Raw genomic sequence first — 71,741 nt, 5'->3', positions numbered from 1 at the left:
AAATAAAAAAGAAAAGAAAAGCAACAAAAGCAAATAACTTCCTTTTGAACTACGTTCGACCTGATTCCTTTTAAGGATACGTAGGCAGCCTTACGGTTCGGTCCCATCAAAATAGAAATTAAAATTTCCCAACCCAAAGAAACTGGGGCATAAGTTTGGGTTTTGAAAAGATCTGATTCCAAAAGTTGTAATTTTAACCCCTTTTTCATCTTAAATTAGTTTGAGCCTTCATGCCACCCTTTCTTTCTAACCCTGTCCAAAAGCCTACATTACGGTCCAAAAAAAACCTTCTGATCAATCTTTGAGGATGCCTTTTCAAGCGAGACAGAGGAATGATTTACATCATGGGTAACACTTTGATCATGGGGACAAAGGAAAATTGAATAAATGAGAGATTCTTATTGGTGAAAACCCTCACGGGCACAGTAAGGCAATGGTGAGCTGAGAGAAAATTTAAAATGAGAGTGTCTTATTGGTGAAAACCCTCACGGGCACCATAAGGTGATGGTGAGCTGAGAAAATTTAAAATGAGAGAGTCTTATTGGTGAAAACCCTTGCAGGCACCATAAGGAGATGGTGAGTTGAGAGATGAACAAATAAAAGAGGCTTGTTGGTGAAAACCCTTTGGGGCACTACAAGTCGAATGAGGCTCATGACTTTATAGAGAATTTGGATCGGTGAAAGCCCGGTTTTGAAGTATGAAGACAGGACATGAACTGAAAGTATGATTGGTTGGACGGATTAGGCTGATCAATCCTAAATGCATGTCATGATCATTGAAGCCGGATGTTTCCCTCATATAAGTCCTCTTTTCTCATTCTTCTTCGTATAGTCATCTGTGCTCAAAATTTTCCTTTGTTCCTTTTGTCAAAAATCATTTTACTTTGATCTTTGAGTCTATCTTTATGTTTATCTTTTGAGTCAGCCCTTGTTGAACAAGCAGGAAAGGATTTCAAAGCCTACTACCAGCTTCTAAATTGCACAAAGCGGAGTCCGGCCAGGCACATCACAATTGACTTGATTTAGAGTAAGCAGTATGGTGATAACTGAGGTTCAAGCAATCAAGTGAATCTTGAATTTTGAGAAAATACAAAGGTTCAACAACTTTCAAAATAAAAACACAATGCAACAAGTGAGTGTGAGAGATTCAGGTCATGCAGAGGTTTTGTGGTCCAGTTCTAATCAAAAGGTCAAACAACTTCTTGTTAGCCCGAAGCAGCTAATCAGAATGAAGCATGGCAGTGGCGAAAGCAGACACTCAGCAAGGATGCCACAAACTAACCAGCACATTTTCAAACTAACAAGATTCTATTTGTCTGAAACAGGGGCAAGAAATTTTTTGAAATCCACAGGGACCTCCCATGGAAAAGCATGGTTCAGGGAGCAAGAAATTCTATTCAGAATCCTCAAAGATGAGAGCATGACTCAGGTAAGTTCGTTTTAAAATTTTCAGGACCCTCCTGGATAATGGGATTTAATTTAAAATTTTCAAGACCCTCCTGAATAATGGGATTTAGTTTTTAATTTTCAGGACCCTCCTGGATAATGAGATTTAGTTTCTAAAATTTTCAGGACCCTCCTGGATAATGGGATTTAATTTAAAATTTTCAGGACCCTCCTGAATAATGGGATTTAATTTAAAATTTTCAGGACCCTCCTGGATAATGGGATTTAGTTTTTAATTTTCAGGACCCTCCTGGATAATGGGATTTAGTTTTTAAATTCTCAGGACCCTCCTGGATAATGAGATTTAGTTTTTAAATTCTCAGGACCCTCCTGGATAATGGGATTTAGTTTTTAAATTCTCAGGGCCCTCCTGGATAATGGGATTTAATTTTTTAAAAAAAGTTCTCAGAACCCTCCTGGATAATGGGATTTAATTTTTAAATTTTCAGGACCCTCCTGGACAATGGGATTTAATTTAAATTTTCAGGACCCTCCTGGATAATGGGATTTAATTTAAATCTTTCAGGACCTTCCTGGATAATGGGATTTAATTTAAATTTTTAGGACCCTCCTGGATAATGGGAATTAGTTTTTAAATTTTTCAGGACCCTCTTGGATAATGGGACTTAGTTTTAAAGCTTTCAAGACCCTCCTGGATAATGGGATTTAGTTTTAAGTTTTAGAGGAGGTTTAATTCGAAGTTTTCAGGACCCTCCTGGATAATGGGATTTAGTCTTTGAATTCTTAGAGCTCTATAGGTAACATGATCCGATTAACACTCACAAATATGCCTAGATCCCAAACTGGGGCAGAAAAATTTCTTTTGTTTTGTCTGTTTTGTTGTAATATCAGGCGCCCACCTTGATAAGGAGGGAATACAATTTAAGTTGTTGGTGATCAGGCGCTCACCTGGATAACGAGGGAATACAATTCAAGTTGTTGGTAATCAGGCACCCACCTGGATAACGAGGGAATACAATTCAAGTTGTTGGTAATCAGGCACCCACCTGGATAACGAGGGAAAATAGTTTCAAGTTTTGGTAATCAGGCACTCACCTGGATAACAAGGGAATTCATTTCAGACTTACTTCAATTCGCAAATTTAAGAAGCATCAGGAGCCCGCCTGAAGAACAGGGTCCACTTTTCAGTCTCATGTTGAAGATCAAATAGAGATTCAAGGAAGATTCAATACAAGAAGTAGATAGGATCTTGTATTTTTCTTTAACTTTGCTGTAATTTTTTCTTTTATTTTTGATGTCATGGAAGGAACCGCGGACCAGAACCTCGATGGCACTTCACTCGACTCTCCACCTCGGTACTCCATCATCCTTCTCACTTCTGAACTACACGTGGCCTGATTCCTTTATAGCCAAGGATATGTAGGCAGCTCAGATACCAGGGCTCGGTCACAATCTTTTTAGCCATCTTTATTTTCTTTTGTATAAGCGTCGGGTCATAAATCAATTACGTTGCTTATTGTTCTTTGCTCCGGAAACTCTTCGTGTTTACGAGCAAAGAGGAGCAGCTGTAAGTACGTAATTTTTGACCCGCGCAAATTTTAAAGTTTTTAGTATTTTAATATTTTTAAAATATTTACTTGACTTTATTTTAATATAATTTTAATCTTTTTGCATCTCTTTTTTTTACTTTTAGTCCTAAGACATAAAAAAAACATAAAATAGTTTTATTTATCGTATTTATCGCTTTTCTATATTTTTATCTTTAGTTTAAGATCAATTAGTATATTTTTATTCATGGTATCTTAATTTTATCCCGACTTTAACCTATTTTCTTTACTTTTTACTTTATTGTTATAACATTCGAAAATACAAAAAAAGTAGTTTCATTTTAAAATTTTGTTTATTTACTTAACTAAGTTTAATTAATATTTTGGTAGGATTTTTGAGTTTGTCTTTGTCCAACAAGAAAATTTGTAGGCTCAAGGGTGTGAGTCCATTTCTTTTACCTTAAACCCAATTGTTCTTAGCCCATTCTTCCCAACCCATTAGCCCGTTTATGTGCAAGATTTAATCCTAGCCATCTATTTCCTTCTAATCCGATGGTCATCACCCCTTCCCACCTTCATATAAAATACCCAATTATAGAAACCCTAAAAAAAGGTTTTCAATTCCTAGTCTTGAACTAGACAAGAGACAGCCGCCTCCATCCCATCCTTGAAACACCATCAGCTGCCAATCACCTTCTCCACAACTGATAGTCGCGACATACATACACGCGCACAGTAAGAAGAAGAGGAACGATTTGCTCCATAGAAATCAATCCCCAAATACTCTTACCCTCTTCATTAATTTTTCACTAAATTACATCTCCATTAGCCAAAATCACACTATGTAGACCACTTGCAATCACTGTTCTTTCCCCGGAAAACTCCATTAATGCTGCTCACAAACCTTTTTTCCAAAAGCACTAATTAACACCCATAAAATAAGTCATTTATTTCTTGAGTTAGAGTTTAGCAGACGTCTTATTCGAGGTTGATGTCCGGATTTCGGTCGCTGGCTCTATTTGTAATTTGAGTTGCTGATCGAAGTTTTTGGTCGCGTGTCCAATTGCTCGTTCAAAGATTTGCTGATGATTCATTGTTGGGTGTTCTTTTGTTAATCCGGAATTGAAAGATTTTGACAGTAAGGTCCATTTCTCATCCTACTTGAATTTTGAGCGTGAATGGGATTCTGTTTCAAGCATGCTATTGTCTTTCCCTTAATCTTCATGTTTATGTGCTTATATCATTGCTATTGCAAATTAATATGTTGAAAACAGATATTTGGTGTAAAATGTTGAAATTGGATAAAGTAGGTCGTGGGATGTTGCGTTAAAACGAAGCAAAATTAGAATTGTAATATTTATCGCTTTTATTACTTGTCTATCGCTAGGAGCATGTTTTAGGCCGACCACACTTGGGTAGGCAAACCTTAGAATTTTGGTTAGTTTTGAGGCGATAGGTCATTCCCTTAGTTAAATTTATCCAGGGAATGCCCCGAAGGATTTGTATATATTTTATTCTGGGGAATGCCCCGAAGTATTTGTAATTGGAGGTTGTGGCGAACATCGTAGAAGAAATAGGCGTAGGATAATTTAGAACTTTAATTTTTTTTCTTTTAATTTTCTTTCATTTAGGTGGGGACGACCTCGAGCCTCTTTTGATTGTTTATTTTCTTTTTGTGTGTCATTACCTCAACTTGAATATTTTAAAAACCAACTTGATCGAGTATGCAACCGTACTAGTTACGGGACTTGGGGAGTGCCTAACACCTTCTCCCCAAGTCAAACGAACCCCCTTACCCGAATCTCTGGTGTAGATTTAGTTTTGGAGTCTCAAGTGTTTTGAAAAGAAAAAATTATTTTTAGAATAAAACGGTGACCTGACACATCGATATCAAATGTCAGGTGGCGACTCTGAATTATTTCCTTTTAAACACAATGTTTTGTCACTTTTTTTTAATTAAAAACCCTTTTGAGCTTTACAAATTTCTTTTATTTTTAAGAGGGTTTAGTGAAAGTTCTGTTAAAAAAGGGGCGTGACACACGTAGCTCATCTCTACTCGCTAACAAATTTTACGTCATGTAGTAGATCTTATGTTTGGACTTAGCTTCATATTTGTCGTATGAAGGTTTCATGAGTATCATGTTGTATGGTCCATAGGACTTACTCTTGAAGTTATAGTTATTTTCTATTCTTAAGTTAGCTATAGTTTCTATTGAAATTTAATTTTAACTATTTGTGACACATACAATATGATTATGCCTAATATTTTGTCGAGGTTAATGTACATAATTTTCTGTCACGTATTTGGGAGATTCATTAATAGCATGTAAGCATAATCTAGTATCCATGTTTAAGGAAAAGAAGGTGTGCAACTTCTTTTTACTTCTCCAAGCTAATACTCTGCTTTTATATTTTTCTTCTCTATCATAATAAAGAAAGAAACTCTTTAATTGTTTGATGACTACATTTTTTTTGTTCGCATATTGATCTATAAAGTTGGTTCTGCTTATAGATGTTAGGTGAGGGAGTTGGCTGACAAAGAATCTGACAATGATGGAATATTCAAGATAATTTTTCATATTATATTTTATCTTTTTGACACTATTATTTTTGATAATTTCAGGTTATACAATATGATGTTCGATAATTTAGCGAGAGGAAGATTTCAAAATGATGAAAAGTTGCAAAATCATTTAAAGACTATCATTCGTCTGGATTACTTATATAATGATATTAGCTATTTAGTTCAAAAAATATAAGTTTATTTTTTAAGTTACTGTGACATTAATATTTTTGATTAGTACTTCTTTTTTGTTTGTTAAGATTTAATAAGATATATATTTTTTTGAATTGCTATTAATATATTTTCTTATTTGGGTCATATTCTAGATGAATGTAGTAACTATTATTAATGGTGGCAAAACTATTGTTGTTGCCTCTTGTGACTTTTACCGCTAATTTAGTTGGATATACCAGCTATAAAATGAACGATAAAAGGGTAAATTAAGATATTTTCACAAGGGTATTGCATCCATTATAATTGTTGGAAAATAGTTGTCGTTAAAGATATTGACTTTTAGCAGAAATTTAGTTAGACATATTAGCCATTAAAATGGACGCTAAAAGGGCAAACTAAGATGTTTTCAGAAAAGATACTATGGCCATTTTAATTGCCATAAAATAATTGCCGTTAAAAATGTGAACTTTTAGCGGCAATTATTTTAAATTTAGCGGCTATAAAAATGGATGCTAAAGGAGTATACTTAACCATTTTGGATTGGATTTAGTAGCCATTATTATTGCGGCAAATAATTGCCGTTAAAGATAATAATTTTTAGCGGTAATAAACTGTACCTTTTACCAGCTTTTGTGAGAAAGGCCGCTAAAGGCTTTGTCGATCCCAGCTTCAGCGGCAAAATACCAATGGCCAGTAAAAGATATAGCGGTTATTGTTATTGCCGCTAAAGCCCTTTTATATTGCCGCTAAAGCCCCTTTTTGTTGTAGTGGGATAGCTTTATAATAAAATATCTTATACTTTATTATTTAAGAACTCAAAGTTTAGTAAGAGGGAGTTGTTACTAAAACAGTTTTTAATAACATAAAGATCAAATCTTTTATAGCATGTGAATTTAGTTCAAGTTGTCTACATGCTTAGTCCTAAATTAATTTACATCACATGTAATAAATAATTCAAAATTATGTAACGATCAAGCACGTGACATAAAAACGAAATTCAACATTCTTCTAACATGTTTAATCTATATATCACATATATCACAAAAAAGTAATTCATGCCAGAATATCATTATTAATTAATATCTCATGAACTAATAACAATAGAATCATGTAACCATTGTAGATTCCCGTCGTATCTAATACAAATTTTCAAATTCAAGTTATAAACTATCTCAATAGTTATATGAATAAATATTTTATCCACAATAAAATAATATCAACATTCACGATTTGACTATTGCATAAGACACATGTATTATGGTTTGAACTCTTCAAATATAATAATAAAATATTTCGTAAATAAATTTTAGATACAATAAACCACGGCTCTGATACCACTGAAGGATTGCGTATAGGTGTTCGTAACACGCAGCGGAAGATAATAACAATCCTAGGCAGATCTTTTAGTGTTTAAAATTTATTTACATGTCAAAGATCGGATCTAAGACGTACCTAGTGAAGCGAGTCTCATTTCAAAATTTCTTCGATAGTGCGAAGACTCTATGTGTATCCACACCGAGACTGATCCTTACTATCAACTCTTTGATCAATGAAACTCACGAACAAATTGAACGAAAATATATAGTGCTGAAATTTTCTCAAAAACTTTCAGCCAAGTACGTAAAAAAGAAAATAATTTGCTTTGTCAAAATATCTCTTGGTGCAGTTCTTCCGAAGAACTACTGTTGGTTACGTTATTTGGATGATCAATTCATATATATACACTAGTATGTAAATAATAATTGTTCTACAAGTCCTTCCGTATTTATAAATAAGTCATTCTCTAGAATATTCTACATAGCTAGAATCTTCGAAGGACTTTCCTAACAATTCTATAGGGTTCTAGGGTATTCCTAAGGAAACCTCTATATTTTTCTAGAACTTTCCTACAAGTGCATAAATATCTAGAACATTTCCAAGGAAATTCTCTATAGTTCTAGAATATTCCACCAAGATCTAATCTCTAACTTATATAACCATTCCATATGGCAAAAATATATGTCAAGTATCACCTACGTGGCATGATGATGTGCCGGGTCATGACAACATGTACTAAAAGATAGTAGTACTTATAAGTTAGAGACACTTGTGAATTTATGAGAGCATGTGTCACTTTCATGTGACATCATCAATATTAATGCCTTTTTGGATGTTGAAACAAGGCTGTACTATTCGTTGGATTTACAAAAATGTACAAGTACATTTACTGTTAAAAAAAGCAAAAGTAGGGGGCAAAATGAAACTCAAAAAATTGCTGCAATTCAATCTATTACCCGTACAAGGATACAGTGAGAATTAGAAGAAATAATGCTGATATTTCAGCAAAAAGTCAAGTCTTTAGACCAGACATTGCAATACAGCTCAGCAAGGAAAGTCAGCAATTCCAAAAATACCCCTACGCCAGGCAGGCATATTGACGGAGAGCTCCTTGCTTTCCCTCTTATTAGATAGTAATATCACTAACCAACTGTTCCCATTAGGTCTAGGAAAAATAAATACGGTGATTTATCAGTCCAATTGTACAATTGGACCTTTCCATATTTTTAGTACAATCCCATACCTTATGGGTATAATAGCGGGCGAACAACTTTGACGTGAATCCAAATCCAATTGGATTTCACTTAACAAAGTTTCCATGATCTTTTTTTTTCCTTAATATTTTATATAACATCTCTTATATAAATAAGTATTAATTATATATATCACATATATATATACATATATTTTAACCAAGAGATATAGTTTAACATTCCTATTACAATAGAAAACTTTAATTTGTTCACAATATTAATTATATCCTCTGTGCTAGCAAAGAATATAATAATATTTCATTTGGACTAATAATTTAAATTATTTGACTAATCAAATTCTTTAATTTAATTACCAAACAATAAAATAATTAATCCTTTAGCAAAGATCAGAACACTCGTTAGTGTGCGACCCCATAGGTTCAATACTAAGCTGGTAGTAAATTGATCATATTAATATATTAATCAAGGGTGGCGTCTAGCAACACTCCTTAACGACTGGATAACATGAAGTATACAATTTACTCTCAAGAACCAGTAGAAGAATAAAGTAATATTTCCTTCTGTCCTTATAGCTCTGAGTCACCCTAGGATATGGTTCAACTGTCAAATCCTAATAGGCGACCAACTATGTGTTCATGTCAAATATAATCGACTATCAAATGACCTAAGAAACTCATTTCTTCTTTCATTCAATTGCCCTGGCCAATGTTAATTTGGTCGTTTATAATTCATGACAACATGGAGCTTAAACTCATTACCAAGAGTTGACAGATTTCATCTTGATCATTCACTAATTCTACAAGCATTTAATCGTATCCAATATCCTTTCAACTATCACACTAGGGCCATAGGTGTCTGTTATCAAAGCACAATAAATAACTTGTCAATTACTATGACGATCTCAGGTCAAAGGAAACTTTTACATCACATTCTTCAAGAGAATATTCTATTGACAGTTTATGGTAATTCTAACCATTAGGAATTATCCAATGAGTCGGTTCAATAATCATACCTCTATATGCATCATATATATATGTAATTTAGTTGATGAGATCAACTAATCTTTATCCCATAAAGACGATCACATAAATATTAATCTAACCAGATTACTAATGTCCAAATTAATAATCCTAAGATCAAGAACAAATTTAGATTAAATTATAAGAAACTTTACCCTCATTATCATGATCTCCATCACAATGTCAAGTCTCAAAATTTAATCAAGGACCTTATCAAATTAATCAAGCAATTAATAACAATGATAAAAGAATATCAAATGCCATATATATTTTATATATATCAAATAACGTTCACAAAAATATGTTCAAATTATCAAATATGATATTGGATCTAGGGCATATCTACTATATCCCTAACAATCTCCCACTTGCACTAGAGCCAATCGCTCTTATACTTCATTCCCAATTTTCACTTGTGCTTGTCAAACTCCTTTGCATCAAGAGCTTTAGTGAATGGGTCTGCAGCATTTTCCTTTCCATCAACCTTTTGAATCTCGACGTCGCCACGTTCAATGATCTCTCTTATCAAGTGATACCTTCGCAGAACGTGTTTGGATTTTTGGTGTGATCTTGGTTCTTTTGCTTGATAAATGGCTCCAGTGTTGTCACACAACAATGGAACTGCACCTTCTATTGAAGGAACCACATTAAGTTAGTTAAGAACTTTTTCATCCATACAGCTTCCTTAGCAGCTTCACTAGCTGCTATATATTCTGCTTCAGTCACTGAATCAGCTATTGTAGCTTGTTTGGAACTTTCCCAACTCACTGCACCACCATTTAAGGTGAATACATAACCAGAAATAGATTTGCTATCATCTCTATCTGAAGAGAAACTTGCATCAGTATAACCTTCAAGTTTCAACTCAGAATCTCAATAGATGGGGAATTGGTCTTTAGTTCGTCTTAAGTACTTAAGAATGATCTTCACCACCTTCCAATGGTACTCACCAGGATTTGCCTGATATCGGCTAGTCACTCCAAATGCATAAGCCACATCAGGACGTGTACATGTCATGGTATACATGATAGTCCCACTGCACTAGCGTATGGGATCCTACTCATGTGTTCTTTCTCTTCAGGTGTTTTAGGACAATTCCCCCTACTGAGAGTAATTCCAGTGTCTATTGGAATTATCCATATTATACCTCCTTAAGATGGTATCAATATACAAAGACTAGGAAAGTCCAAGCAGCTTCCTAGATCTATCTCTATAGATCTTTATTCCTAATATATAAGCTGTTTCTCCCAAGTCTTTCATGGAGAACTGTTCAGATAGCCAAATATTGGTACTTTTCAATGTCGGTATGTCATTACCTATGAGCAATATATCATCAACATACAACACTAAGAATATAGTGTGCTCTCACTAACCTTTTTGTACACACAAGGTTCTTGTTTGCATCTAACAAAATTGAACTTTTCAATTGTCTTGTTAAAGCGAATATTCCAACTTCGAGAAGCTTGCTTTAGTCCATAAATGGATCTTTGTAGCTTGCAAATTTTATTATGATCAGACGAAGATGTGAAACATTCAGGCTGTGTCATGTACACATCCTCTTCTAGCTTAACATTAAGGAAAGCTGTTTTCACATCCATTTGCCATATTTCATAATCATAGTATGCTGCTATAGCAAGCAAAATCCGAATATATTTGAGCATTGCCACGGGAGAGAAACGTCTCGTCATAGTCAACTCCTTCTTTCTGATGATATCCCTTGGCAACAAGACGGGCTTTGTAGGTCTCCATCTTTCTGTCTGCTCCAATCTTTTTCTTAAAAATCCATTTACAACCTATAGGTTTTATATCCTTTGAAGGTTCAACTAAAGTCCATACTTTATTTTCCTTCATAGATTCCATTTCGGATTCCATGGCCTTTTGCCATTTCTCATAATCAGAACTTTGTATAGCCTCTTCATAGGTCTTAGGGTCATCATCATTATGATCAACCTCATTTGATACATCATCTTGTACCATTAAATTTAATCTAGTTGGTACATGACGTTCTTGTGTAGACCTTCATAACCTTTTCTAATGGTTAGGAACTCAGGTACTATCCTAACTAGGTAGAGATGATGAAACAATGCTTGAGTAAACCCATGAAAACACGTAGGTTCTGTAAGTTATTTTCCTACGTGTATGTGGCCCCAATAGATTAAGCCCATAACTAATGTTTAATTAATTATCAAATCTCATCCGTCTGATTAGTTACTTGATGGACGTACCAGATTAAGTGGGAACCTCTATAAATTGGGCCTCTCCCCACCCATTAGGTTTACCGTATTTTATTTTCTTTCTTCCATCACTAAAGGCGGCGGTAACGAAAGCTGGGGCAAGGGGCAAGAAACCAATTCACCGATTAACGCTTCTACTTCAAGATAATGGATTCCGCTTCAGGTATGTTTTCTATGACGATTATATGTAAGATTATCATGTTCAAGATCCTAATATGAATTAAAGTTTATGCTTACATGTGGTATCAAGCCTGGAACTAGAACTGGTAATCTTCATAAAAATACATTGCAAAGCTTTACGTTCTTCTGCTTTTGTCTACTGAGGAAGTCTTCATGATAGAATTGCTCCAAGTGATTGGAAATTATTTGATCCCTTGAATTAAATATAAAAGTAAGCTTATTATCATGATGTGAATGACGGCTATAGAATAACCCTATTAATTCTATTTTGGTCCGTGACCAACTTTTAAGAGCGGTTCTTTAGTCCCGTAAACGTACCATATTATGTAAGTGAACTTCATGTTTTGAAATTCTGTGTTTTATCCCCATTAAATTCATTCCTCTGATGATGTAAGTCATGTGTTAATTTAAAAAATTTATGTGAACTCTACTTCTATATGAACTAAGTTGTTAAGTCAAATATTACGAACTTGAGTCATGAATTGTTTTAGCTTGTTCTGGAGTCGTGTATCTGCAATAACGAAAAGAGGCCTTCAACACATTATTGAATTTCATTGGGTGATTTTGTTAAGTTGAATTACTTATGTTCGTTAGAAGCCGTAATTTGTCCAATCAAATTGCCGTTATGTTTTAGCTTACTGTTAAGTTCTTCTTTGCCATAAAGTATTTCTTGTTTCGGGCCATATAATGTATTTTGGTTAGTAAATTGATAAACTCATTTATTATTTTTATTTTATGTATGTGATTAATGTGTATATAGTTTGTTAGTCACCAAAGTGATCAAACAAGATTGTTTAAAGTATTCACATGCATAAAATCTTATAATCTCTATTTTATATGTGCATTTATGTTTATATAGTTTGTTAGTCGTCAAAGTGGCCAAACTAGTATGTTAATCAAAAGTATGCATGCATAAAATTGTAGTTCCATGAAATTAATGAAATGCCTATAATTAAAAATTAGTGGATAAATTAATTTTCACTATTGCTAGAACTTAAGGATTTACCCAAAGGTGTATCAATTATTCTATGAATAGTGAATATAATGAGGTAAATTAATATTCTTAGTCAAATATATATTGTCTGTCCAAAGATGGCATATATATTTGGTTAAAAAATATTTAATTACCTATTAAAGACTAAATGACATTTAAATTATGATAGTGTGTCGTAGTATTTACCCAAAGGAGAATTGCGATATGCTTTAACTGTTTTGTTGAATCCATATTAATTGGTGAGCATGTATTATCTATTTTGCAGCTATTCCTTTTCATTCGCTTGCTTCGTCTGTTACTGTGTTCAACGGATTGAACTTCTCTGAATGGCGTGAACAAGTCCAGTTCCACTTAGGTGTGATGGATCTTGACTTGGCTCTGCTAAATGATAAGCCCGCTGCCATTACTGATTCGAGCATTTACCCAAAGGAGAATTGCGATATGCTTTAACTGTTTTGTTGAATCCATATTAATTGGTGAGCATGTATTATCTATTTTGCAGCTATTCCTTTTCATTCGCTTGCTTCGTCTGTTACTGTGTTCAACGGATTGAACTTCTCTGAATGGCGTGAACAAGTCCAGTTCCACTTAGGTGTGATGGATCTTGACTTGGCTCTGCTAAATGATAAGCCCGCTGCCATTACTGATTCGAGCAGTGCGGATGAGAAGTCTTTCCATAAAGCATGGGAACGCTCTAACAGTCTAAGCCTTATGTTTATGCGAATGAATGTTGCCAACAACATTAAGAGTACTATTCCACAAATAGAAAGTGCCAGGGAATACCTGAAGTTTGTGGAAGAACGTTTTTGTTCTGCAGATAAGTCTCTCGCTGGTACATTAATGGCTGAACTCACGACCATAAAGTTTGATGGGTCGCGTAGTATGAAAAATCATATCATCGAGATGACTAACATTGCAGCAAGACTTCAGACCTTGGGGATGAAAGTGGATGATTCCTTCTTGGTTCAGTTTATTCTGAACTCGTTGCCTCCTGAGTATGGACCTTTTCAAATTAACTATAACACTATTAAGGATAAGTGGAATGTTAGTGAATTGTCCAGTATGCTTACTCTGGAGGAGTCTAGACTTAAGAAACAAGGGAGTCATTCAATTAACCTCATGGATCAAGGAGCTGGTAAAGGACTTAAAGTGAAGGCTAACAAGTTCAAGAAGAAGAAAGCACCTGCTAAAGCTCAACAGGATGCTAACAAGGAACATAAGGCAGATACATGTCGTTTTTATAACAATGAAGGACATTATCAGAAAGATTGCCTGAAACGTAAAATTTGGTTCGAAAAGAAAGGTACAATTAGTGTTTTTGTATGTTTCGAATCAAATTTAGTAGAAGTTCCTAATAATACTTGGTGGCTTGATTCTGGTGCAACTGCTCATGTATCTACTACGTTGTAGGGATTCCTTACGATCCAAACTACAAATCCAAATAAGGATTTATTGTTCATGGGAAATTGTATGAAAGCTCCAATTGAAGGCATAGGGACTTATCGTTTGATCATAGAGACTGGACATCACCTTGATCTATTACAGACTCTTTATGTACCTTCAGTTTCTAGAAATTTGATTTCTCTTTCAAGACTTGATGTTTCTGGATTTGATTTAAAGTTTGGAAATGGATGTTTCAATTTATATAAGAATGCTATTTTTTATGGTTCTGGTTTTCTTAGTGATGGTTTATATAAATTGAAACTCGATATTGGTTTTTCTGAATCCCTTCTTACTGTTCAACATAATGTTGGAATTAAATGTAGTTTACTAGATGAAAGTTCTGCTTACTTGTGGCATACACATTTGGGTCATATATCCAAAGAAAGGTTAGAGAAAGATTAGTAAAGAATGAGATTCTTCCGAATCGAAATTTTATTGATCTTACTATATGTTTGGATTGCATTAAGGGAAAGCAAACCAAGCATAGTAAGAAAGGGACAACAAGAAGCACCCAGCTTTTTGAAATTATACACACCGATATTTATGGACCCTTTGATGTTCCATCTTTTGTGGACAAAAATACTTTATCACTATCGATGATTTTTCACGTTATGGATACATCTATTTGCTGAAAGAAAAATCTCAAACAGCAGATGCTCTCAAGGTGTTTGTTAATGAGATTGAAAGACAATTAGATAAAAAGGTGAAAATCATTAGGTTAGATAGAGGTGGTGAATATTATGGAAAATATAATGAGTCAGGATAATGTCCAGGTCCATTTGCAAAGTTCCTCGAGGAACGTGGCATATGTGCACAATATACTATGCCAGGAACATATCAACAAAATGGTGTTGCAGAAAGGCATAATCGAACACTTATGGATATGGTTAGGAGCATGATAAGTAATTCCTCATTACCCAAATCATTGTGGATGTATACTCTTAAAACCGCTGTATATTTATTAAACAGGGTTCCTAGTAAGGCAGTTCCAAAGACCCCTTTTGAACTGTGGACAGGAAGAAAATCTAGTTTAAGGCACCTGCATGTTTGGGGTTGCCCAGCGGAAGCTAGAGTTTATAATCCACAAGAAAAGAAATTAGATTCTCGAATAGTAAGTAGTTACTTTATTGGTTACCCATAGAAATCTAAAGGGTATGTGTTTTACTGTCCAAACCATAGTTCGAGAATTGTTGAAACCAGTAATGCAAGATTCATTGAGAATGGTGAAGTTAGTAGGAGTGTTGAAAAGCAAAGTGTGGAAATTAAAGAGGTGAGGGTCAATACTCTATTACCCAGAAATGTGCCTACTTCCACACAAATACCAAATATTATTCCAGTTGTTGAAGAACACTTTGACAACACCGAGCAACATTTGGATGAAACACTTCATGAAGAAACTAACTCACAAATATCTGACACAAATGAACCAAGAGAAATGCCATTAAGAAAATCTCAAAGAGTTAAAAATTCGGCTATTTCGGATGATTACGTGGTTTATTTGCAAGAGTCAGATTTTGACATTGGTCTTAATAAGGATACGGTTTCATTTTCACAAGCCATAGAAAGTAATGAGTATGACAAATGGATTGATGTCATGAAGGAAGAGTTAAAATCCATATAATACAATAAAGTCTGGGATCTTGTTGAATTATGATGTTCTAAACGTCAATACCACACAAGAGGGGGGTGATTTGTGTGGTACTCAATTTTTCAATCTAGAAGAAACTGGTTCTTCTAGGTGTTCTAACTACTACTGTTGCGGAATTAAAAGTACAGAAAATAAAGAACACAAAGATTTTTACGTGGAAAACACCTGGCTCAAAAGGTGAAAAAACCTAGACCTACTACTCAGTAGGATTTTCCCAAATATCCACTAAAATCACTGAGCCAAAATAGCATTTACAAAACCTCTTTGTAAACCTAAGGATTAACTCTAATCCCTATGTAGCACACAACCTCAACTGTTGTGACACCTTCAAGTTAGCCTATAACTTGAACACTCAAAGTACCTATTACAAATGCTTCTATGAAAGCTGAAAAGGTACAACTTTAAACCACCTACTACAATTGAACTAGAATAAGAATAAACACAACGGAACTGGTTCTTCTATCTCGTTCAAGTAGCTTCAGGTGTGCACACTTAAATCTCACATAAATTGCTCGCAAAATTGCCTTGCTCGTTTGCTCTCAATTTAGTTTAACTTCTGCGTATGTGCAACACCTGTAAAAGAGAACAATCACTGTTATTTAATATGGTAGTAATCAGAGTTTGATTGAGACTCAATTGTTGATCTTCCATCGAAGTTGAGTCCTTGTACAATACAAACTCCAACCCTATCCTTTATCCGGATTGTGTCCTCTTCCCAAAAGAAGACTTTCTCTCCTCATCCAATATGCAACCTTTTCGATCAGTTCAGGAGATATTGCTGCTTGATCACTGAGACTTATCTCCTTCACGTGTATCTCACATGTCTAGGTTGATAAATACCATGCCTCATATGATGGACCTGGTCCATGACTGTGTTCATTTGTCATTCTTCAAAACTTCACCTGAACTTGGGCCAACAAATTCCCCCTTTTTGATGATGACAAACTCTGTGCTTTTACTAATCAAAGAACCTGTAGGAACTCAGCTTGACCATCAACTAACTTAGAATTTTAACTTATCATCAAGGACCAGGTTTAATTAGGTTATAAATATCACATTATTCAGAATAAAGAGTAAAGCACAATATCTCTTCCCCCTTTTGGCATCATCAAAAAGTTGCATACATTGTGAATCCCAGATTTTAGTAATTACTCATGGCCACTTGGGCAACTGCAAGTGAAAACATGGATGAAATCATCAATAATCAACAAACATATTCAAACTATTAAGATCAGAATCTTCATAGAACAAGAGAAACAGCAGTTGGCATTGATAAGATATGTTTCCACCAACAAACCGCAAAAAGAAAGAAAAACTTCCAAAACATGAGCAAAAGAAAACAGAAAACTTCCCTAATTTGGGACACTGGGGGTACTAGACTGGTTCAGAAGACAACAACTGGACATCCTAAGGCTTGGAGGAACTAGAGGGATGGGTTTGGAGAAGGTTGAGCATATTCTGAAGCATCCCATCACTCTTCTCATTTTTTTTGCTAGCTCAGTTCTAAGGCCATCTCTTTCAGTTTCCAGTTCAGCTACACAAGCCTGGAGCCTAGCAATTTGAGCATCCTTAGATCCACACTCTTGAACCAAAGCCCTAACCTTGTTGTTCACAGGTGTCTTCAGAGATGAACCAGGTTCAACTGGGGTGGTATTGACTGGATAGTCACAAGCCAGAAGAGTCTTGACGCCAAAGTGTTCCTTGCTTGTTGCCATCTCCCATTTTTTAAAGGCACATTCAGCTTGTCCAAAACAATAGTCAATATGAACCCATATGGGGTGGCATGAGCATTGGAGCCATTTATGACCCTGTCCAGTAATTTGACAATAAAGGCAGGCCAATTTATCTGCATTCCTCTCACAAGGCACTCCATAAGAACTAGGTCCATGTAGTTGGCAGTGTGCCTCCTCTCCTGTCTGGGCAGCAGGCACTTGTTAACAAATTCAAACAAGACCTTGTGCTCAAGCCTCATCTCACTTTTCTGCACAAACATAGCTTCAGGCACATCTTCAGCAGTTGCGGCATCACAAAAATTTCTAGTGATTTGAAGAGCAGTAGGGAGAGAATCTAGACATGGCCACCTTTGCCTTGTATAATCATCATACTCCTCACTAGGTATGTCTAGAATCTTACCCAATTTGAGTGCATCAAACTGCACCCTTACTCCTTTCACCAGACTGGTGACTACCCCATTCTTCACTGTGGCATTGGCCATAAACTCAATCAATTCTTTCCTAGACAGCCTCCCATCCATTTCAAGGACCATGTCCTTCCAACCTTGTGCAGCTAGGGCATCCACCAATCTTCTCATTCCTGGCTCATCCAGGTCTCTCAACAGTCTTCCTTTCAAAAAGATTCTTCTGCCAAAGATGGCAAACCTATCTAGTTCCTTTTCAAATTCCTCTTCTTCTTCTTCTTCTCCACTCCATTCTTCTTCTTCCTCAGTAATTTTTACCTTCTTACCTTTCACTGCAGAACTGGTTCTTTTGGCTAAAGAGGGTTCAGTAGATACAGATTCAGAGGAAGACTTCTTGGAAGAAGCCTTGGCCCTTTTTGGTTTGGGTGTAGGAACTTCCATAGTTGTTCCCCTTTATTGATGGACCAGTTCCATCTCCTCTTCTTCTTCTTCTGCAACCTCAGAACTCTCCACAACCTTTGCTTTTCCCTTCTCCTTTTTTTTCTTCTTGCTTTCTTCCAGAGCTTTCTGTAACTCAGCTTCACTTTGTTTGACCCTGCTTCTAGTGGCTCTTCCCTTAGGTATTGAAGGTACAATAGGTTTTGGGGATGATATTTTGCTTTTCTTTGTTGTCTTGGAAGCAGTTGGAGCCTTTTTTGTGGAAGTTTTATGCTTCTTTGGATCATAACTGGCCCCAACCCTCTTCAGAAGATCAGCCAGTGTTTCCTCAGTAGATGAACCAGGTTCATCTTGTTGCTTGCTTAGATGCACAAGCCCTTCAGCCGCCTCCCCAGAACCACTTCCCCCTGACTTGTTGCCACCTTCTTCAACACCTCCACAGATAGCCAGAACTTTTTCTTTCCCATTTCCCCTCTCATCACCACTTGCTCCCTCTTTCTCTCCTTTTCTTTATTTTTACCTCCACTTCTACTAGATTCAACCCCCTTTACATATTTGACAGGACCAACCAAGACAAACTTGTTTTCTACATTTTGAACCACAGTAGAGAATAACATACAAGAACTTACCTCACCAGAGGTTTCTTGAATTTTGTCAATGTCAGAAGACCCGTGTTCTTCACCTTCACTAGCAGAAATAAAAGCTTCAGACTCAGAGCTTGAGTCAGATTCTTGAGTAGGACTTTCCTTCCTCTGGCTAGCCTTCAATTTCTCATTTAGAACTTTTCTTAGAGCTCCAGAAGCTACAGTTTTTCTGGCTAACATTTTCTGCCTACGAAAACCTAGGTTTTGGGGTTTCACTAGGGGGTGTAGATGAGGATGTATTAGAAGGGGATACTGGTGGGGGAGTGCCAGGATTATCTTGAGGGTTCGTCATGGTGAATTGTTTCTTGAGAAAAATTTGAGAATTTTTGGTGAGAGGAAGGGAGATCTGAACTTGAGAAAAGTTTTGACGGTTATGGACTAATGAAGAAGAGGTGTGGTGTATATTTGAAGATGATTAGAATTAAATGCAGTAACAACAGCTTTTTCAGAGGTCAATTAGAAGTCTAATCAAGGTGTAATTCCGGTCTCTTAGTGATTACTAGGCATCGCTAGATTTTAGGCAAAAATCCCCGTTTTTAGAGTTCTAGGGGAACGAAACTAGTTCAATGCTCAACAGATAGAATTTTTGGGAATTTGAAGAATGTAGGACTTCTGCTCATGATTGGAAAAATAATCTTTCTAATTGTGCAGAATATTGAAAACATACCTGAGCTTTTCATATGAACACATACTGATGAACCAGGTTCTTTATATAGAACTCTCTTGAACATGCCTCAAATGCCAAAATAGAAGAAACTTTGTAAGAGATTGGTGAGTCACAAGAGTATACTAACTAAAGTATGAAACTGAGTAAGAATTGATCTAGATATTTACACAAAGTTAGAACTCCTAACCAAAAAAAATTATTTTTTATTTTTTATTTTTTAATATTGTGCATTCTAAACTGGACCTATTAGGTGATCTTAATCATCCTTAATTCCAACATGTTCCTCTCAAAGTTTTCTCTACTCAGTGTTTTAGTGAAAATGTCAACTATTTGTTTATCAGTAGCACAGAATTCTATTGAAATCAATCCTTTCTCATAGTTATCTCTTAAGAAGTGGTGTCTAACATCTATGTGCTTAGTCCTCTTATGATGAATAGGGTTCTTTGTCATACTTATAGCACTAGTGTTATCATAGAATATTGGAATACATCCTACTTCAATTCCAAAATCTACCAGCTGTTGTTTGATCCATAGCAATTGAGCACAACAAGAAGCATCAGCAACATACTCGGCTTAAGCAGTAGATAGGGCCACAGAATTTTGCTTTTTGGTAGCCCATGACACAAGACATGAACTAAGGAAGTGTGCCATACCTGAGGTGCTTTTCATGTCCACTAAGAAACCTGCATAATCAGCATCAGCATATCCTACTAGATCAAAATTACTACTTTTAGGATACTAAAGACACAGATCAGTCGTGCCTTTCAGATATCTCAGTATCCTCTTTACAGCAGTCAAGTGGGATTCTTTTGGATTTTTTCCTAAAAACGAGCACAAAGCCCTACACTGAAAACAATGTCAGGTCTTCTTGCAGTAAGATACAAGAGTGATCCAATCATACCCCTATAGAACTTTTGATCAACTGATGAACCAGGTTCATCAATATCTAATTTAGTGGCAGTTTCAATGGGTGTGTCTATTTCTTTAGAATCCTCCATTTTAAACTTTTTGATTAGCTCTTTTGTATACTTCTTCTGATGGATCATGGTTCCATTTGGACTTTGTTTGATCTGCAAGCCTAAAAAGAAGTTAAGCTCACCCATCATGCTCATTTCAAACTCACTCCCCATTAGTTTTGCAAAGTCCTTACTCAGCCTATCAGTGGTAGCCCCAAATATGATGTCATCTACATATATTTGCACAACAAGGAGATCTTTACCTTTTTCCCTTAAAAATAAAGTATTGTCAATTTTACCTCTTTTGTAACCATGCTCCAGTAGAAATTTGGATAGTCGTTCATACCAAGCTCTTGGGGCTTGCTTGAGCCCATAGAGAGTCTTGTCTAACTTGTACACATGTTCAGGACATTCCTTACTCTCAAACCCTGGAGGTTGTTTCACAAACACTTCTTCCTTTAGGTAGCCATTCAGAAAGGCACTTTTGACATCCATCTGATGAAGAGTGAATTCTATGTATGTTGCAAAGGCTATGAGGAGTCTGATTGCCTCTAGTCTTGCAACTGGAGCAAATGTCTCATCATAGTCTATGCCCTCCTCTTGGATGTATCCTTGTACCACCAGTCTTGCTTTGTTTTTTGTAACTATTCCATCTTCATCAAGTTTGTTTCTGAAGACCCATTTTGTATCAATGACTGAACTGTCCTTGGGTCTCAGAACTAGATGTCAAACTTGACTTCTTTCAAATTGGTTGAGTTCATCCTGCATTGCATTCACCCAATTTGCATCCTGCAAAGCCACAACAACATTTTTAGGTTCAATAAGAGATAGGAAAGCATCAAAAACACAGAGATTCTTTAGTTGTGATCTAGTTTTGACTCCAGATGTTGGATCAGTAATAATGTTCTCAATGGGATGAGAACTTTGATACTTGTGAGGTTTCAAAACCAACTGGTTTCTGCTAGATGTCTCTCCCATGTTCTGTTGCTGAGGAACAGGTTCATGAACAGGTTCCTCTCGGGGGTTTGATTCAATTTCTCCTTGATTAGGTCCCCCTGTCAGGTTGCCCTGATTTGAAGGACTTGTTCCATCACCTGTTCCTTCTTTTGATGCCACTTTGACTTGTGCTGGGGATTCAGTCAATTCCTTTTCCAATTTAATGGCTTCATCTTCATGTTCCTGTCTCTTAGAAAGAATATTAGTTTCATCAAATACAACATGTACACTTTCTTCTACACATAAAGTTCTTTTATTGAACACTTTATATGCTTTGTTATGTGAAGAATATCCCAAGAACACTCCCCCATCACTTCTGGGATCAATTACCTAGAGAGTCTTTTCCATTATTGTGCACATAGAATTTGCAACCAAATGCCCTAAGATGTGATATGTCTGGTTTTCTCCCTTTAAGTAACTCATAGGGAGTCTTCTCTACCAGAGTCTGGTCATGCATCTATTGATTATGTAACATGATGTGTTTACAGCCTCTGCCCAGAAGCTGTAGGGCAATTTACTAGAAAGCAGCATGGTTCTAGCCATGTCCTCAAGAGTTCTATTCTTCCTTTCAACTAATCCATTTTGTTGAGGAGTCCTAGGGCAGAGAAATTATGATCTATACCATTTTTATCATAGAATTCAGCAAACTTGGAATTTTCAAATTTAGTTCCATGATCAGACCTAATGGATGCAAGTTGATTTCCTAATTGTTTCTGAGTTTTATAACAAATGCAATAAACATGTCAAATGCTTCATCTTTTGAGGTTAGAAATAGAACCCGGGTAAATCTAGAATAATCATCGACAAGCACCATTACATATTTCTTTCCACCTCTGCTCATGGTTCTCATTAGACCACATAGATCCATATGGACTAGTTCCAACGACTTGGTTGTACTTACCATTTTCTTACTTTTGAAGGATGATCTTACCTGTTTCCCCCTTGCACATGCCTCACAAACTTTGTCTTCCTTGAACTTGATATTAGGTAACCCTATCACTAAGTCTTTGGAGACTAATTTATTTAGCTGATTTAGACTTGCATGACCAAGTCTTTTGTGCCATAGGATGGGATCATTAACCAACACACTTAAGCAAGTGAGTTCATTTTCTAAGAGAGTAGACAAATCTACAATGTAAATATTGTTAACTCTTTTTCCCTGCAAAACAATCTTGTCAGTGGTAAGGTTAATCACAAAGCATTTGGTAGAGGTAAAAGCTACAAGATTACCTCTGTCACACAATTGTGACACACTTATTAGGCTATATTTCAAGCCATCTATCAGGTAGACATTCTCTATGGAATGAGAATCTGTTTTGCCTACCTTTCCAACCCCAATGATCTCACCTTTATTTCCATTACCAAAGGAGACATTACCTCCTTTTAAGTCCTCAAGTGAAAGGAACTGGTCCTTGTTCCCAGTCATATATTTTGAGCAGCCACTATCCATATACCATATTTGGCTTCTCCCTTTCACTTGGACCTACAAAAAGAAATCAGGGGTTAGTCTTAGGAATCCAAACTAGTTTGGGTCCCTTTCTATAGGCAAAAAGATGAATCCTATTCCTTCTTGCCCACCCAGGCAACTTGTTTTTCTCCTGAACAAAGACTTTGTTCTTTTGACGGGCCTTTTCTTTTGCATTACATTCATTTTTGTAATGGTCAGTCTTGCCATAGTGTGTGCAGATTTTATTTTCAGGAAGAGTGAGGTACTTGCTTTTAGGGTCCCACTTTGGAGCTTGAGTCCCATAGTAAAGTACTCTTTTGTTGCTATTGTGATGCTCTTGCAGCCAAGAGAGTGCATCAGAAGCCTTGTTCCACTTGCAAGTTTTATCTAGTTCATGTTTTACCTTTCCTAGATCTTCCTTTAGGAATTTGATGAATTAATCTTTCATTTTTACCATTTTTTCTTCTAGAGTGAGATATGTGTGATCAGTTTTCTTCTTTCCTGTTCCTAATTTCAGTTTTAAGTTTTCAGACCTAAGTTCTAGGACACTGTTATCAAGTTCAAGAACCTGGTTCTTCAACTCAGCATTTGTGTTATCACTCTCATTAGCCCTACACTCTAGACTTTTGCATTTTTCTTGTAGGATCACACATTCCCTAGACAGAACTTTCTTCTCATTATTAATTATCTAAGACTCATCAATGAAGTCTAGTAATAGCTCAGCCAACTTTTCTTCAGACAAAAATTTAATCTTGTCTTTGAGATGAAGGATACTTACCTCTTGTTCATCATCTGATTCTCTGATGGCCATCAGTGCTTGCTCTTATTCAGCTTCATCTTCTGAGTTCTCCCCAAGCAGCAACCATAGCCTTGGTTGAATCTTTGTTCCTTTTTGGTTGAACCTGTTCCTTCTTCCTGTTCCTTCGTTCAGCCCTTTCTTTCTTCCATTCGATTTCCCATTGAGGGCAGTTCTTGATCATGTGATCAGTCTTACCACACTTGTAGCAACCCTCATTGGTCTATTTCTCAGGAGCTCTTGACTTGTTGAAGGTTGTACCTCTTGAAGAACTCTTTCCTCTCATCAGGTACTTTTTGAAATCTCTAGTGATCATAGTCATCTCATCATCTTCCAGATCTGAACCTTCAACCATTCTGAGAGCTAGGCTTCTCTCCCTCTTGGGTGTATCCATCTTCATAGTTTTCCTTCTCAGTTCATAAGCAGTAAGATTTCCAATCAGTTCATCCAATCAGAGAGTAGCAATATTCTTGGATTCCTGAATGGCAGTGATTTTGCTTTCCCATGAGACTGGCAGAACCCTTGTCAGGATTTTCTCAACCTTGTCCTCTTCAAGAATAATCCTTCCAAGAGACTTAAGTTCATTTGTCAGTGTAGTGAACCTAGTATACATCTCTTGGATAGTTTCTCCTTCCTTCATAGTAAAATTCTCATATTGAGAATACATCAGTGTTCCTCTGGATCTTTTCACTTGAGGTATTCTTTCATGAGCCACTTGCAAAGTGTCCCATATCTCCTTAGCAGTAGTACAGCTTTGGATCCTACTGTACTCATCTGGACCTAGTCCACACACAAGCCATTTCTTGGCCTTAGAATTTTTCTCCCACTTCTTTAGGTCTTCAGCAGTGCTCAGCCCTTGTCTTTGGCACATCCACTCCTTCCTCATTTTTCATTGTAGTTGCCAAAGGACCATAAGTGACTATGTCCCAGAGTTCATAGTCTTCTCTTATGATGTGATCCTTCATCATGTTTTTCTACCAAGAGTAGTACTATCCATTGAACAGTGGAGGCCTGGCAGTGGATTGCCCTTCCCAGTTCCTAGGTGGTGCACTCATGTTAATGTTTTCCTAAGTTGTTAGCCTCTCTAAGAATAACCTGCTCTGATACCAATTGATATTCTAAACGTCAATATCACACAAGAGGGGGTGATTTATGTGGTACCCAATTTTTTGATCTAGAAGAACCTGGTTTTTCTAGGTGTTCTAACTACTACTGTTGCGGAATTAAAAGTACAGAAAATAAAGAACACAGAGATTTTTACGTGGAAAACACCTGGCTCAAAAGGTGAAAAAACCACGACCTACTACTCAGTAGGATTTTTCCAAACATCCACTAAAATCATTGAGCCAAAACAGCATTTACAAAACCTCTTTGTAAACTGGATTAACTCTAATCCCTGTGTAGCACACAGCCTCAACTGTTGCGACACCTTCAAGTTAGCCTATAACTTGAACACTCAAAGTACCTATTACAAATGCTTCTATGAAAGCTGAAAAGGTACAACTTTAAATCACCTACTACAGTTGAAATAGAATAAGAATAAACACAACGAAACTGGTTCTTCTATATCGTTCAAGTAGCTTCAGGTGTGCACACTTAAATCTCACATAAATTGCTCGCAAAATTGCCTTGCTCGTTTGCTCTCAATTTAGTTTAACTTCTGCGTATGTGCAACACCTGTAAAAGAGAACAATCACAGTTATTTAATGAGTTAGTAATCAGAGTTTGATTGAGACTCAATTGTTGATCTTCCATCGAAGTTGAGTCCTTGTACAATACAAACTCCAACCCTATCCTTTATCCGGATTGTGTCCTCTTCCCATAAGGAGACTTTCTCTCCTCATCTAATATGCAACCTTTTCGATCAGTTCAGGAGATATTGCTTCTTGATCACTGAGACTTATCTCCTTCACGTGTATCTCACATGTCTAGGTTGATAAATACTGTGCCTCACATGATGGACCTGGTCCATGACTGAGTTCATTTGTCATTCTTCAAAACTTCACCTGAACTTGGGCCAACAAATTGCCAGAAAGTTCTAAAGAATCGGGTGTAGATGGGTTTTTAAGACCAAACGCGATTCAAATGGCAATATTGAACGATACAAAGCCAGACCTATTACCAAGGGTTATACTCAGAAAGGAGGCATTGATTATAAAGAGACCTTTTCGCCGGTCTCAAAGAAAGACTCGTTAAGAATTATTATGGCTTTGGTGGCTCATTATGATTTAGAGTTACACCAAATGGATGTGAAAACTGTCTTTCTTAATGGAGATATCGAGGAGGAGGTTTATATGGACCAACCAGAAGATTTCGAAACTAAAGTAAAAGGTCAAATGGTGTGTAAACTGAAGAAGTCAATATATGGACTTAAACAAGCCTCGCAACAATGGTATATAAAGTTTAATGATACCATAACATCTTTTGGATTTGTGGAAAATGTCGTTGATCGGTGTATATACCAAAAGATCAGTGGGAGCAAATTTATATTTTTAGTCCTATATGTTGATGATATTCTACTTGCTGCTAATGATTTAGGCATATTGCGCGAGACTAAAGATTTTCTCTTTAAAAATTTTGAAATGAAAGATATGGGTGAGGCATCCTATGTGATAGGAATAGAAATATTCCGTACTAGATCACAAGGATTATTGCGATTGTCTCAGAAAGGCTATATCGAAAGAATTCTAGAGAGATTTAATATGAACAATTGTTCAGCAGGAATTGTTCCAATTCAAAAAGGGGATAAATTTAGTCTCATGCAATTCCCTAAGAATGATGTAGAACGAAAGGAAATGGAATCAATTCCTTACTCTTCAATTGTTGGTAGTCTAATGTATGCTCAGACTTGCCCAAGATCGAATATTAGTTTTGCGGTCGGAATGCTAGGAAGATGTCAGAGTAACCCAAGAATTGATCACTGGAAAGTTGTAAAGAAACTTTTGAGGTACCTGAAAGGAACGAAGGATTACATTCTCATGTATAGGAGATCCAAGCATTTGGAAGTTGTTGGATACTCGGATTCAGATTTCGCTGGATGTATTGACACTAGAAAATCCACGTTTGGTTATTTATTCCAATTAGCTGAAGAAGCAATATCGTGGAAGAGTGCCAAACAGTCTGTCATTGCTATATCCACGATGGAAGAAGAATTTGCGGCATGTTTTGAAGCCACAATTCATGCATTATGGCTGCGAAACTTTATTTCAGGACTTGGGGTTGTCGACACCATTACCAAGCCGCTGAAAATTTACTGTGATAATTCTGCAGCAATATTCTTCTCCAAGAACGATAAGTACTCCAAAGGTGCCAAGCATATGGAATTAAAGTACTTTACCGTCAAGGAGGAAGTTCAGAAATAAAGAGTGTCACTTGAGTATATTAGAACAGATCTCATGATTGCAGATCCGTTAACGAAAGGTTTAAAGACAAAGATATTTAAAGAACATGTACATAGAATGGGTCTTGGTTGTATTTATGACTGATGTATTTATGATATTTTGACACGCTGAGCTCATTTATATATATCTGATATACATTAATGATTTCATGTTTCTCATAATGGTGTACACATTATTGTTTTGAGATATTACATGATAAGTCTCAATGAGACATTATTGTGGACCATAATATTTTATAGTTTATGGACCTGGTACAAGGAGTTGCTAATGTTGTAGTATATGGAAGGGAGTATGTAGACAAATTATATATAACCGCCATAACTCACATTTAGTAATTTATCGTATTATGGTATTTATGATGGACATTATAGAAGAGATTTGTTTATTCGCAACTAATGTTCCTATATTAAATATTAATATTATGTGATTATTGGGTCAAGTGGGAGAATGTAAGTTATTTTCCTACGTGTATGTGGCCCAATAAGCTAAGGCTCATAATTAATGTTTAATTAATTATCAAATTTCATCCGTCTGATTGGTTACTTGATGGACGTACCAGATTAAGTGAAAACCTCTATAAATTGGTCCTCTCCCCATCCATTAGGGTTACCGTATTTTATTTTCTTTCTTCCATCACTAAAGGCGGCGGTAACGAATGCTAGGGCAAGGGGCGAGAAACCAATTTATCGATTAACGCTTTCGCTTCAAGATAATGGATTCCACTTCAGGTATGTTTTCTATGACGATTATATGTAAGATTATCATGTTCAAGATCCTGGTATGAATTAAAGTTTATGCTTACAGGTTCTCGTTGAAGTTGTCACCTCCAAATTCGATCCTTGGCCCTTTTAGGATAGGTGGAATCACGGACACCATCAACAATATTCCCAGAAGCCAGGAGAGAATAAAAATACCAACTATGTAACACAATAAAATCCAAAAACTATTCGGTAGGAAAGTTGAGAACATCTTGATTATCAAGTGGGATAGGTAACATATGGCGAAAGTCTTGGAATTTATGAACTAAAAAATATATCTCCATGATTAGCATTGGTGTTTATAACTAAATAAATATTCAGCAGGCGCTGTACTAAGTCAGTAGTTGCTATAATCATATGATCATAATGTCAAAAAACAAAATAAAATAAGCTCGAGGACTTTGTCATATAGCATACTCATTGAGAAAAGCTCGATCGGGTTTGCTCTTTAGCTAGTCATAAATGAAATATGTAGTAGCAATCAGGGAAATAACAACTTGAAGTGTTGGACCTTCTTCAGTTGGAAAGAGAACCGTGAGAGATGCAAGGACTACGGTGTTAGAAAATAATAATCAAAATTGGCTTTGAGGCGTGAAAATCGACTGTCCTTAAAGAGTTATCGCCTGTATACTAATTTAGGGAAAATACAAAACGATTCTCTTCAGGATACAACAAAGCCTGCAATAACACTTGTGATTTTCTATATCCACTTCGTTGGAATTCTTGTGTATTTATAGGCAACCAACAGACCTCTTTCAGAAAAGATGTCTTGTTTCACAAACAGACACGACTATTTATTTGAATTTTGAATTTAAAATTCAAATAAATTTGATTTTTCTGTTAAAAAATAATTAACTTTAGGATCTCGTGCCTATTGAGTCAATCTCGTGCCTGTTGAGTCAATCCCGTGCCTGTTGAGTCAATCTCGTGTTTGTTATGCACTATTTCATAATGATCAGTTTCGAGGCTAACAGGCACGGTACGAGAAAGAAACGTCCCACTTCCAACTTGCCAATAACAAACTATCTTACAATCCCCCACTAGTTTGTTATTTCACTTCATAACACTTGTGAATAATTGAAAGTATCTTTTACAGATTTGAACTTTCCTTTAGTGTAAGTATATTAAAATTTTGACGAAGTTAATGGTATCTTAAGATTTGAACCACAAATCCTTGTGCCAAAACCGAAAGTACCACACATACAATATTATCTAGTAGCTTAGAAAATCCAGTATTCGCTTTAGCACGTTTACGGCCATGTGCTCATCCTGAATTCATGAATATTTACAAGATCAATCCTTTAAATCTTGCTAGAAGCGGCACCACTTCATTATTCATATAGGTGGAATTAGTTACTATGTCCCTGTTACTCCAGACATTAATAATTCCATTAAGATTAATCAACCTCTTCATGTAACAGTATGCACTTTGGAGTTTGTCTTTATGCCCCTGTTATAACAAGTATTTAACAACTCCTTAACTCCTCATATAACAGTAAGTAGTACAATAGAATTAAGGCTCCTAAAGAGAAGATCAGTGCTTAAACAATACAAGTAACTTGTTATTACCCATTGAACTTATATTTTTAGAGTGTATACTAACTCAAAGTGGGGTTCCTATTCCTTGTATTTAATTTAAGGGTCTCAGCCCCATCCCTCCACAAGTTTCTTATACTACATCTCTACCTAATGGCTTCGTAAGTGGATCAGCCAAATTCTTATTTGATCTCACATATATTATAGCTATAGCTCCATTTGTAATTAATTCTCCTATATAAGCATGTCTCAAGCTTAAATGTCTCGATTTCCCATTATATATTTGTGACGACCCAAGGGGTCATCACCGTAATTCTTCCTTATTTCGTGCTCCCGATGCCTTGAGAACCTCGCTTTTAGTCGCCTCGATTTGCATGCGCAGTTCGGGCGCGTAGCCGGAAAGTTTTTATGTTAGAATATGTGGATTTTGTGAAAAGTTTGATGAATTTTGGTATTAATATGCATAATGTTGACTTCGGTCAACATTTTGGGTAAACGGACCCGGACCTGTGATTCGATGGTCCCGGAGGGTCCGTAGGAAAATATGGGACTTGGGCGTGTGCCCGGAATCAAATTCCGAGGTCCCAAGCCCGAGAAATGAATTTTTGAAAGAAATTATTTTCTGAAATTTGATATGAAAATTTGAAATGAAAAGGAGTTAGAAAATATAGGTATCGGGCTCGTATTTTGGGTTCCGACGCCCGATACAAGTCTTAAATATGTGTTAACCACTATCTGTAAAGTTTGGCTAAAAACGGACGTCATATGACGTGTTTCGGACTTAAAATGGAGAATTTGAGTTATGAAAGTTGAAGAAAGAAAATCATGTGTTTGAGGCTTGATCCTATGTATATGATGTTATTTTGGCGATTTGATCGCACGAGTAAGTCCGTAAGATGTTTTTAAGGTTGTGTGCATGTTTGGTTTGGAGCCCCGAGAGCTCGGGTGAGTTTTGAATGGGGCCCGGGAGGTCTTGGACTTAAGAAAATGCAGGTTCTGGTGTTGCAGACACTAGCGCAGCCGCGGTCATTTTGGTGCGGTCCGCGCTGGAGCCGCGTGGCCGCGATGCATTTCTGTGCGGTCCGCGTGGCTGAGTCTGAGGGCTAGGGTTTCAGGTTAACCAGCGCGGCCGCGCACCAAAACAGTGTGGTCCGCGCTAGAAGGGTTCAGAGAAGCCCCAATTTTTCTCCCACTCGGCACGGCCGCAACACATTTTTGTGCGGTCCGCGCCAGGTCCTCAGAAAGGTATACAAGTTCGGAAAATCTCAGTCATTTTTCACTTTTCAAAAACCCAAAACCTAAGAGGCGATTTTCCCAACAACTTTTCTTCCCCAAAATAATTGGCAAGTGATTTCTAACTTAATTTCTTTATTCCTTAACATCTTTTAACATAATTTCAACTTCAATTCAAAGATTTTCATGGGGAAAATTGGGTGTTTTGGGTAGAACCTAGGTTTTCTACAAATTGAGAAGTTGGACCTCAATTTGGGGTTCGATTTAAAAACAAATCATATATTTGGATTCATGGGGGAATAAGTAACAGGTTTTTGGTCCGAACCTCGAGTTTCAACAACGTGGGTCCGGGGGTATTTTTGACCTTTTTGGGAAAAACCTTGAAAAAATATATTTTCATGCATTGGGGATGATTCATTTAGTAATTATTAATGTGATTAAGTAACTTATGACTAGATTCGAGCGGATTGGTGGTGGAATCAAGAGGTAAAGCTATACTAGAAGCGTGAGTTGAGTTTGGAGCATTCGAGGTAAGTGTTTGTTCTAACTTTGGCTTGAGGGAATAGGATTAGGATGATATTTGCTACTTGCTAATGTGGAGTACGGTGTATAGGCATGGTGACGGTTATCTATGCACCGGAGTCTAGCATGACCGTGAGTCTTGATTGCCTTTAATTCGAATAATGTGACACAAGCTCCTTGTTTATTTGAAAGTTTCATATAATGTAAACGGTTGAGGAAGAATGATTTAAAAGGAGAATGTGTTGTGAATACTCCCTTGCCGGGAAGTGTAGACTTATATATGATATTATGGGATCGTGTGGCACGCCGTCCACTTATATATGATATTATGGGATCGTGTGGCACGCCGTCCACTTATATATGATATTATGGGATCGTGTGGCACGTCGTCCACTTATATATGATATTATGGGATCGTGTGGCACGCCGTCCACTTATATATGATATTATGGGATCGTGTGGCACGCCGTCCACTTATATATGATATTATGGGATCGTGTGGCACGCCGTCCACTTATATATGATATTATGGGATCGTGTGGCACGTCGTCCACTTATATATGATATTATGGGATCGTGTGGCACGCCGTCCACTTATATATGATATGAATTGGGATCGTGTGGCACGCCGTCCACTTATATACTATACTATGGGATCGTGTGGCACGCCGTCCACTTATATATGATATTATGGGATCGTGTGGCACGCCGTCCACTTATATATGATATGAATTGGGATCGTGTGGCACGCCGTTTCTTCTGTTTATTTCCGATATTTCATTTTTTATCTGTTACTCCCCAATAGCATGTCCCCTCCCAGTTTTACTTTGTATTATCTTGTTATTGTTTTCTTGCACTTGTTGTATATATATCTGTACAAGTTAATTGTGGTAGGTACTGTCTAGCCTCGTCACTACTTCGCCGGGGTTAGGCCAGACACTTACCAGCACATGGGGTCGGTTGTGCTGATACTACACTCTGTGCATTTTTGTGCACAGATCAGGGAGCAGCTTACGGATCGCAGCAGCAGGACTTCTGGGAGCTATCTTCAGTCTAGGGACTCTCGAGGTAGCCTAGCTAGCGTTCGCAGGCCGAAGTCCCTTTTCCATGTTTTTCGTTTGTTTATCTTGTATCAGACAAACATGATGTATTTTCCTTTCAGACATTGATTGTAGTATTCTGTAGTAGTCCGTGAGCTAGTGACACCAGACTCTGTGTAGCATTTTGGTTCAAACTTCCGCACTTTTGATTCTCAGTTGCTTTAGATTTAAAGTCTTCCGTTTAAATTTTGTCTCATTTATTATATTGTTTGGAAGAAAGCAGGAAAAATGTTTTATATATTTGGCTTGCCTAGCTCCGATAGTAGGCGCCATCACGACACCCGATGGTAGGAAATTCGGGTCGTGACAATATTTTATTGTGAGCAACACACATTGTAGTCTCACTATCACAGAATATGGAAATGGCTGGCATAGGTTGTGGCCATAACTTTACATCAAGTAACATATTCCTCAGTCATTCTGCTTCTTTTCCAGCAGCTGCTAATGCAATAAATTCAGATTCCATAGTAGAATGGGAAATACATGTTTGTTTCTTGGATGCCCAACTAATGGCTCCACCGCCTAGAGTAAATATCCATCCTGATGTGGATTTATTATCATTAACACTTGTAATCCAACTTGCATCAGAATATCCCTCTAATACATTAGGAAAACCATTATAGCAAATGCCTAAGTGCTTTGTATATTTTAAATATCCAAGTACTCTACTTATTGCTTTCCAATGATCATTACCTGGATTACTGGTAAACCTTGAAAGTTTACAAACAGCAAATGCAATGTCGGGTCTAGTGCAATGCATTGCATACATCATACTACCTATCGCACATTCATACTCCAACTGTGCTACTGCTCTTCCAGTATTTGCAGTTAGCTTAACACTAGAATCATAAGGAGTATTATTCCCCTTTATTCCTAAATGACTGAATTTAGTAAGGATTTTATCTATATAATGTGCTTGTGACAAAGTCACTTGCTTGTTATCTCTTTTGACCTTGATTCCCAAAATAGTATCAACTTCATTTAAATCCTTCATTTTAAAAACTGAGGTTAGATACTTCTTGACTCGGTAATTCCTTGTAGATTCGTACCAAAAATCAGCATGTCATCGACATATAAACAAATTATTACTCCATATTCTTTTGTAAATTTAGAGTAAATGCACTTGTCTGCATTATTATGTACGAATTTGGTTGATAGTATTACACTATCAAATCTTTCATGCCACTGTTTAGGCGCTTGTTTAAGACCATAAAGAGACTTTATCAATTTACAAACTTTCTTCTCATTTCCCGGAAGAACAAAACTTGCTAATGCAGTTTTGGATTGATAATGCAGAATAAGTACAAATAATGCAGAATAACTTACCAATATTCATGGGGAAAATTGGGTGTTTTGGGTAGAACCTAGGTTTTCTACAAATTGAGAAGTTGGACCTCAATTTGGGGTTCGATTTAAAAACAAATCATATATTTGGATTCATGGGGGAATAAGTAACAGGTTTTTGGTCCGAACCTCGAGTTTCAACAACGTGGGTCCGGGGGTATTTTTGACCTTTTTGGGAAAAACCTTGAAAAAATCTATTTTCATGCATTGGGGATGATTCATTTAGTAATTATTAATGTGATTAAGTAACTTATGACTAGATTCGAGCGGATTGGTGGTGGAATCAAGAGGTAAAGCTATACTAGAAGCGTGAGTTGAGTTTGGAGCATTCGAGGTAAGTGTTTGTTCTAAATTTGGCTTGAGGGAATAGGATTAGGATGATATTTGCTACTTGCTAATGTGGAGTACGGTGTATAGGCATGGTGACGGTTATCTATGCACCGGAGTCTAGCATGACCGTGAGTCTTGATTGCCTTTAATTCGAATAATGTGACACAAGCTCCTTGTTTATTTGAAAGTTTCATATAATGTGAACGGTTGAGGAAGAATGATTTAAAAGGAGAATGTGTTGTGAATACTCCCTTGCCGGGAAGTGTAGACTGATATATATATTCTCCCGTGTCAGGATATTTTGGGCTGTTAGCTTTACCCTTGCCGGGTTAAAGGTATTGAGTTGTTATTCTCCCCTGAAGGGGTCTACTATATGAAGTCGGATATTATGGGATCGTGTGGCACGTCGTCCACTTATAAATGATATTATAGGATCGTGTGGCACGCCGTCCACTTATATATGATATTATGGGATCGTGTGGCACGCCGTCCACTTATATATAATATTATGGGATCGTGTGGCACGCCGTCCACTTATATACTATACTATGGGATTGTGTGGCACGCCGTCCACTTATATATGATATTATGGGATCGTGTGGCACGCCGTCCACTTATATACTATACTATGGGATCGTGTGGCACGCCGTCCACTTATATATGATATGAATTGGGATCGTGTGGCACGCCATCCACTTATATACTATACTATAGGATCGTGTGGCACGCCGTCCACTTGTATATGATATTATGGGATCGTGTGGCACGCCGTCCACTATGTGTATATATATATATATATATATCATGGAAATCGGAGTTTCTTCTATTTATTTCCGATATTTCATTTTTATCTGTTACTCCCCGATAGCATGTCCCCTCCCAGTTTTACTTTGTATTATCTTGTTATTGTTTTCTTGCACTTGTTGTATATATATCTGTACAAGTTAATTGTGGTAGGTACTGTCTAGCCTCGTCACTACTTCGCCGGGGTTAGGCCAGACACTTACCAGCACATGGGGTCGGTTGTGCTGATACTACACTCTATGCATTTTTGTGCACAGATCAGGGAGCAGCTTACGGATCGCAGCAGGAGGACTTTGGGAGCTATCTTCAGTCTAGGGACTCTCGAGGTAGCCTAGCTAGCGTTCGCAGGCCGAAGTCCCTTTTCCATGTTTTTCGTTTGTTTATCTTGTATCAGACAAACATGATGTATTTTCATTTCAGACATTGATTGTAGTATTCTGTAGTAGTCCGTGAGCTAGTGACACCAGACTCTGTGTAGCATTTTGGTTCAAACTTCCGCACTTTTGATTCTCAGTTGCTTTAGATTTAAAGTCTTCCGTTTAAATTTTGTCTCGTTTATTATATTGTTTGGAAGAAAGCAGGAAAAATGTTTTATATATTTGGCTTGCCTAGCTCCGATAGTAGGTGCCATCACGACACCCGATGGTAGGAAATTCGTGTCGTGACAATATTTTATTGTGAGCAACACACATTGTAGTCTCACTATCAAAGAATATGGAAATGGCTGGCATAGGTTGTGGCCAAAACTTTACATCAAGTAACATATTCCTCAGTCATTCTGCTTCTTTTCCAGCAGCTGCTAATGCAATAAATTCAGATTCCATAGTAGAATGGGAAATACATGTTTGTTTCTTGGATGCCCAATTAATGGCTCCACCGCCTAGAGTAAATATCCATCCTGATGTGGATTTATTATCATTAACACTTGTAATCCAACTTGCATCAGAATATCCCTCTAATACATTAGGAAAACCATTATAGCAAATGCCTAAGTGCTTTGTATATTTTAAATATCCAAGTACTCTACTTATTGCTTTCCAATGATCATTACCTGGATTACTGGTAAACCTTGAAAGTTTACAAACAGCAAATGCAATGTCGGGTCTAGTGCAATGCATTGCATACATCATACTACCTATCGCACATTCATACTCCAACTGTGCTACTGCTCTTCCAGTATTTGCAGTTAGCTTAACACTAGAATCATAAGGAGTATTATTCCCCTTTATTCCTAAATGACTGAATTTAGTAAGGATTTTATCTATATAATGTGCTTGTGACAAAGTCACTTGCTTGTTATCTCTTTTGACCTTGATTCCCAAAATAGTATCAACTTCATTTAAATCCTTCATTTTAAAAACTGAGGTTAGATACTTCTTGGCTCGGTAATTCCTTGTAGATTCGTACCAAAAATCAGCATGTCATCGACATATAAACAAATTATTACTCCATATTCTTTTGTAAATTTAGAGTAAATGCATTTGTCTGCATTATTATGTACGAATTTGGTTGATAGTATTACACTATCAAATCTTTCATGCCACTGTTTAGGCGCTTGTTTAAGACCATAAAGAGACTTTATCAATTTACAAACTATCTTCTCGTTTCCCGGAAGAACAAAACCTTCAGGTTGTTGCATATATATTTCTTCACTAAGGTTCCCATTTAAAAAGGCTGTTTTAACATCCCTTTGATGTACGTAAAGATCATAGATAGAGGCCAAGGATAAAAGGACTCTAATGGATGTTATTCTTGCAACATGAGCATATGTATCAAAATAGTCTAGGCCTTCCTTTTGAGTGAAACCTTTTGCAACTAATCTTGCTTTGAAGGTTTGGACAGAACCATCTGTATTGTACTATCTCCTAAAGACCCACTTACAAAATGGTTTACGAAATGGTTTCTTAGTCATCTTTGCTTGTATGCAAATTTCACATTTTATATGTTGAGTTTTACATGAGATATAACCATTTTTGGACATATAATTCAAGGAGCCAAAATTTAAATGTCCTAGTCTAACATGTCATAAACAAGAATCAGACTCAACGATGTAAGCAGAAACATAATTTATTTCATTAATACTCAATTTGAACATGCCGTTACAGTTATAGCCTTTTCCAACAAAAACTCCATTCTTAGACACTATTACATGATCAGACTCAATAACTATCTTGAAGCCTTTCTTTGACAGCAAAGCAGCGGACATTAAGTTTTTCTTCATATCAGGAACATGATACACATTCAGTAACGTCAACTTCTGGCCATGATGTGAAGTTAATCTCAATACTTCCTTTTCCAGCAACATCTGCCGCAACATGGTTTCCCATCAAGACTTGTTCAGAATCTTGCACTTCTGCATATGTCTTGAACATCTTCTTGTCATAACAGACATGAATAGTAGCACCCGAATCTAGCCACCAGTCTTGTGTATTTGTAGCAGCGGTAGCCACATTCAACTCTGTGACCATACCAATTTGCATTGCCGAAACCATGGCAACCAATCCTTGGGCAGAATTTTCCACTACGTTTGCCTTTTCAGAATTTCCAGATTTTTTAATCTTTCCAGACTTTTCGGTATTGCCTGTATTGAAATTTATTCCTGCCTTTCTATATCTGCAGTCCTGAATCATATGGCCTTTCTTTCCACAATGATGACAACTAAAGTTCTTTCTCTTTTTAAAAAAAGACTTTTTGGAAACTTTCAGATGTTTGTTCCCACTTCCTGAATCATTCTGACTGACAAAATTGACTGCGAAACTCGAAGGCTGACTAATAGCATCACGAGCACGAGTCTCACTTTCAATTTGAATGTGAGTACGAAATTGTTCCACAGTCATTTTATCCATAGAATGTAGGATTTTCTTTCTATAGTCATTCCAAGAGGAAGGCAATTTCGAAAGAATAGCACCTATTTGAAGTGCATCAGGAATTTTAACTTCAAGATCACTTAGTTTTGATACTAAGATTTGCAGTTCATGAATCTGATCCATTATAGGCCTAGTATCAAATATTTTAAATTCAAAGTACTGCAGAGCCAGGAATTTGTTAATACCTCATTTTTCATTCTGGTATGCAGTTTGTAGAGCAGACCAAATCTCTCTTGGCGACTTCAGATTGCAATAAAGATCATAGAGTCGATCTGTCAAAGTATTCAGAATATGGTCGCGACACAACAGTTCATCATGTTCTCGTTTCTTCCTTTCTTCCTTGACTACGTCAGAATCTTCTGTTGTGGGCTCAGGCATCGGAGGCAAGGTAGAATCAAGAACATAGTAGATATTGAGAGCGGACAACAAGAATATCATCTTGTCTCTCCAACGGGTAAAGTTCGTTCCATCAAAGCGATCAAGTTTGATAAACTCCTTCGGATTCTCAACAACAGACATCAATTTCTCCATAGCAGAATAACTCTTTAAGATTGTTAGAAAATAATAATCAAAATTGGCTTTGAGGCGTGAAAATCGACTGTCCTTAAAGAGTTATCGTCTGTATACTAATTTAGGGAAAATACAAAACGATTCTCTTCAGGATACAACAAAGCCTGCAATAACACTTGTGATTTTCTATATATCATTTCGTTGGAATTCTTGTGTATTTATAGGCAACCAACAGACTCTTTCAGAAAAGATGTCTTGTTTCACAAACAGACACGACTATTTATTTGAATTTTGAATTTAAAATTCAAATAAATTTGATTTTTCTGTTAAAAAATAATTAACTTTAGGATCTCGTGCCTATTGAGTCAATCTCGTGCCTGTTGAGTCAATCTCGTGCCTGTTATGCGCTATTTCATAATGATCAGTTCCGAGGCTAACAGGCACGGTACGAGAAAGAAACGTCTCACTTCCAACTTGTCAATAACAAACTATCTTACATACGCCAAGGCAATGGAAGTTCTAGAACTGTTTGTGACAGCCTGCAGAGCACATGGTTGTTTTTACTTCCTTGATTTTCTTCTTAATGTCAACTCTTGGGTTCTTTCTCTTGTAGAACTTCTGCATGATTATTTTATCATTATTTTGATTCAATTGCATCCACACTTGGCTTATGAGCAGGATGCATTTGTTCTAGGAAGTTTCTAGCGGCATGTATCTCATCCTCTAGAGCTTCCCTGCATATTCCAAGTCGTTTGCACGGATCACATTGATTCTGGGAAAGATAACTGCAGTTGAAGAAACAAGACACATACAGAAGAAAATACATCAACAAGAGTAACTAGAAAGAAAAATAATGGAAACTTCAATTAGTGACCATTAAGAAATCAACGAGTAGGACATCACAACTCATGCAGAAGAGGTTATAATTGGGGGAAGCAGCTCATAAATGAATAGAAAGAAAATGAGTAATATCTGAATCAGGAAGTTGAGGACCAACTCACTGAAAGGAATGCAAACTATTTGAACTTCACACATAACACTCTTTGAAGGGGTCAGTATTCTATTCCAAGAATAATGTTAGTTTGGAAACTAAGCAAATTGTCATTTAGCAAGGAATCTACAATAACTAAGTATTTTCCTATACATCAATAGTATCCGAGTCCAAAAAGTGAAAATGTCTCAAAGAACTATCTAATATAATTCGAGTGTATTGAAGACTTTCATGCTCAGGTACCTTTGTAGAATAATATGCTCCAGCTGCACATGCCAAAACAGTTGTGGCCAAAAATGTTGTTGAGGCAGCTAGTCCATGACAATCCCGACGGACAGGAGTTTCGATTTGCCCCGCTCTAACTCTTTAATCCACCTGTCTTGCCAAGTCCCTGAAGGCTCCCCTAGAGGCTTAGCCCTCTTACTCCACTCGAGTCTAAAGTTAAACAGCTTTTAGGGACTTGCCAGTGATCAAGAGTAGCAATTTGATATGCCATATATAAACCCGACAAACATTCTAAACCCACCCAAAGTAAAAGAAATACATGGTAACCAGATGTATGACACAGAAGACTTCCTCATCAACAATCTATGCTCTTCTGTTGCCTCTATGGATCAATCAACTATTCTCAATCCTAAATTAGTTGGGTTGCCATATGAATCTTCTGTAACCTCCGGCTCCATTTTGTCTATATTATTTCAATATTAAATAAATTATCTGTTTAGGCAAACTAGAGGTTCTTCAAATCTCACACTTATCCGGCACTGACACACAAGTTCCTGACCAAACTAGAAAAAAACTTGGTAAACAAACACCTGACCCAATGTAAGAGTGACAGAACAAATAAACCATAATTCTAATTAGTACTCCTTCAGTTCCAATTTATTGAACGTGTTTGACTGGGCATGGAATTAAAGAAAAATTGAAAACTTTAAGAAATTTGCGGTCATAAACAAGTCAAAAAGGAGCCCAGAGTATTTGTGTGGTTATAAAAATATCTCATTAAGGGTAGAATTGGAACTTTAAGCTAAATTGTTTCTAAATTTAGAAAGAGGTCATTCATTTTTAAACGGACCAAAAAGGAAATAGGTTCACATAAACTGAAACGGATGAATATCTCCTTGTCTTTGCATTGCGGATAAATAGATTTAATGGGCACACTTTTCTTATTTATGTGATATCTTCCAGTATAATAAAAATCTAATGATGTTGCTGGGAAAGAAAAAAGCTACTCCTAAGCATTACCTTTGAACCTCAATAAAGTGTACCTAGCACATGAAGCGAAACCTTTGCCTGAAACTTGTATATGGGAAGAAGCACATTTGTTCGATTCAAGCTATAGAGAACAGAGAAAACGAAGTGAGGAAGAAGAGAAATCAGAATTGTGTTCTTCTGTTAATTGTCGATCAATACAAGGCTGCACTATATAGTGCTAATACCTCTAACTCCACTAACTAATTAACAGCTCACTCACAGCTGTCAAAACAGCCACTAACAACTAACTAATATCAACTAACTTTAAACAACTCCCCTCTACTTTTATGTGTACAATTTGGTCCCTCATATCCCAAGACTCCCCCTCAAGGTGGAGAGTAAAATACATTGAAAACTCCTAGCTTGGAAAGAAGAAAACAGTGTTGCGCAACACCAAGTCCTTTTGCCATGATGTCTGCCAGCTGAAGTTTTGTTGAGATATGATGAGGCATGAGCAGTCCATTTTTTATCTTCTCCCGGACAAAATGACAATCAAGTTCTATATGTTTTGTTCGTTCATGAAATATAGGATTTGCTGCGATTTGGAGAGCAGCTTTGCGGACACATTAGAGATCAACTAGTTGTTGTAAATCGACATTCAATTCCTTTAACAACCCAACTAGCCAAGTGATATCAGCTGCTACTACTGCAAGACTCATATACTCAACTTCAGCTGAGCTACGACTTATTGCCTGCTGCTTCTTGGACTTCCATGATAGCAAAGACTCCCCCAGTTTTATAACATATCCAGTAATTGACTTTCGTGTATTTGGACATGCTGCCCAATCAGAATTACAGTAGGCAGTGAGATGAGAGATAGGACTCATCTTTAGGAATATACCAAGCCCAGGTGAGCCTTTGATGTACCTGACTACTCTAAGTGCAGCATCCATGTGAGATTGTTTTGGATGTTGTATGAACTGACTTAGCACTTACACAGCAAAACAAATGTCAGGACGTGTGATGGTCAAATAGAGCAGTTTTCCCACTAACGTCTGGTAACTTGCTATATCCTGCAATTCTTCATCTCCATTGTGTCCTACATATTTGTCATACTTTGTGGTAGTCAGTTTTTGATTTGTCTCAACATGAGTAGAAGCAGGTTTAGCTGCAGCTAATCATGTGGTAGAAATCAACTCCAATGCATATTTTCTTTGATTTAGCAGTAGGCCCTTATCTGATCTCATTACTTCTATAACCAAAAAATATCTAAGTTCCCCTAAATCCTTGACCTTGAATTTGGTATGCAAAGTACTCTTGGCCTCTTCTACTAAGGACATGTTGCTACCTGTGATTAAAAGATCATCAACTTACACCAAGATGACAACAATGTCCTGTCTTGATTGCTTAGTAAATAAGGGGTGATCATTTGTACTCTGCTGGTATCCTGCTCCTACTAAGGCATATGTGAGCTTAATGTTCCATTGTCTCAAAGTCTGTTCCAAGCCATAGAGTGATTTCACTAGTCTGGCAACTTTATTCTCCCCTAGATTTGGAAACCTTGTGGCAAGAGCATGTACACTTCCTCATATAAATCACCCTATAGGAATAAATTGTTGACATCCATTTGATATAGGATCCACCCTTTTGAGGCTGCTATGCTAAGGACAGTTCTCACAGTTACCATTTTTGCAACTGGAGAAAATGCCTCATGGTAGTCTAACCCTTCTTGTTGAGTGTATCTTTTTGCAACCAGCCGTGACTTGAACCTCTCAACCTCACCATTTAACTTGTATTTGATTTTGAATACCCACTTAGAACCAATTGGCTTCTTACCTCCTGGCAAGTCTACCACCTCCAAGGTGTGATTTTCTTCAAGTGCTTTAAACTCTTGGTTCATAGCTTCTATCCACCTTGGATCATGTGCAGCTTCCTTGAAAGATTATGGCTCAGTTAAGACTGAAAAAACACTAAGATAAGACTGATATGCAGGAGATAAATTATCATAGGAAATGGCATTAGAAATTGAGTAGGGATTGTTAGTGTGTGTCTTAACAGTAGTGATGTAATCCTTAAGCCAAATGGAAGGCTTTCCTTATCGACCAGACTTCCTAGTTTCCACATCTGCAGATGCTTGTTGAGGTCTCTATCAAAATTGCACAATCCCATTACCGTTGCCAAACGTTCAAAAACTGATGAAGACAGTTTTTTTAACAATAATGCAACTATAAGTGGTGTCCAATTGGCAGGTGAATGCAATTATGTGTGGGTCAAATGGTCATACTAGGATTTCTGCATGAGGTAATTGGAAAACAGGTTGCATCTCTTTTTAGCAATTAATAAAAGAATACTCTATCACTTGCTTCCTCTGTTGGATCTAAAGAATGCTCCTGAGCTTCTATTGCCTTAAATGCTTGTTCAGATTCTATTGGTTCTGAAGAATGTTGTTGGACTTCTGTTGGCTCAGTTGCTTGGTCATCAATAAAATTGTCATTTATTTGATCTACACTCTTATTCTCTCCATCTGATATGACATTGTCTAAAACTTTTGCATCATTTGTGATTTTTCCTACTATAGCAGTAGTGTCTTTAATCTATGACTGAATGTTCTGAGATGTAGGTGGAATCACAGTTGGATGTGATTGTTGCATCTCTTCTTCCTCCAATCAATTTTGAGAAGTAAAAAATCCTCTACATCATCTAGACATATAGTATTGCTAAAAAGAAAAATCTTCTATTTGAACACCACATCCCTACTAACAAATATGCTCCTATTCTCAAGATCATATAGCATATAACCCTTTGAGTTTCTGAATATCCAATAAGTATAGTCTTTCTTGCTTTGACTGTAAATTTATCACCCTTAGGTGGGTTACTTGCATAGCGCAAATAACCAAATACCCTTAAGTGATCAACCTTAATTGGTTTTCCATATAATAACTCATAAGGTGATTTACCTTATAACACACTAGTAGGCAACTTCTTTATCAAATATACTGCAGTTCTTACACAGTCACCCAGAATCTTCTAGGAACTGCACTTTGAAATTTTAAGGCTCTTGATACCTCCAAGATATGCCTGTATTTTCGTTCAACCACCCCATTTTGTTGTGGGGTATGTGGACAACTACTCTGATGTATTATTCCAAGAGAAGCAAATAAAGTATTGCATTGAGAATTGAAAAATTCAGTACCATTATCTGATCTAACAACCTTCACAGTGATTTCAAACTGAGTCTTTATCATAGCAAAGAAGTTCTTTATTACAACAACTACTTCACACTTAGATTATATTAAGCATACCTAAGTAAATATGCTATAATCATCTACAATTATAACAAAATAGAGTTTTCTATCATATGTAGGTACCTTATAAGGTCCCCAAACATCCATGTGAATAGGCTGGAAACAACCTATTAACCTAGTACTACTAGTAGGAAATTGTAATCTATACTGCTTTGCCAAAGGACATACTTCACAATTGTCCTGCATTCCAGTATGTGTTTTATTCCTCAATGCTGAAATATGTTCCATAGACTTTGCTGATGCATGGCCTAGTCTCAAATGACGTAGTCTTGTATCTTCATATTCCTTTAAGAAGCTTGTTGTTGTTATTAGTAGGTTCTCTTTTATCAAGTACAATCTATTATTTTCTCTATCAATCCTCATCACCTTGCCATTGTAGAGCCCCTGAAATATGCAGAAATCAGGGTAAAAACCTACTGAGCAACACAATTGCTTAGTAAGTTTAGATACTGATAATAGATTAAATTTAAAATCTAGTACATATAGAACTCCTTCAATAGTTTTGTCTCCTAACACTACTGCATCTCATGTATGTGTTATGTTTGCCTTATAGCCGGTTGGTAACTGTAGTCCATCTGTTTTATTGTCTACTCTTTGAAGATTACTTAGAGCATTCTTGCAATGTGTCACATGATGTGTCGCACCTGAGTCAACTATCCAAACATGATCATTAGCAGCTACATTTGTTATTAAAGCAATAATACCTACAATATTTGTAGAACAGTCACTTGTGTTTGTTTTCTGCAATAAATTTAACAATTCTTTATATTGTTCCTCGGTAAAGAAATTTCTTTGAGTTGGCATCATAACTTCTTGCTTCATCTCATTGGTGGTTGCATTGTTTACATAGGTCTTTCCTCCTGAGTTTTTGCCTTTCTTCTTGCTTTTGAAATCTGGTGGATACCCTACTATCTTGTAACAATTCTCCTTGAGGTGTCCTTTATAACCACAGTAATCACAGACTAATCCTAGCCTTTTTGTCTAAACTCATGACTCTTTCCTGCCATCATTGTGAGTGGATCCTTCAATGTGTCTGTAACCCCCATAGTTCTTTGGCTTTCCTCGTCTGTGTCTATTGTATAAGCCTCATTCACAGTGATTACAGGCCTCTTAGCTAAAATATTGCTCCTAATATTTCCATAGCTTTCATTCAACCCCATGAGAAATTGCAGTAATCATATGTTTTTTAATAACTCTATAGATGGCCTAGATTCTTCACAATCACATGATGCTAAATGTGCAATTACATCCAATTCATCCCACAAATCTTTTATCTTAGAATAGTAGCTAGTAACTGAATCAGTCCCATGTCTCAGAGTTGCAATAGCAGTCCATAGATGATAGATCCTAGTTAGATTTGATCTATCAAATCTCTCCTGAAAATCAACCCAAACCTTTCTTGCATTCGATGCATATATGATGCTAGCCATCAATTCATTAGAAACAGTACTACCAATCCATGAAAGAACAATTGCATTACATTTCTCCCATTGTTCTGCCAATTTACCTTTATACATGATTTTCACACATGATCCATCCACAAATCCCAACTTGCTCTTTCCTAGGAGTGCCAATTTCATCGGTCTACTCCACAGCGCAAGTTTTCTAGGCCCGTGAGCTTGAGCGGAATTAAAACTAACCCCGGTGCATCTGAAGCTTGCAGAAACAGTGGATGATTATGATTTAGAGAATTGACTTCACTCTCCGCCATAGCTGTTAAGAAATCGAGCTCAGAAAGCTTGGATCTCGCCGGAGATTGACCGAATTACAGTATACGCTCTGATACCATGTTCGATTCAAGCCCTAGAGAATAGAGAAAATGAAGTGAGGAAGAAGAGAAATCAGAATTGTATTCTTCTATTAATTGTCGATCAATACAATATTGCACTATATAGTGCTTATACCCCTAACTCCACTAACTAATTAACAGCTCACTCACAGTTGTCAAAACAGCCACTAATAACTAACTAATATCAACTAACTCTAAACAACTCCCCTCTACTTTTATTGTGTACAATTTGATCCCTCATATCCCAAGAACATTCCAGGTCCCATTACCAACTTCCAAAATGCGAAAAGAGAGACGATTTCCAATTAATCTGGCAAAGAAAATACATAGGTAAGGATTTAAAAGAAACATATAGATTATGAACTTGAGGTGCGTTCTACCCCTCCTTATATATCATTAATTAAATAAATATCTAAAATTTTAAATAACAACTCCGTTGTAGTCTAGGCGGTTAGGATACTCAGCTCTCACCCGAGAGACCCGGGTTCAATTCCCGGCAACGGAAATCTCTCCTTTTTTCTTTCTAATTTTCATGTATCACAAACAAACGATTTATGGACGTATTAGCTGTTTGTCGTCATCATTAAAATAGCAAACAAAAATCATTTTGAAAGATAAATTTCTGATTTCGACCCATTATGTATCGAATAAATACCTTAAGGAGCCTCTTAACATTTACCTCTTTTTTAAATTTTTCATAATATCCTTGTATTGTGATAAGAAGTAGTCCTCGTTGTTGGGCAAGGCAAATAGAGTACAAAGCACATGGTATATAATATAAATTTTAAGTTTTAAATATAATACAATACTTTTTTTTGCAATAAATCTATCTATATCTATACTATATTAAAAGCACGAAAGCCCTTAGCGAAATGTCGTTTGCCTTTTTTATTCCTTAAAAATAAACTTTACCTAATATTTTAAGATAAGCTAAATTTTATTTATTAAATATTTTTCCTTTAAGGTATCTAAAAACTCCTAATATTTACGAATCTAATTTGAGTAAAATTTTACTTATAAATATTTTTTCCTTATTTAAATCGTGTAACAATCTTTCTCAAATTTGACTCTTTCATGTTTACAAGTTTTAACACTTTTGGAATTATAACAAAAGACTTTTGCAAGTTTCTGCCTTCGTTTTAATTTTGTAGGAATCATTAGCATTTTTCAATGTTAATCCAAATTTTTACATGTGCACAACGAGTTTAACTTGACTTATAAATTTGCTATTTTTAATATAAATCTTTTAATCATTAATGATGGATAACATGTAAGTTATATCTTATGTCAGATATTATATCATTCAAATTATATTTATAACATTAAAACTTTAAAATTAACTAACATTTTGCTATTAATTTTTATTTATTTGGATTATTCGGAGGGAGTTCTAATATTTAGAAATTCAACATTGAATAAAATTTTAACTTATATAACTTATTTTCTTATCTGAATTGCGTAAAATAATCTTTAGTCAAATTCATATCCTAAGAAAAAAAGAAAAAATTTAAATTCAATTCCTTATTTATCAAGATCTAATAACAATCGTGAATATTGAATATCACCAAACTAAGTTGCACATACTTTAATAATTTTTCTTTGGATCAAAGAATAACCGAGAATATCAAGATATATTATCTTCGCTTTTGGTTGAAAAATTCGATCAAAATTATTATATCATCAGTTCAAATGAGAAAAATGAGTTTGGATATAATGACGATCAAGGAAACCAAAAATAACAAAGTCAACAAAGAATAAGTAAGAAATTATTGTTTGGATATAATATTGGTCGCTTTTTTACTTTTTATTTGTTGATTTCACACGGGACTAAATTGTTATTTACGTTATTTTTCTAATATTTAGGAATTTGAAATCCTAATATTTAGGAGTTTGAAATTTTAAAAATAGGTTGATCATTAATGCTTTCTATATTTTAACTAAGTAAAAACTACTATTATGTAGCAACTCAAAATATATATAAATCCCTAGCCCAATAGTTTGAACTTTATAAATATTTCTAAAATATACTACTTACCAAGTTGCCCCATTTATACCAACCACTCGATTTTCTCTTCCTCTTCTAATTCTATAATGCTTATGAATGTTCTTTATAGTATTTGGTGATGAAAAGTTAGTATACTCCCTAATTTTAGTGATGTAAAGGTTAAACCTCAAGGTCTTTAAAAGTATATCCTTCCCAAATCCATAAAAGAAAAAAGTGAATAAGAAGATTTGTTGAAAAAGAGAATTAACTAATATAACTGTTAAGTTACATGATAATTTTATTACCATTAATAATCTGGAACTTATAGTAAAAAATTTTAGAGTTTAAACGAGAGATAAAGAGACGTGATCGACAAGAGTTAATGACACTAATAATTATGCAAATATGATGATCCAAAGTAAAATATTTGATAGACATTTTACCCTTTAAAAATAATTTTTTATTGGATAAAATTATAACTATAGTTGAAAATGTAAAATTCTAGACGATTTCATACTAAAATATGAATAAAAATAAATGATTTCTTAAATAAATACTTGAGTTTTTAGAACTAATAGCAAAATTAAGTCATTTCACTTCTTTTAAAACTATTCATATACGAAAAATTATTTTTCAAGTTGATAAAACTCATATGGTACATAAATTTATTTTTATAAGAAAAATATTGGTGAAAAGAGAAATTAGAGATAGAGCAAACTTGAAGCGACAAGGATAAAATATTAGAAGATAAAACGTATTCTAAATGAGTTGTAATTTTTCATCATTCATTATAAAGAATGGTAACTCCTTATATTTTTTATACATTACTTCTTGTAAAATACTAACTCAACATTAGCGGAGGCAAATGAGAAAAAAATAATAATAAGACATTTGAGAACTTATGTGATGGTAGATTACTTTTTCTAATTTGTATTTTACAACTCAAACATATTATGTGGTATATATAAGAAAGATAGAGAGAGATTTTCTCAAAATCGTATATTCACAAATATAGTATACACGCGTAAAGTGCGTACCCTAAAACTAGTTATTATAAAAGCATGAATATTAAAACACTAAATGTTGAATGACTAAAATATCCTTAAAATATTAATTGAATTTTATGTCCTTGAAAATTTAAAGTACAAATAAGTTTATATAGGATACAATTGTAATTACCTTTAAATTTAATAGCATGGTTGCACTAGAATTTTGACGCATGCAAAACTAGGATTCCAAACGTTAACATTAGCCAACTTTAAAACTATTTTTGGGACTTTGAAACCAAATAAAGTTCTTCATTAATTTTATTCCCATAAGAATTAAGTAATTAACCTTTATCGAAAATAGGAATTTTTAGTGCTATTTGCTAGGTTGGTGTACCAACTTTTAAAATGTGTTTTTTTTCTCCCCTATTTTTTTTGGGTCGCAGTAAGATTGGAAAAAGGTTTTATAATTGGATTCCAATTGATCAAATCATTACCGATAAGGCATTTAATATTTAGACTAAAAATATTATATGGAAGAAAAAGTAATGGTTTTAGAGGTGTACCATCAAGTAGTACCAATAGTTTCAAATTTAACGGGAATATAGATTATAAATACATACATGATATAATCATACTTATGACATCAAATGAAAATCATTCAGCTAATAGAAAATATGAAAACAAAAATAAATCCAACATTCAACGATTTTTCTTCATTTCGGAAATGGAGAAAAGCATACAATAAGAGATTTTAGTCCTCATTAAGAACAATTGGTTGTCAAGCCCAATGATGATAGTAATGAAAGTTGCTTAATAAATAAAATATTTGTATCATCAAATAAAAATACGAGTTGTCCAAAATACATGATGCAAAAAGTAATCTTAGCTAGCACAATGTGTTGATCAATTAAATGCGATATTGATTGTCAAGTTCCCTAATAGAAGTAAAATATTTCTTAGTTTTGACTTTGCTTAAGATGATACCGGCAACTATTATAGTATTACTAGGAAGATATGTAGATACTTAGCGACAAAGGACCCTTCACCACAGAAGCTTTTTGCGATAAGATAATAACTTAATAATCGGAAGGGTAAAGTGACATAATAAAGCGAAAAATGTTTGTTATATGAAGTCATAGAAAGAAATATTTTTTCAACTTATCTTTTAATTATAACGAGAAATATACGTGCAAAGCACTTACATAGAGACTAGTATAATACAATACGAATAACGACTTTCGTGCACAAAAGAGAGAGGGACTCATTTTAATTTTCTTGTAACCAAACATGCACTTCCTATTTATGTATTTTATCCTGAAAACTGTTGGCATTAGCCCGTAGCTTTTGGCTTTACCGTGCCACTAGCTGACAGCAAAGGCAATAGATCAAAATCAAACGTCTTATGCGTAAACGTTGTTGGATTTTTGAAGATGAACAACTTAATTTGGACGACAGATACCATGGTTTTAGGTTTTCATATCACCTTCTGTGTTGTCAATGGCACAAGGCTGCAGAAAATCCCATCAGTGATATGATGCATCATTAACTACTTTTTGCACAACTTACGCCCAGTGACAGAGCCACCTTAAATTAAGGGGTGTCCATTGACACTTTTTTGTTTAAAAATTACACTATTTAGCTATGTCAAAAAAATATTTTATGTGTGTGTATATTGAGTCCCCAAAAAAATATATATATTGAGTCCCCTTATTTTCTTCGTGTGTTTACTTATTTATATTTTAATACACCTTAGTAAAATTTTCAGCGCCGCCACTGGTTACGCCTACGCCCACTTTCCTCAAACTATTACTCCTTCCTCCAAATTCACATGTGCAAATGCCTTCAAGATGCACAGTACTAGAACTTAGGATTGTAAAGCGTTTCAACTATGATGTTTAAAAACATAAACATAACACTACAACTAAAGGAGAAAGACATTTGTATAATCTTAGATATGTGTCATGATCCGCCACATCATCATACCACGTAGGTGTTACTTGGCATATACTTTTGCCATATGGAATGGTTACATAAGTTAGGGACTAGATTTTGGTGGAATATTCTAGAACTGTGGAGAATTTCCTTGGAAATGTTCTAGATATTTATGCACTTATATGAAGGTTCTAGAGAAATATAGAGGTTTCCTTAGGAAGACCCTAGAACCCTATAGAATTGTTAGGAAAGTCCTTAGAAGATTCTAGCTATGTAGAATATTCTAGAGACGGACTTTTTTTGTAAATACGGAAAGACTTGTAGAACAATTATTATTTACATACTAGCCCCTAGGTGATTAGTATAATTAGGGGGGAATTCATTTGTAATTCATCAACCAAGCAAACATTTCAAGTTCTCTCTAATACAAAGCTTCCTTTAGCAATTCTCTTGTATTCTTTCTTTCATTCTCTTAGCGATCTTGAATGTAGTAAGGCTGACTTGACATAGCAAGAACGTGAGCAAGTTGTGCAAGATCGTGAGCGAGTTGTCAAGTGTCGCACGTGTACTTAGTTAACAACTAAGGACGTGACAACGTGGTATCAGAGCAAAGGTTATGACTAAGAAATATTAGAAAGAATAGAAGAGATTGCTATAAGGAAATTTTGTAGGGAACCATGGCCAAAATTACTAAGGGTTTGGTACTTGCAGAAGGGATCAATATGAAGGTCCCTAATTGAAAGCAGTATAGCGGTGCACGGGACGCGCGAGATGGCAGACTGGCAGAAGTTAAGGGAGCTACGACAGAGGCCACAATTTGGGAGTATGTGCACGAGTTCACTGCCTTAATGCTGCAAATCAGGCCATTGTTCGAGGAATATTCCCTCTTCTACTTCATGGATGGGTTGCAAAGTTGGGCAAAGCGGAAATTAAAAAGACATCAAGTAGCCAACGTGAACGGGGCCATCGGAGTAGCCTAGTCAATTGTTGAATTCAAGATGGAGCCTTCCAAGTCCAAAGAAGGCAACGCCAAGAGGGATGAGGGAGATCATGACGAGGACAACGGGAAATGCATAGCCGAGGTATACAAGGGTAATGGCAAGGGGCCATCCCATAACGGACAGTGGTCCAAGAGAAACGGCAAGGGGCCGGAAAATGGTAGGGAGTACGTACCTAAGGAAGGGTGCTACTTCTGTGAAGGATCACATCGGGCAAGGGAATGCTCAGAGCTGAGGAAGCTTGCAGCAATGATAGGAAACTTTGCTCAAGCACATACGGGCGACACAGGGGGAACCGCCTGTATTGGAGGGATGCGCTTGGAATCTAAGCCGAAAGTAAGGGATTCCAAAGCCTATCTTGGCACCATTCAAATGGAGCATGGCGGCAGCAAGAAATGTTGGACGGACATAGTTGAAAAGGATGGCGAGTTATAAAGTGATGGCATGCTATCAGACTCAGACGATGTACCAAGCAAAGGGTTCAAGTTTGCCAGTAAGGCTGGACCAAGGAGGGCAGCCAAATAGGGAGTGGAAGCATGGACTCGATGCTTGAGAAGCTGCTAAACTTGGTTGAGTCATAGGAAGATTTAGGCTAAGAGCAAGGAGGGGCATCCGATGGGCGGAGGATGGAGGTCATCATTGCTAGCCATCCAAAGTACAAATATGTAAGAAGAAAGGTAGCTACTGGCTAGTACCTTGTGAAATGGGAAGGAGAATCGCTTCATAGGGCATCATGGCTAATGGATAAAGATCTCTAGCGACGCCAAGGCGAGATGCGCGCATATGCGTCGATGCTTTGTGCCGAGGACGGCACAAAATTGGGTGGAGGAGAGTGTCATGGCCCGCCACATCATCATGCCACGTAGGTGTCACTTGGCATATATTTTTACCATATAGAATGGTTACATAAGTTAGGGACTAGATCTTGGTGGAATATTCTAGAACTATGGAGAATTCCTTAGAAATGTTCTAGATAGTTATGCACTTGTAGGGAGGTTCTAGAGAAATATAGAGGTTTCCTTAGGAAGACCCTAGAGCCCTATAGAATTGTTAGGAAAGTCCTTAGAAGATTCTAACTATGTAGAATATTCTAGAGAAAGACTTATTTGTAAAAACGGAAGGACTTGTAGAATATTATTATTTACATACTAGCCCCTAGGTGATTAGTATAAATAGGGGGCATTCATTTGTAATTCATCAACCAAGCAAACATTTCAAGTTCTCTCTAATACAAAGCTTCCTTTAGCAATTCTCTTGTGTTCTTTCTTCCATTCTCTTAGCGATCTTAAATGTAGTAAGGCTGACTTGACATAGCAAGAACGTGAGCAAGTTGTGCAAGATCGTGAGCGAGTTGTCAAGTGCCGCACGTGTACTTAGTTAACAACTAAGGACGTGACATATGTCTATTATCATCTGGAATCTTAATCAAGTTGTTATATATAACTAAAAGGGTCCGTTTAAACATATCATTTTGATGACTACTTAGTAAACGACTTCGGTAAGTTTATTAGGCAAAAATCACACATCTTGTACCTCAATTTTTTTATTGGTTGAATACATAGACATCCCTCTAAACTTGATCAAATTTGTCATTTAAACGTCTACACTAAGCTTATGATCAATTGAACACATGACTTATACTTAGCCAATGGAACATTTAATTTACAAATGACTTAATTATAAAAATTAGATGTATACATAAACCTTTAATAATGTATGTTCAATGTTATGAATTTGCTGCAACTACCTTAGTTTTCGGGTTTAAATTTATATGTCACATCCGATGGTCAAACACATTGCATATGAAATACCTCCAATTCTTCATCACGGATGAGATATATCATGACTACCTTCATGCAACCACTCCATTCACGCCTCTTCCCCTAATTTAATACACTCCCTTTTCTTCTTTCTCCAAACTCCAACCTCTACTTTCTAACTCAAGAAACCAAACCTACTCAAAATCCCAAACTTTATTATTAATATTTATACTGTAGTTCCGACTCATGAATAGTTTTTCTTCCTCCCAACTTCCTTTGAAAAAATATATGGTCACATGAAAAATTAAATAATTGCACCAAACTCGTGCATGAGGGTCCCATGAATGATGCTAGAGTTTCTCAAAATCCGTTACTGCTTTATCATTTTAGTCAACCTTCTTCTTCTTAAAATCATTTATCTGCCGCAAACAAGCAGAAATCCATGCAAAATGATGCAATAGCTCTAGAGAGAGATCATATTTTTTATTGCACATATAATACCAGAGGATGGCCTATACTGGCCATTGGAGTTGTGTACAGGTTGGTGGTTTGTGTTTTTTTCCTGCAATATAGTCACGGTTTCCTCCTCACAGTCCCACTCTCCAGCTGACCAAAACAGACACTTCGCTATCAAACAGTGATAAGATGACAAACAATAGGCCAACTAAACTCAATATTTTCTACACGGAACATAAATACATGTAATTAAAATGACTAAAATCTTAGTAAATTTTTTCTAAACACATAATTTTAAAAGTACAATAGGTTCAACGCTAAGAACGTAAGCTAATTAATAACTGAACTAATCAAGTTTAAATCTTGGGTTCGTTTATGATCATTTATGGCATATGGACATAGGGTAAAATCAAGATTCAGGATAGATTGGTCTCCGTGAGCAAAGAAACAAAAAGATAATATGACTACCGAATACGAGTACAGCCACGACTTGTCAGATTCCCTTCCTATGCTCTTTCTTATTCTTTCTCCCGGACCAATCATTTTTATCTCATACACGTACGTACATTATTATTTTTATTTTTTCACACTCTCTGGCCCTTTATATAGTACTCCAATTTCTGACTCTCATTATCTTCAAACTTCCTCACGAGTATAATCATTATCACATTGGGGAATGGCTACTTCAAGGACGAGATTACTAGAGTTGCTTTTTATCTTAATTTTATTGTTTGCTATTAGTGCAAATGCTAAAAGGGGTAAACATTCTAGGAGGCAGAATAAGTTGAAAGTGGCTAATGAAGATGGTTTCTTGAATTGGATTAATCGCATTAGTTCTCGCAATCATTCTGTCTTCCACGAAGCGAAGAACAAATTTGAGCCTTGCAAATTTATTAAGGTGAATAAAAACCCAAAGCATGGAGATTTTACTACGGTTCAAGAGGCTATTGATTCAATTCCAATTGCCAATTCTTGTCGAGTGGTTATTTCTGTTAGTCCTGGGATTTACAGGTAAATTAACTCCCATTGTCCTGTTTTCTGCATCTTGAGTAATTGTATACGATAAGGCATTCAATTATTGTGTTTCAGATTGCACAGGACAAAACATGTTCATTAAACAGGACATTTTTGAACAATGTTGCTAGTTATTTACGTGAAAGTTTTGTCTAAGTGAGGTTAAAAATTTGCAGGGAGAAGATTGAAATTCCAGCAACAATGGCATACATTACACTGGAAGGTGCTAGTTCGCGCAAAACGACTATCAAATGGGATGACACTGCAGATAGGGTAGGAAAAGATGGCCAGCCAATGGGAACGTATGGTTCTGCAACGTTTGCTGTTAATTCCCCCTACTTCATTGCCAAAAACATCACCTTTAAGGTAAATTGTGTATTGTGTTTAGTTTAATAAGATGCATGTAGTAATGCTCATTTTTAGGGAATAGCGATGCATGTATTGTCAAGGTATACTTTTTAAGTTACTTGTTGAAGGTAATTAAAGGCAACGATTGTCAGGGGGGATTTAGGGGGCGGAAGGGTGTTCACTCGAACCCCCTTCGTCCGAAAATTACATATAAGGCAAATTCGGTTTGTACCTCTATATATTATATTTTGAATCTGTAACAGATTTTCAACCTCCCTTCATGAAGTAAGAGCAATTTTTGCCTGGTACGCACTCGAAGCCTATGTTCACTAGATAAATTGAAAAAGTCCCCCTGACATAGCCCAAAAGCATAGTTTGGTTCAAAATTTTTGTTAGGTTGCTGGTTCAATTCTTGCTGGCCACAGTTTCTTCTAATTTTTTCAACTTTTTCTTTTTTTAAACTCCCTTAGCAGAAATCCTGCCTTCGCCACTGACGATCGTAACTAGAAAATTTGTGTTCTGTGTTCAGTTTAACATGTTCAATTGCACTAATTTTCTAAAAAGTTCATTTACATTCTTAGTGAATGTAAGATAAATTCATAATTATTTCCTCCGGGAACAGAATGTAGCACCACCACCACCATCAGGGGCACTGGGAAAGCAAGCTGTGGCATTAAGAATCTCCGCAGACACAGCGGCGTTTATAAATTGCAAATTCATAGGAGCACAAGATACATTGTATGATCACAGGGGCAGGCATTATTTCAAGAACTGCTATATACAAGGTTCTGTGGATTTTATATTTGGAGATGGGTTGTCCCTCTACGAGAATTGTCACTTAAATGCCAAAACAAAAAGCTATGGGGCATTGACAGCCCAGAAGAGGGAGAGCATGCTGGAGGAAACTGGATTCTCTTTTGTGAATTGCAAGGTTACTGGATCTGGTGCTCTTTACCTGGGCAGGGCTTGGGGTACTTTCTCAAGGGTCATATTTGCTTACACTTACATGGATAAGATCATCACTTCAAAGGGATGGTATGACTGGGGGGATAAGAACAGGCATATGTACGTTCCTTTTTTTTTCTATGTAAAATTCCTACTTCTTACTGCACATTTTACCCCTTTTGTTCGTCTAATATGATTGGTAATGTTCCCATTGATTAAGTTTTACCACTGTTTTCGGAAAATAAACAAGATGCTTTAGGTATATTGTAAAATTTCAAATTTCATGAATTTACTGAGTAGCTTATATTGCTCTACAGGACGGTATTTTATGGGCAATTCAAGTGTTCGGGACCAGGGGCAAACCACGGTGGCAGGGTGAAATGGTCCAGGGAGCTCACTGAACAAGAAGCTAATCCGTTTGTCTCACTCAGCTTCATCGATGGTCATGAATGGCTTCTCAATATTTGATGGTTTCTTTATCACCTAGCAAGCCATGGCAGTCATACTCCTGTATAATTAGTCTTCAATCTATCTATAACATTTAAATTTTACACCAGAAAATGATTGTCCCCAACCACCATAATATGGATCAACTTTCTCATCCAGACATGCATAGTCGCTATTTAAAGCTGCAACTCCAGCTAACAAATGAAGAAACATTTTTTAAAGTAGCTTTGCTTGCCGAATTACAGTCATGCAAGAATACGATATATACCCGAACACTTACAAGGTGATAGTTGCTTTCAAAAACTGTTGCAACTTTTCTCAAAAAGCTCTTCCAATTTTTTCAAAAATAATTTTCAGTTTTGATTAAAAAGTCAAAATCTTTCACCACCTAAGTTGGGCAAGCCAGCTGAAAGATAACATGCCACCAAACTACACGTAATTGAGGAATGATGCAACAAGCATTGTATTACAGAAGCTGGGAGCTATGTATACAAGTTTAAAAGAGACATCGATTATATATAAATAAAAAATAAAAATAAAAAACTGTACAACTATAAACAAATGTACATGTTATACAATTCCGCCATGACGGTCAGTTGCTTTCTTCACGTAATTGAACAGTACAATACCAACAGGCAGCCTGACAAAAAGAGAACTGGAAAAGTCAACAACTAAAAGAAACATACAAGCCTTTACGGAGATGAAATAAAAAGGTCAACAGAGAAAGACATGCTAGCATTTACTGAAACAAATATAAGTCCACTAGTCATCATATATAGACAACAACACCAACAACAACAACAGCCCAGTAAAATCCCACTAGTGGAGTCTGGGGAGGGTAGTGTGTACGCAGACCTTACCCCTACCCTGGGGTAGAGGTTATTTCCAATAGACCCTCAGCATCCCTCCCTCCAAGAACTTCCCACCTTGCTCTTGGGGTGACTCGAACTCACAATCTCTTGGTTGGAAGTGGAGGGTGCTTACCACTAGAGCAACCCACTCTTGTCAATCATCATATATAGAGAACATGGGATATCAACATCTTGGGACATGTTCCAGATTGTGGTGGAGAAGATAACCAACACTACTAAAGAGAATGGACCCTTCTTAAACAGGAATTCTGGATATACACCACCCCTAAAGACAAAAAGGGAAAAAATAATTGAAGGGAGAGAAATTACTGGGAACTAATCAAGACACACAGCAATGGCATGATCTATTTTTTGCAACCAAAATGCAAACAGTTGTCAACAACTACAGGAAAATGCTAATGTCCTGTTTAGAAGAATGTCTCCCTATATCAGAGAAAACTGAAAAGTGAACAGAGGCAACGCACCACACAGATCATCAAGACTGGAAGAGAGTTACAGTCGCAATGTAACCATTCTTCATCACCTGTGACAAATAAGCAAGATCCTGGTAAAGTAATACGAAAACAAAACACAAAAAAAAAAAAAAAAAAAACATAAAGTGTAAAGCAGAATCACAGCGGGGAATGGTCACTATAAAGTGGTATGTAGACATTTATTTGAAACAAAAAATTGACCTCAAAGGCAAGATTTTGGTAGCCATATACAAAGGTAGATCCAAACGGATTGCTTGTAGAGCCTTGCGTTTGGATAGCAGCTCGACCACAATCCCCGAGTATCTCCTGCAGAATCGTTGCAACTTAACGATGAGTCAGCTTGAAATTGAGACCAGAAAAAGAAGATATCTGATGATAGTTATGGATACGCAGGCAAGACTACACTAACCATTTGCTCATTAGTGCTAAAACATCCTATAACAGGAGGATGAATAAGAGTAAAAAAATGTGTGTGTGTGTGTGTGGGGGGGGGGGGGGTGTTCTAGGTTTGTTTATAACAATTATTCAGAACACAATCAGTAAGAACTCCCAACTTGATAACCTCAAAGGAATACCAATGAATAAATAAATAGAATAGATACATATGAAACAGGAAAGGAAGAATCCACCTTAACTTGTTCCCACTTTGTGCTGGCTGTTATAGTGCCTTTAGAGGAGTTTACATCCTGATGATATGCCCCAACAACTGCAGACAAATGATGCAAAAAGTATTAAAACGAATATCCAACTTTTTTACATTGATATAATCAAGAGGGACTTAGTCTTGAAAGAATCAACTCACAATCAGAACAATGGATTACAAAATTGCACTTCATATATGAATTGAAATCAGCATGCCCAGGATAGTTGGTGTGCAAGACAAACTTCTTGATCTTATGTGTCTGCAAATAAGCACAATAATCTGAGAACCAACATCGACTTCATAAGTGCTCACAGAAACCCAGAGGATGATATACCTGCCCATCAAATAGTACATCTATGCCACGAGTAAAGTAGTTGTAGAAGTAATCACCACAAAGGGTTGTCCTTGGTCGGGGATCTGAAGCAGAATGAATCACCATTTGATCGACCTGTATAGAGGACGAAGTCAATCTCCACCAAAGATCTAACATGTAGAAAATGACAAAAACTCACAAGAAGTTGTGTATGCCAATTTTCTGTTGGACAGGGAAGAAAAGATAACACTACCTGTTTCTGATGGATTCCGCATGGTCGACCTAACTCAGTCCAAACATCCTGCATAAAGACAAGATAAGATTGCATGGTTGACTCAGTCATCAAAACGTGTATAATAAAGGAATAGGACGAAATGCAGTCCACAGAAAATGCTACACCAGACTGCCACACAACATATAAGCACAACTAGATCCAAGCGTTCTAAAACCAAAAGTGGAACTGCTAAAAGAACTAAGCCATCACCAAGTTCAATATATGACCTAAAATAGGTTTTAAGCCCCTTCTAACTTCAGGAAAAGTCGAACTTCTGAATTGCAGCCCCTTCCTGAACTTCATTTTCAGTAATCAGGATATGATAATTAGATGGAATCTAGACTGAAGAGAGTATTCATGTGAACACCATTAGAGTTTTCACAACATCAAGGAAAAAATAATTCAATGGAAGAAAGAGATAATTTACACAACTGTAGCAAATAATTAACCCAAAAAAATCTAAAGAAAGAGGAGTTACCTGCGGTGAAGCACCAAAGGGGATGTGTTGGCCGCCAATGCTAAACCATAATTCTTCCCCCAGCTAAAGAAAATAGATACAACATAGTCATCTGTAAATCAGCTGAATTGCATGTCGGAGCAACATCCATTGTCAAACGTAATAGATGTTATGACACATCTTTTCTGATCTAAACTACTGTACACAAAGATACAAGAACTCTGGTCTCTTTTATCTTCGAAATTGGAAAATACAACTAAACTATTCATTAGATTCAGCATTACGGAGCACGAAAAAAAAATCTAACAACAAAATCAAACTAGATTTCATACCTGATCTGTTTTAAAAGAAAGGAGAAGGGGTAGACGGTAGACAAGGAGAAGGGGTAGACGGTAGACAAGGAGAAGGGGTAGACGGTAGACACTGCTGTTTTACGGATTCTAACCTCAAAATTAATAGGCATTGCAAGTGGAGAAAGAACTATCAAATGGAATGGCACCAGATTCAATTTTACTTTAATTCCATGTCCCTTCCTTCACAACTTGAGATAGCACTAAGATGAAAACAAAAGCACCATCAAGTTCATGCAATACTATAATTTTCTTGCTCACAAGTTTGAATTCTCCGAAGATTGATTTATAACAGAGATAGAAATACATATTAGCCATAACTGCAAAATCCCAGAGGTCAACTTCCTTTTGTAATGGCTATATAATTGGAAAAGCAACACGAAATCATGAAGAAGCTAACCAACGGTTCTCCTGGCAAAGAGAGCTGTGAACGGCCAAATTTAAGCAAATTAATCTAAGCTAAAACGAATAAATTCCAGACGTGAACTTCCTTAAAGATCAGCTCTATGTAATGAAAAGCACCACACGCACGCAAAGTGGACATCCTAAAGAGTTTTCTCCGTGAAAAACAACTAAGAGATGCAGCTTGAAGTAGGAGGACTAGAATTATTATTAATACATTATTCAATAAGAAATCACATATAACATCAGAAGAGACTGCACAAAACTTCAGTGCGGACATGAGAAGGACCGAAATAAACCTTTACATGCACTTCTTCCATGTAGAGGCTGCCAGCAGGCAGAGGAGGTGTACAGGCCTTGTCCATCATAGATCCAACGCCAACTTTACTGCCAGTAGAACTATCATATATTGATACACGGCAAGTAACTGGAGTTGTGCCATCTGGAAACTCCAGAGGTAGTTCCGCTTTTGAAGTGGAAAGAGAGAGAAAGAAAGGAGGGAAAAAAAATTATAAGCGTAGATAATTTGAATCTGCACAAGTGTGAACAACAAAAATAACCAGGAATACCTTCTCCATCACGACAGCAATCTGTATACTGGGAGGGAATTGGAAAAGCAAACGACAAACCCTGCAAAGTTGCAAACCATCAGAAGCCTCAACACAGAACTAAATGATGGATAAAAGAATTGGAAATAAATGTGTTATTCCATAGACATCAGCCACACATACCGGATAAAATAGAGTGTAAACTCCTCGATCCTTGTCATATGTTCCTGGATAGGTTGGCCCAAAAAGAGAGTAGACTGCTACAAAAGTGGCTAAAGTGGACGGCCCGCTGATAGTAACAAAATCGAAAGACAATTTAATGAACAGAAATGTAGGGGGGTGTAAACACAGGATTAGGAAAACCAATCCATTTAAAGAGTTGTGAGAGCAACACTATGAAAACTTACCCTATTACAGAAGTTGCATAGCGCATCTGGAGCCGTTTTACATCAAAAATTTCAATAAGGCGCAGCCTCTGAAACAGGTGAAAACTTAGAGAGTCAGAGATGCTTGAAATAAGTTCCAGACGTCCTCTATGCAAGCAGAAATCTCTTGAGTAGTGGTGGCAAAATGGATAACAAAACAATTATCCATCCCTATTATCCATTAAAAATGGGTTGGATAACAAACTTTTTAAAAATGGATCACATATGGATAAGATCCATACTATCCACTTAAAAATGGATAATTAATGAATAATCGGGTTTAGCTTTTACATTTGCAAAAGACTCAAATTGGAGGTTCCTCAAACTTGGGAGACTTGAAATTCTCCCAAAAATGATCACATTCAAGAAGCCATCCATATATGGGTATCCATATTATCCGCCGGTTAACCCATTTTCTATTCATATTAAATATGTGTGGGGCGGATAGTTTATCCTGCTTTGCATTACCGAGTTTTCAACCCACTCATATACTATTCGACCCGCCCATTTGCCATCCCTACACTTGAGCTAACTTAAAAATGAAATAAATTCTCTAAAAAAAGAAACAAAGAAATAAAATCATGAGAAAGAAAATTATAAAAGAAGTAAATTTAAAAGAGAATCACATAATTTTGGAAATATTTTCAGAAAGGTATTTCCATAACTCATTCTATCCCCAACCACGTTCTTCGGAAATGTACATGATCAAGAAAACTAGAGATTAGAGATGTCATCACATTATTGATACTTTTCCAAGTATATTCTTTATTTTGGGGTAAATCAAAGGAATTTCATTAATGCGAACCGAGATGATGCGAAGTGCTAATAGGGAAAAGGTGTTTAGCGTTGAGCTTCCAGAAAACTATCCAACGATCTAGAAATAACTTGATCTCTTATTTAAACAAAAATATAGGTAAAAACAAGGTAATATTGATCTTCGACATCCCTCGTTCAACCCCTTCAGGCATCGTCCTGCTTTTTTCTCTACGTATCATACAAAAATTGTATCACAATGCATTTTTTTCTTTTGATAACCAGAAATCCCATAGGGCTAATGACGTGCAGTTAACTCGGCGGATAATGGGCCCACTCCTCTACCGTTCTCCACTTAAATACCAAGCTTTTGGAAAAGTGCATCATGATGTCATTTCTAAAACTTCCTCCTTTCCTTCCCTGTTTCGCTCAACCTCCACGTTGCAATGGCGTCTTCGAATATGCAGAAAAATAATCACAGATTACACAAAACTCCTCCCTCCCCTGCATAGCGAATAGAGTAATGAAGGAGCAAAAGACAACTGTCTTCCCCTTTTTTCTTGCACATGCAACACTGACTATAGCCACTATGTAACTTCTCCTCCTATAATTGCTGCAACCTAAGGATAACGGCCGACCCACATGAGGGATTTCACTGGGTTTTTTGTTGTTGTTGTTGTTAAGGATAACGTCCCATGAAGCGCACCAAGCAAAGAAAGCCAATTTTTAGTGGTTTTTGAACCATCCATATACATGTAGAAAGGCTCCAACGGGAACATCCTCCCCCCTCCCCATGTCAGCTTTCAATACCATCCTATACTGCCCCTCCATAGTCACTACACTATTAATCTCTAAGGGAATTGCTCCATTTCCTACCACTCCCAATGTTTTCTGGGCTTCTCAAAGATATATCCCAAGAAATTCCACAGGTATTCTTTCTGAGTAGATCTGAAATTGATGCAATTAAGCATAAATGAGGGTACTTGACCTTTAATTATTTTCCCGCACCACATGTCAAGCCAAAATAGGATACAATTGCCTTTTTCCAATGAAATCAATATTTTTTTTTAAATAGATCTTTCCCCTCACTATTCCTTGCCATAGAGAAGATGAATTCTCCTTTTAGAAAGGAGACAACAACTCGGACAATCCACAAAAGGTAACAAGGACAAAAACAAAAGATGAATTCATCCATACATTTCACAATTTTGAAGGTTCTCTTGGAACTATTTCCTAAATTTACAGCTTAAAGTTTAATTATAAAGCTTCACCACACCCTAAGAAAAGAAAAACTCATATTACTCCTGATGAAATTTTTACTATATATAGGTGTATCGGCACTAGCAATCTTGCACAAAATTAACTTTCACTATTTTTTACCCTCCCTAGGAGTTCCCCCCATTTTTGCTCCATCAGTGACTCGTACCCACAACCTCAAGGTTGGAGGTGAAGGGTGTTTACCACTTGAGCAACCCTCTCTTGTCCACTTTCATATTTTTGCTGCCAGCATACAGGGGCGAAGCTACTTTGGTTTAAGGGTGGTCAACTGACCACCCTTCGCCGAAAAATTATACTACATATAAGGTAAAATATTACGTGTTATTAATTAAAAACAGATTTTGAACACCCTTATTGAATTTTCTGGCTTCGCCACTGCCAGCATACTCCAGCTTAATAAATCTATTGTTTCTCCAACTGCAGTAACGTGCACTTGTTTCTTCCCGCGCTCTACACCATTCAGTTCAATAAAGTTTGCCAATCTAATGTGCATTAAAATAAATGATCAAGATTACAAATAAAGGATATAATGCCAGGAAACACTGACAGTGCCACCACATTTTACCCATGCACTAGTAAAGAATGAGCCATAAATAAAATATCAACAGTTCAACTGAACAAATTACATTCAATAATCTTCCCGTACAAGGAAAATGAATCTTCTCATTAACAAGACCCCAGCAGTAAGAGAAATGCATGCACCAAACCTAATACCTGCGACCAAGGATCAAACCGCAGATGAAATCCATGATCTGGGAAGCTAATGACAATGTCAAGTTTTAAGGGCTCCTGCAAAACATAAAATTGAGCATTGAGCTATTTGTTATCTAATTTTCATGATGCAGGTGTGCAAAACTAGCCATGGCCACACTATTGATTATGGTGTATCATATTAGGATAACATGTAAAACCTGAAAATCTCAGAACCATGTTATGCATGCAGATTGCAGAATTTCGTTTATAAACCCACTATGACTCCTAAGATGACAGGCTATGGAAATTTTCTATTCAGCCAAGAAAGGTACAAGCGTGTGACTAAGAAACAGCAGGACACTAAATAACGGAAAAGGGATTATTTAAAAAGCGAAGTGGTCAGCAATTCGGAAAAAAAATTGTTTTGAACTCCAAAGCAACTAAATGTTAAGATGCACAATTTAATGAGGTCCTCCGGTAACAAAGACGATATTCAGTTGTTGTTCCCGTAAGCCCTATTCATATCCTAGCTGATACAAGGAATGAATCACACTGTAATATGGAAAATGTACAAAAAGATGAACTTTATAAAATTCTCCTACAGATATAGTAAAATAGAAGATAGAACAAATCAGCAACAATATTGTCCTAGGACAGACTCGCTGAATCATACCTCATCATAATACTTAACATGAACAACATCGTAAATGTTAGGCTGCTGTTCTATTTGAGCAAAAGCTTCGCAAATAGGCATTCCTGAAACATTTGCAGGCATTAACACAGATCATTACATGTAAAAATCAACTAAACTAAACCACAACAATCACAATTCAACCATTAGGTAACTAGAATTGAATAATTGATCAATCAATTTAGAAAATAAAACATAAAATAAGACAAATTAATCAACCTAGTTGACAATCGATGACATAATCGGTAACTAAATTGAAATTACCGAGAGTAAAAGGACCGATGCCGACACCAGGGCGGAGATCGAGAACGATAGCGCCCATGGCTGTGCCTTCGCAGCGGCGTCTGGGTCTCTGCATCCTTTGTTGTTGATGTTTGTTGAAGTACGTTTCGTGGAGCCGAGTTGAATCGCGATTGTGACTTTTATGTCTACAGATGACGATAGATAGCTTTAAGTAGGAGGCAACTGACAATGATGTGGCAAAGGCGAATGGATGGAATCTTGTTATGGAATTTAGCACCCAGCACACGAAACGTCGCGGTAACTTGGAAAATCTTTTGTTTTTTTACTTTATGTCGTGCATTAACCCAGTTCAAACAATGGTTAAAAGAAACAAATTTAGTGGCTATTAACTTTCTATAGCTATTACATAATTATTTTTTATAGCTATTATTTAGTTGTTACGGTAGTGTATTTGTTGTATTCGCGTTGTTATATTCATAAATACAAAAGCAAAAAGCGACTAAAAATCAGGGTAGTCCAGTTGTACGCACATGTATTCACATGTATTCGTGCCATGTATTCATGAATACAGTAACAAAAGGTACCTAAAATCAGGGCAGTCCAGTCATACACGCATGTATTCACATGTATTCGCACTGATGTATTCATGAATACAACAATAGAAAAGGCCTAAAATCATGACAGTCCAGTTGTACGCGCATATCGTGCCATGTATTCGTGCCATGTATTCATGAATAAAACAGCAAAAAACGTCTAAAATAAGGGCAGTCCAATTGTACACGCATGTATTCACATGTCGCGCTGTTGTATTCATGAATACAGCAGTAAAAAATGCCTAAAATCAAGGCAGTCCAACTGTATGCTCATGTATTCACATGTATTTGCGTCATGTAATCATGAACACAGTAACGCCAATCACCTTAAAAATAGGTATGTCCAGTTGTCTAAGAGAGGGGAAAAACATAAATAGTGTAATTTCATGCCTCAATGATAATATATACCATAAATACTTATTTTACTATAAAATATAAAAGGTAGCTATAGAAAATAATATCTTAAAATAGTTTTGATTTACAATAAATAGGTTGTATACCTTTACTATAGGAGGTAAACTTTTCTTAAAAGAAAATAGTCAACAACAACAACCCAGTATAATCCCACAAGTGGGGTCTGGGGAGGGTAATATGTATGCAGACCTTACCCCTACCCCGAAGGATAGAGAGGCTGTTTCCAGGAGACCCTCGGCTCAAAAACAACAGAAGCCGATATATTAGTACCATAAAAATGCATAATAAAAATGCATAATAAAATACCAGCAATACAATAGATATGAAATACAGAATACGAAATACTAAAACGATGGCTGGTATAGTAAAACTAGCAGGTAAAGCCATGCATCAATAGACTACCAATGACATTCTTAGTCCAACTCCTAACTGGCTAGTCTCACTCTATTGTGCTGTAGAAATATTCACAACTCTCCCCTAACCTACAACCTCAATACTCGACCTCCATACTTCCCTGTCAAGGGCCATGTCCTCAGTAATCCTAAGTCGCGCCATGTCCTGTCTGATCACCTCTCCCCAATACTTCTTAGGTCGTCCTCTACCTCTCTGCGTGTCCACTACAGCCAGTCGCTCACACCTCCTCACCGGTGCATCAGTGCTCCTCCTCTGAATGTGCCCAAACCATCTTAGTCTTGCTTCCCGCATCTTGTCCTCCATGGGGGCCACGCCCACCTTCTCTCGAATATCTTCATTCCTAATCTTATCCATTCTTGTATGCCCGCACATCCACCTCAACATCCTCATCTCTGCTACTTTCATCTTCTGGATGTGTGAGTTCTTTACCGGCCAACATTCAGTTCCATATAACATGGCAGGCCTAACCACTGCTCTATAAAACTTACCTTTTAGTAACGGTGGCACTTTCTTGTCACACAAGACTCCCGACGCTAACCTCCACTTCATCCACCCCACCCCTATACGGTGTGTGACATCCTCGTCAATCTCCCCGATCCCCTGGATAACCGATCCAAGGTACTTGAAACTACCCCTCTTGGGAATGACTTGAGAGTCAAGCCTCACTTCAAGTCCCGCTTCCGTCGGCTCAACTCCAAATTTGCACTCGAGGTATTCCGTCTTCGTCCTGCTCAACTTGAAACTTTTAGACTCAAGAGCATATCTCCAAATCTCTAGCCTCTCGTTGACGCCGCCTCGTGTCTCATCAATTAGAATAATGTCATCAGCAAATAGCATGCACCATGGCACCTCCCCTTGAATATGATGAGTCAGTGCATCCATCACCAGGGCAAATAGGAATGGGCTGAGCGCAGACCCTTGGTGCAACCCCGTAATAACTGGAAAGTGTTCAGAGTCGCCTCCTACTGTCCTAACCCGAGTCTTAGCTCTATCATACATGTCTTTAATCACCCTAATATAGTCAATCGGGACCCCTTTATCCTCTAAGCAGCTCCATAAGACCTCCCTAGGAACCCTATCGTGTGCTTTCTCCAGATCAATAAACACCATGTGAAGATCCTTCTTCCTATCCCTGTACTGTTCCACCATCCTCCTAATAAGGTGGATAGCTTCTGTGGTAGATCGCCCCGGCATGAACCCGAACTGGTTGTCTGAAATAGACATCGTCCTTCGCACTCTCATTTCTACCACTCTCTCCCAAACTTTCATGGTATGACTTAGTAATTTGATGCCCCTATAGTTGTTACAGCTCTGGACATCACCTTTGTTCTTATACAACGGGACCATTGTACTCCACCTCCACTCTTCCGACATCCTATTTGCAGTAAGCCATTCCAAGCCTGCTCTACCCACACACCTCCACAGTTCCACCGGAATTTCGTCTGGCCCGGTAGCTCTTCCCCTTCTCATCTTATGCATTGCCTCCATGACTTCATCGATCTGAATGTCCCTACAATTACTTAATTCATGGTGACTGTCGGCATTCCTCGATTCCCCAGGTCTAATATCTTGATCTCCTTCTTCATTTAGAAGTTTATGAAAGTAGGTCTGCCACCTCCTCTTAATCTGGTCATCTCCCATCAAAACTTTGTCGTCGTCATCTTTTATGCACCTCACCTGGTCTAGATCTCGAGTCGTCCTCTCTCTCGCCTTAGCGAGTCGGAATAACTTCTTCTCCCCACCTTTGTTCCTTAGTTCCTCATACAGACGAGCAAAAGCTGTCGTCTTAGCCTCCGTCACTGCCATTTTTGCCTCCTTCCTAGCTACCTTATACCTTTGACTGTTCTCTCTCTTCTCCTCCTCATTAGTTCTCCCTACTAACCGCAGGTAAGCCGCCTTCTTCGCTTCCATTTTACCTTGGACAACTGCATTCCACCACCAATATCCTTTGTGACCACCATTGCGGCCCGTAGATATCCCTAACACCTCTCTCGCCGCCTTTCTTATACAGTCCGTCGTCGTCGACCACATTGTGTTCGCGTCCCCACCACTTCTCCAAGCTCCCATTACCGATAACCTTCCGTCCAATTCGTTAACTTTATCCTCAGTTAAGGCGCCCCACCTAATCCTGGGGCGTCCTTGTACTAACCTCTTATTCCTCCTTATCCTAATACAAATGTCCATCACCAAAATCCTATGCTGCATTGAGAGGGTCTCACCTGGGATAACCTTGCAGTCCTCGCACAACCTTCTGTCGCATCTCCTGATGAGGAGGTAGTTAATCTGAGTCTTCGCCACCGAACTTTGGTAAGTAACCAAATGTTCATTCCGCTTCGCAAAACTCGAGTTCGCAATGACTAGATCGAAAGCCTTGGCAAAGTCCAACAGCGCAATGCCCCCTCCGTTCCGCTCTCCGAAACCAAAGCCGACATGCACCTTAGTGTACCCACCTGCAGATGACCCAATATGACCATTGAAATCTCCTCCTATGAATAACCTCTCAGAAGGCGGTATACTATGAACAATCTCATCCAACCCCTCCCAAAAGCGCCTCTTAATATCCTCATCCAAGCCTGCTTGTGGTGCGTACGCGCTAACGACATTTAAAGTACCCTCACCTACCACCAACTTAATAATCATTAGTCTATCATTCACCCGCCTGACCTCTACCACGGACTCTCTAAGATGGCTATCTACCAGGATACCCACTCTATTCTTACCCCTCAGGATACCAGAGTACCACAACTTATACCCATCCACGTTTTTCACCCTCGATCCGACCCACCTAGTCTCCTGACACACGCTATATTAATCTTCTTCTTCTGCAGGATTTTCGCCAACTCTATGGATTTACTCGTCAGTGAACCTATGTTCCATGACCCGATTCTCAACTTATAGGCTCCCTTGCCCCCTCTACCTCCCCTGCTACCTGACCCACCCCCTTAACCCCAGCCCCCCACTCTGCCCCACCCGAGGACATGCCCTTATTCTATCATCCCAGACTGCAGCCACTACACCTATAACCATTACTGCAGCCATTAAAAATGGATTGAATATCGAACCATTTTAAAACGGGTTGAATATGGATAAAGAACCATATTATCCACTTAGAAAATGGTTAACCAAATGGATAATCAATGGACAACTAATGTGTTTAACTTTTCCATTTGCAAAGCCTCAAACTGGAGTTCCTCAAGTTTGGAAGACAAGGAATTCTCTTACAAGTGATCATATTTAAGAAGCCATGAATTATATGGATATTCATATTATCCGCCGGATAAACCCTTTTTTTATCCGGCTAAAATACGAGTCGGGTCGGATAATTTATCCGTTTTTTTAAAATTACCCGTTTTGACATGCTCATATCCGACCCGACCCGATCATTTGCCACCCCTAGCCATCACTTACGGGAGTTGTGAAATGGACGAACTAAGATAGAGTAAATGTAGATTTTGATAAGAAGTTTAAGGCAAAATACCTTTGTAGACATGTAATTTTTGACCCTCCCCAAAATTTTACTCATTTTAGTATTTAGATATTTATTTTAAGTCTAGTATTGCTATTTTGATTATTATTTTTTACTTTTTTGCTTTAGTTTATCTTTAAGATAAAAATTACAAAACTATTTTCCTTTACGCTAGCTAATTGTTATTTTGACAAGTAACTTTTAGTTTTTCTTAATTTTCATAAAATTAAAAAAAAAAAGAATCATATTTTTGTTTTGCAAAATATAAAAAGAAAAATTCAAAATATATGTATTTTTATTTGTGTCTATTTGATGTAGTGTAAGTCTTAAATTAAATTTTTAAAAGTAGATTGAAAGATTTTATACTACCTTAAGAATATAGCTATTTTGTTTTCCTTAATATATTTTTTTCATTTAGGAGTAGTGTTTTTATGTACTTACTTTTGATTTAGCTAAAGGAAAATCAGAAAAAAAAAAATCAAAAAATCAAAAAGAAGAAGAAAGAAGGAAAAGAACGAAAATACACATGCCAAAAAGGAGAAGAAAAAATTTAAAACTGTCCGTAACCCCTTTTCACGCCTATACTCACTTGTCATTTCTTTTAAATTTCCCACATGTTTCATGTCCTCATTTAACCAATAAAATCTTGACACCTCACCGACCTTTATAGTTTCATCTCACAAATCCAACAATTTTCATGTGCACTCCATGACAAATACACACATATCAGATAAATGCACAACACACTACCCTTGCCAATTAGACCCCATGTTAATTTCAAGGACTTTTTTTATACACAAAAATAATGGGGCCACACATTTTGGGGTCTGGCTCCTTTCCCAAGCCACTAATTCAATTGGGGGGCCTTCCTCTAAAAAGAGAAAAAAAAAAAATAGAAACAGAAAAAAAAACAGTGAGAGAAAAGAGAGTGGAGGACACAGATCTGAAGGATAACGCATAGAGAGTGACAGAGAGGACGAGAGAGCCAGAGGAAAGGCGAGAAAATTCCTTGCGCCGCATCACCTGAGTTCAGAAATGAGCTTTCCATAATAGCTAAACTTCATTTTTCTCCATTGAAATCCAACAGATCTTTAGCCATTCAGATAAAAAAATCACACAAAAACTGCGTTAGTTTCTTCTTCTTCTTCTTCTTTTTTTCAAAAATTAGATTTGGATGAGCAAGTGAAATGAAAATGGGTTATGCTTGAGATCTGGTGCGCGTTCGAGGAGTCAAGGTTCCCAGTTTGTTCGAGTTGGTCTGCGGATTCCTGTTGGCTTATTCCGATTTTGCTCGAGTCCCCGCATTGGCTTTTGCTTGTATTTCCAAATAGAGAGTCGTTAAAGGCTGTTGAAGGTCCATCTCGTCTTTCCCCTTAATGTTATTGTTTTAATTACTTGTGAAGATTTGCTTTATGCTTTTATGGACTATATCATGTTTGCTGCATTTTCATGATTTGACATTGAATTGTTCTCTTGATGATGTTGCTGGATTGAGATTGTAGTTAGATAGGTTCTGAATTTATTTTATTGATAAATAAAGAAAACTGAATTGTTCGAGAAGCCACGGGATTGGATTAATAGAACAAATAATATTGGGCTTCAAAATTTGATCTAAATAGCCATTTGAATTTTTTTTAATAGTAATTTGAGCTTTGGATTATTTTTGTTCTTTACTTTTGCTTTGTTACTTTGATCGGTTGGAGTATGCTTAGGCCGACCACACTTGGGTAGGCAAACTTTAGGGATTTTGTCAATTTTGAGGCAAGAGGTCGTTTCCCTTAGTTAAATTTATCCGGGGAATGCCCCGAAGTATTTGTATTTGGAGGACGAAAGTAGAACTCGTAGTATTTTATTTTTATTTGTATTTTTATTTTTCCATTTTTTATTAGGCGGGACGACCTCGAGCCTCGTGTGTTTATTTGCTTTTCCATGTTTATTTTTACCTCAATTGAATATTTTAAAAGCCAATTTGATCGAGTGCGCAACCGTACTAGTTACGGGATTTGGGGAGTGCCTAACACCTTCTCCCCGAGTCAAATGAACCCCCTTACCCGAATCTCT

At 36.8% G+C, this 71,741-nt stretch overlaps 7 protein-coding genes, 1 long non-coding RNA gene and 1 other non-coding gene across 10 annotated transcripts; 3 read left to right on the top strand and 6 right to left on the bottom strand.

Annotated features, from left to right (window-relative positions):
• The first annotated feature begins 26,412 nt into the window (after positions 1-26,412).
• On the top strand, positions 26,413-27,183 carry LOC142177461 (secreted RxLR effector protein 161-like). The gene has a single exon (XM_075246225.1). It carries the CDS (start codon positions 26,413-26,415, stop codon positions 27,181-27,183), a length of 771 nt encoding a protein of 256 aa, XP_075102326.1.
• Positions 27,184-32,786: 5,603 nt separating this feature from the next.
• On the bottom strand, positions 32,787-33,365 carry LOC142177460 (secreted RxLR effector protein 161-like). The gene has a single exon (XM_075246222.1). The coding sequence runs from the start codon at positions 33,363-33,365 to the stop codon at positions 32,787-32,789; it is 579 nt and encodes a 192-aa protein (XP_075102323.1).
• Positions 33,366-35,622: 2,257 nt separating this feature from the next.
• Positions 35,623-36,201, bottom strand: LOC142177459 (secreted RxLR effector protein 161-like). The gene has a single exon (XM_075246218.1). It carries the CDS (start codon positions 36,199-36,201, stop codon positions 35,623-35,625), a length of 579 nt encoding a protein of 192 aa, XP_075102319.1.
• Positions 36,202-38,049: 1,848 nt separating this feature from the next.
• Positions 38,050-40,598, bottom strand: LOC107777610 (uncharacterized). The gene is made up of 3 exons (XR_012704301.1): positions 40,463-40,598; positions 39,461-39,652; positions 38,050-39,011 (listed from the first exon to the last, which is right to left on the bottom strand). It is a non-coding gene; the product is annotated as an uncharacterized LOC107777610 (long non-coding RNA).
• An 805-nt stretch (positions 40,599-41,403) lies between these two features.
• Positions 41,404-44,876, bottom strand: LOC142177458 (uncharacterized). Its single transcript, XM_075246208.1, has 8 exons — positions 44,711-44,876; positions 44,263-44,654; positions 43,780-44,100; positions 43,477-43,668; positions 42,763-43,005; positions 42,096-42,344; positions 41,972-42,011; positions 41,404-41,585 (listed from the first exon to the last, which is right to left on the bottom strand). Exons 1-8 carry the CDS (start codon positions 44,874-44,876, stop codon positions 41,404-41,406), a joined length of 1,785 nt encoding a protein of 594 aa, XP_075102309.1.
• Positions 44,877-44,891: 15 nt separating this feature from the next.
• Positions 44,892-45,296, bottom strand: LOC142177457 (uncharacterized). Its single transcript, XM_075246202.1, has one exon. The coding sequence runs from the start codon at positions 45,294-45,296 to the stop codon at positions 44,892-44,894; it is 405 nt and encodes a 134-aa protein (XP_075102303.1).
• A 641-nt stretch (positions 45,297-45,937) lies between these two features.
• TRNAE-CUC (transfer RNA glutamic acid (anticodon CUC)) lies at positions 45,938-46,010 on the top strand. The gene has a single exon. It is a non-coding gene; the product is annotated as a tRNA-Glu (tRNA).
• Positions 46,011-54,199: 8,189 nt separating this feature from the next.
• On the top strand, positions 54,200-56,518 carry LOC107777616 (putative pectinesterase 53). Its single transcript, XM_016597673.2, has 4 exons — positions 54,200-54,635; positions 54,815-55,004; positions 55,609-56,051; positions 56,249-56,518. Exons 1-4 carry the CDS (start codon positions 54,301-54,303, stop codon positions 56,397-56,399), a joined length of 1,119 nt encoding a protein of 372 aa, XP_016453159.1. The 5' UTR covers positions 54,200-54,300; the 3' UTR covers positions 56,400-56,518.
• Positions 56,519-56,817: 299 nt separating this feature from the next.
• Positions 56,818-65,025, bottom strand: LOC107777624 (PHAF1 protein At3g51130-like). 2 transcript variants are annotated; one of them, XM_016597708.2, is made up of 15 exons: positions 64,815-65,025; positions 64,533-64,615; positions 63,881-63,955; positions 61,118-61,185; positions 60,894-60,999; positions 60,732-60,792; positions 60,462-60,628; positions 59,432-59,494; positions 58,933-58,980; positions 58,701-58,814; positions 58,526-58,625; positions 58,359-58,429; positions 57,925-58,029; positions 57,715-57,773; positions 56,818-57,018 (listed from the first exon to the last, which is right to left on the bottom strand). In XM_016597708.2, exons 1-14 carry the CDS (start codon positions 64,906-64,908, stop codon positions 57,726-57,728), a joined length of 1,203 nt encoding a protein of 400 aa, XP_016453194.1. In that variant the 5' UTR covers positions 64,909-65,025; the 3' UTR covers positions 56,818-57,018; positions 57,715-57,725. The 2 variants fall into 2 exon arrangements, with proteins under 2 accessions (XP_016453194.1, XP_016453172.1); XM_016597686.2 differs by having other exon boundaries at positions 58,353-58,429; positions 64,815-65,023.
• Positions 65,026-71,741: the final 6,716 nt, after the last annotated feature.

The sequence above is a fragment of the Nicotiana tabacum genome, chromosome 3 (genome assembly GCF_000715075.1).
Source record: "Nicotiana tabacum cultivar K326 chromosome 3, ASM71507v2, whole genome shotgun sequence".
NCBI lineage: Eukaryota > Viridiplantae > Streptophyta > Magnoliopsida > Solanales > Solanaceae > Nicotiana > Nicotiana tabacum.
The sequence above is the reverse complement of the archived record's forward strand: the minus strand, read 5'-3'. Positions and strand labels throughout refer to the sequence as shown.

Coding starts and splice junctions, on each gene's coding strand:
- LOC142177461 (XM_075246225.1), top strand. CDS start 26,413: ATGGGTGAGGCATCCTATGTGATAGGAATAGAAATATTCCGTACTAGA.
- LOC142177460 (XM_075246222.1), bottom strand. CDS start 33,365: ATGAAGGATTTAAATGAAGTTGATACTATTTTGGGAATCAAGGTCAAA.
- LOC142177459 (XM_075246218.1), bottom strand. CDS start 36,201: ATGAAGGATTTAAATGAAGTTGATACTATTTTGGGAATCAAGGTCAAA.
- LOC142177458 (XM_075246208.1), bottom strand. CDS start 44,876: ATGGGGTTGAATGAAAGCTATGGAAATATTAGGAGCAATATTTTAGCT. Junction 44,655..44,710: donor CACAATGATGGCAGGAAAGA/GTCATGAGTTTA, acceptor GTGGTTATAAAG/GACACCTCAAGGAGAATTGT. Junction 43,669..43,779: donor ATGTTTGGGGACCTTATAAG/GTACCTACATAT, acceptor GTTGTAATAAAG/AACTTCTTTGCTATGATAAA.
- LOC142177457 (XM_075246202.1), bottom strand. CDS start 45,296: ATGAAATTGGCACTCCTAGGAAAGAGCAAGTTGGGATTTGTGGATGGA.
- LOC107777616 (XM_016597673.2), top strand. CDS start 54,301: ATGGCTACTTCAAGGACGAGATTACTAGAGTTGCTTTTTATCTTAATT. Junction 54,636..54,814: donor GTTAGTCCTGGGATTTACAG/GTAAATTAACTC, acceptor AAAAATTTGCAG/GGAGAAGATTGAAATTCCAG. Junction 56,052..56,248: donor GGGGATAAGAACAGGCATAT/GTACGTTCCTTT, acceptor ATTGCTCTACAG/GACGGTATTTTATGGGCAAT.
- LOC107777624 (XM_016597686.2), bottom strand. CDS start 64,908: ATGCAGAGACCCAGACGCCGCTGCGAAGGCACAGCCATGGGCGCTATC. Junction 61,000..61,117: donor TATGCAACTTCTGTAATAGG/GTAAGTTTTCAT, acceptor TGTTACTATCAG/CGGGCCGTCCACTTTAGCCA. Junction 58,030..58,352: donor CAAAGTGGGAACAAGTTAAG/GTGGATTCTTCC, acceptor ACGATTCTGCAG/GAGATACTCGGGGATTGTGG.